Source organism: Pleuronectes platessa, chromosome 12, assembly GCF_947347685.1.
Source record: "Pleuronectes platessa chromosome 12, fPlePla1.1, whole genome shotgun sequence".
Lineage (NCBI taxonomy): Eukaryota > Metazoa > Chordata > Actinopteri > Pleuronectiformes > Pleuronectidae > Pleuronectes > Pleuronectes platessa.
Window position 1 is genome coordinate 21,923,391 of NC_070637.1, and position 72,089 is coordinate 21,995,479.

A 72,089-nucleotide genomic window follows, 5' to 3' on the forward strand; every position below is an offset into this window, starting at 1 on the left:
AACTGCTCACAACATGTTTCTATTTGTGCATGAGAAAAACGTTTTGTCCCTTGTTTTCAGTCATTAGCACCAAAGGTTACACATTTAACCAACGTCTTGTGTCCTGAAGACGAAGCTTCTCCAAACCTTCTTCTCCAAACGCAAACTATTAAAAGACTCAGACATGACTCATAACCTTTTTAAAGGATCAAAACAAACTTTGTTGACTTTAGAGGGTGATTGTGGTTTCTTCTGTTTTTCTTTTGTAGCTTATTTCCAAACAGCTTCTGTGTCAAACTAAACAAGGATTCATTTCTCATCACTGTGAGTATCGGTTGTTTAAACACTCAATGAAATACCACACATTCCAAACTCTCTGCGGTTTCATCGCTTTTTAGGGAGATTCATATTTTCTAGCTGGTTACGCTTAGTTTTGTTCACCAAGCACGACTTTATTTATTTTATTTAACGGGTCGGAACCGAACCAGCAGCTGCTGCAGAGCGATCTCAGTACATGGGGTCCACCCTCAATCAGGACATTAGTTTTTAGTTTTTTCCTTATCGATGAAACGGTTTTTAACTTTCAACCCTCAAGTTCTGAAAATGTAACAAAAACTCACGTTCAAGCTATACTAAGCAAGTTTATATCACTTTACGATGATATAAAACCAACACATCCTCCCATCTGATACTGCAGCCGGGGAATGAGATGCATTTTCCTCCCTGATCTACTGGCAGCCATCCACTTTTAATTGTTTCAGCATTTGAAAAGTTTTCAGATGTTGTAACGACCCGTCATCATTAGTTTTGATCGTAAACTGAATTTAACAAACAGGCTCAGTCCCGAGTGTTGGAGCCAGACCATCTGCATGGAGTCGATGAAAGCAGGATGTTGTCCAAACTCCTCTTCATCGCAGACGTCTCCTCTTCGCAGTGCACTGGTCCCACAGAGGAGCACACACCTAATGACCAGGTGCTCACTGGACACGGCGGGAGCTTCTTCCTGTGACCGTCCAGTCATACAGCTCCTCTCTACTCACATCCGTCTGCTCTGTGACACCAGAGCTCATTCACTGCTCGTCCACCAGCCACATTCAGTTTACATTGGGACGTTACAGTTTATGTACTATAGCTTTTTTCGCTTGTCTTCTTCCCTTAATGAAGGCATTGACAATTGCAAAAGTACCAATTAAAATTTAGCATTAATTTCAGTGAAATAGATAAAACAGGCACTGTCTTGATTAAACTCGGTATTGGAGAGAACCCTTATTAGGCCCAGTCACTGACATCCCCTGAAGCATCAGGTTCAGTGTCCTTCTGTGTGTTTATCTTATTATCTAGTTGATTAATGTGGGTGTGTGTCTGTGTGTGTGTGGTTTCCTGGAAACATGTTCAGTCGACGTGTCTCAACAAACATCCTGGGGAACTACTACAGGAAATTAACCAGTAAACTGAGAATCCGGACCCAAGGGGAACCGGGACGGGCCTTTGGGCGTCTTTAAGATGATCAAAGTCTTGAGGTTTTAATGGTTCTGGAGTCTTCACAGAGTTCTCTCAGACTGCTCCTCTCTCCTGTGCTTGTGTGAGCTGCTTGTGTCCCGGCTGCTCTGATGCCTCAGGGCCGCTGTGTGTTCGGCTGGATGCTGAGGATTGTAAAGAAAAGAAGAGACATTAAGTCTGGAGCCTGTGTTGAACGTGATGGAGCTCATTACAAGATTCTGAAAGTTTTCATTTCTAAACTGAAACTGACTTCAGAAAATACCCTCAGATAACATGTGAGATGCTCCTCAGGGACAAAGATACAAAGAAGATTATAACTTTAAATAATTCTAACGAGCTAGTACTGAATACTCTGAAAACTCATAAAAACTGTGTTATGGTTCGATCTGTACTTTAGTTCCTGTTGATTCCGGGTGTATCTGATAAAATTACAGATTCTGTGGTTTTTCTCTGGAAGGTCTCATCACAAATTACTAAAAAAACAGTCAACGATTTCCTGTCAACTTAAAGTTTAATGATAATATGACAGTTTATTTTTTTAGCTTTGGCAGCATTTATACGTTAGACTTCCTGTCTCCGAGCTTATTAACCACTAACCTTCATATATATATATTCAAAAACATGTGATCTTTACCTAAGTTGTTGCTGAGTTAAACATTAGTTAGTGACATTAAGTGAAAAGGCTCAGGAGTCAGTGGGCGGCTCCAGGGTGGTCGCTCTGTCTCCATGTGATGCTCAACTGCTCCACAGCTGGATTTGCTGTAAGTCGCTCTGGATCAGATTTAAATGCCCAAACATAATGTGACATTGTGTAATGGTGTGGGAGTTGTGTTTGGTCCCAGACAACTCGGAGGCATGTGTTGTGAAACAGTCCGGTGTTTGTGATGTCTCTCTCTCTCTCTCTGTGTTTGTGTTTGTGTGTCTGTTTGTCTTTCGGTCTGTGTGTCTGTCTCTCTGTGTCTCTCTGTCTTTCTCTCTGTTTGTGTGTCTGTCTCTGCCTGTCTGTGTGTCTGTTTCTCTGTGTCTCTGTCTGGGAGCCTGTTTGTCTCTCTGTTTGTCTCTGTGTGTCTGTGTGTCTGTCTCTCGCTCTGTCTCTCTGTTTGTGTGTCTGTCTCTCTGTGTCTCTGTCTGGGTGCCTGTTTGTCTCTCTGTTTGTGTGTCTGTCTCTGTCCGTGTGTCTGTCTCTCTGTGTCTCTGTCTGGGTGCCTGTTTGTCTCTCTGTTTGTGTGTCTGTCACTGTCTCTCTGTCTGTCTGTCTCTCTCTGTGTCTCTCTGTCTGTGTGTCTGTCTCTCTGTCTGTGTGTCTGTCTCTCTGTCTGTCTGTCTCTCTCTCTGTCTCTCTGTTTGTGTGTCTGTCTCTCTCTGTGTCTCTCTGTCTGTGTGTCTGTCTCTCTGTCTGTCTGTCTCTCTCTCTGTCTCTCTGTTTGTGTGTCTGTCTCTGTTTGTGTGTCTGTCTCTCTGTGTCTCTGTCTGTCTGTGTTTATGGATTCTGTGGGAAAATGAGTGCTCTTGTCTCCTGGAAAAAATCCTCCGGTGTTTGTTTCCACAATAACACAAATTAAGTGTGTCGCAGTGCATACGCCCTCCAGCCCTGTGGCTTTTTCTCACATCTGAAGTCTACACACAGACACACTAAGGACTCACGAGCATGTAGTTGTAACTCATATTTAAAAGAACACTTTGAATGACTTTGAGTTCAGAACTAAAGACGACCAGGGAGTCAAACCGTCGACTCCTTCACGGCCCTGTCCTGTCGTCACTGCTCCTCAAACTGAAACGAACAAAAAAACACACAACTGCAGATGATAAAACCTGTTTGTAATCACTTTGTGTCTCTTTGTGGACGTTTTTTCCGTCTCATTTTAAAACCCTTTGATGTGGTTTTGTGTCTCTGCGGCCATTTTGTTCTTATTTTGGTTTCCTGTGGTCATGTGAAGTCTCTTCCGTTGTATTTTGTGTCTTCCTGGTCTCTTTGTAGTAGTATATATATTTGTCGCTTGGCTGATTATTTTGTTTCTGTTGTCGTTCTCTTTGCATTTTTTTTGTGTCTCATATCATTTGTTGGCTCTATGGCCTCCACTCATACGGACAGGACGTGAGGGGGGGAAGATGTGCAGCAAAGGGCCGGGTCGGAATCAAACCGAGGACCACTGTAGGACGGCTTGAACCTTGATCTTTGCAGTTTTGGGTGTTTTCGTTATAATTTTGACCCTTTGTCGCCAATTTGTTTAGTGATTCTTTGTCTCTTTCTTTCTGTTTGTCTTTTTTTTGTGTCTAACCCTAACCCCGTTATTATGAGTCTCTTTTTTGATCTTCGATAATTTTGGGTCTGTTAATTGTTGTTTTTGTGTCTTTCTTGTTATTTTGACTCCTTCTCTTTTTGTCTCTGGGGCTGTTCTGTCACTTTGTCGTCATTTTCTGATATTTAGTTTCTTCATTTCGTCCTAATTTTACATCTTATCGCAGATTTTTGGAGTCTTTGTTTTGCGCCCCCTGGTGGGCCCTGATCATTCGATGACATAAAGGGAAATCGTGAGGGCAAACCTTTTGAAACATCTGTCGTGGGCGGGGGCCCTGGCACGACAGCACATCTGTACTTCCCCCTCCTCTAACGTCCACTTCTCCACACAGGGTCAAACCTACAAGCAGCGGTTGAGTCAGATCACATGTCTCCACACAATTTGTGCTTGGTGAGAAAATTATGTAAATCTTCACAGGATATTTCCTCAAGTAGCATTTAATCAAATTCCAAACCAGGGTTCATATCAGTTCATGACTCATCAAACACACAGTATCCATCACACTGAGACATGAGCTGTAACTGAGGGACGCCGGGGACGTCCTCGCATGCAGAGCGCGGAGAGAGACACTAGTTACCCTCTATAAAAAGACTGTGGCTTCTTTTGAGCAAGGCATCGAGAGCTGAACGAAACCAGCTGCAGGGAAGTGAACCCTGCTTCTGCTGCAACTTCTGCTTTTACTTCCCCATGTGTGCATTGTGAAAACGCTCTGAACGTCCCTCAGTCTTTATCTATGAGTTTTAACACATCTGCAGAATCTCCTCTATTAACAATTAACAACGGCACGAGAGGAAGAGGGAAGACAGAAATCCTCTTTATCAAGATGATCATGCTCCTTTCATTTGAATAGTTTTTCATATTATGGTATGAATGTTTTTTTTTTATATACTTTAAACAAATGTATATCTTCTGTATTCATTTGTTGAGGAGGATGAATAAACTGTGAGAGTCAGGATGAGTAAATGAAACCGTGAGAGAAGAGGCCTCTGTTATCCTCTGAACACACACACCCACAATGACATTTTAAAAACTACACTGAAAATAAGTTCAGGGCTTTATTGTGTTGTATTTTACATTTTTATTGTTGTGTGTGGTTTAAGATCTTGCGATATCCATCAATTATCTATGTACTGTCCATTAAGGTCATGGGGGGCCTTCAGCATATTGCATTTCTCTATTACCAAGGCACGGAACTAAAGGCTCATGTGAAGGGGTTTATTTCCCAAAGGGACTTTTCAAACTCAAGGTTCTTTCTCAGACTTTACAAACAACCATCTCCAGTCTCACCCACCAGCACTTTCCAGTCTCCACTTAACCCTAAACTGCAGTTGGACTCTGGAAGGAAAGTACCTGGAGACCCAGGGGGGGGGGCAACTCCGTACAGAAAGACCCTGGCATGTTCAAACCCAGGTTATTCGTTTTTTTTTCCCACTGGTGTGAGTCTCAGTTGGAAAGAAAATGACCAACCCGGTGAAAGCAGAAGGTCTGTAGGTGGGTGAAGTTCTTCTTTGGAAATATTAACCTTTAAAAACTGTTTTCCAGACACTTTTTGTACATTTGTTATTTCCACTTAGTTCCCATTGCTTCAGCGTGTGAGTGTGTTTCACTCCACAGGCTGCCCACACACAGTGAACCTACCCACTGAGACCCATTGTTCCTAAAGGTCAGTGACAGGTGTGTGTACCTTCAGCCTTTGTGAGTGCACTTTACAATATGTCCCTGTGTGTGTGCGTGAGAGAGAGATCTAGTTCTACAGTGATGACAGACAGTAGTCCATTCATGGTGCAGCACAGAGGGAAGGGCTGGTGGGTGTGACCGAAATCTACGAAAAATGTATCAGGGTGCGAGTCTCGCAGCCTCCTCACTATGAATGGAGGAGCAGCAGAGGAGAGCCCGCCCGGTGCAGGAGTGAAGAAAGTTCAGAGAGGGGCAGAGGAGGAGCGCACATGGCTCCCAGTGCGTCGGGATGGCTTTTATTACGCACGGCGGCGACACGTTTGAAAGTGAAAGAGAGAGCGAGGGAGAGAGAGATAGAGAGAGAGCTGTCAGGTGAACAATCCGTGCACATGCGCGTCTCAGCCAACTTTACTGAGTTTTGAAAAAAGAAAAGTGAAAGACAGGACGTGTTGAGCGCCAGTGACGATGAGGGGGTAAGTCTTCTTCTTCTCTCACCACTTTAAACACTTGGTGCCACATTCTGGAACCAGGGTTGTAACTTTGATTAACAAAAGAAAAAATAACACTGAATACATTTTAAAACTTTTTTTTGGACCGAGTAGAAAATGTTGAATACTTAAAAAAGTTCAAATAAAGTTTGGAGACGTGTAGGGGCCGCGCACAGGCTCGTGCGTAATGGGCGGTTTGCGCAGAGAGAGACGGAAGTGAGCGGTGTCAGTCAGAGATAGTAGCGCGACCTTCCTCTTCCTTGTGTATCTTTTAAAATGAAAAATGAATGACTCGACCAGAGACAGTTTTATCTGTGACACGATGGCTCAGCTGTCCACCTCCTGCTGTGCGCTCTCAGCCACGCGCGCACCACAGAGGAGCATGCACCCGCACCCACATCATCATCATCATAATCATCATCTGCAGAAAACATTCCTGTGGATCATCTTTCTCTGTCTCTGAAGTATGTGTTAGTGGGCGTCACCTCCTGGATGGAAAAAGCCTCTGAGAAGAATGTGGTGGGCGTCACGTGAATACCTGAAGTTTAGAGCAGGTTCCAGAGTTAGGACAGAAAACACACGAGGACAAACCAGACACATGGAGCTGAGGGTTGAGTTTGAGTCACACCAGGCTAAAGTTAGATGTTGTGATGTTAAGTAGAGGTTCTGGTGCTTTTGGTTGCATCACACTATCTTCCTCCGCTCCTGAGTTGCAGATGTTTTTAATTTTCCATATTTCGGTTCATTGTAGACATTTGGAAAAAGGATGGTTTCAGCCGAATATATAGAAAAGAGTCGTTAGGTTCTTCTTTCTAGGTTTTCTCTCTGTCTTCATCTGCTCTCATTGATAAGCTGATGTTTTTTTTTAGCTTATTCACTGATGAGAACCTGGAGGTTTGACCTTGAGTTATTTTTCTCTGTTGTCAAACTGGTTTTTAATGCCCTCCAGGGTTGTTTGTGTTCACTCTTGTTTGTACATGATTGTTTTCTCTTGACATAGTTGATCCGTTGGCCACGGGTACACCTCCGTTGCGACAGGAGAAAGTAGAAACAACACAACTTTGTGCAGACTTTTCAATTGTCTAAAAAATGTCTTCTCCAATGGAGAACCTAAAGGTTTAACACCCCACCTCCCCCCCACCCTTCCACTGTGCCCTGAAGGTAACGTGAAATAGTGGAGAGCTTTTTCTAGAGCCACTGTTTGGGTTGTCCAGTCTGAGCTACAGCTGAAAAATGGCTGTGCAATATGGCAGAAACTAGAGGACCCCCCCCCCCCCCCCTTCTGAGGTAACAAAAACACAAAGAGGCTCGTTCCAGGTGAATATGCACAAATTAAAACATTATTATGAATATTATATTACAATTCTGCCCATAAATAAAATCCTAACTGCTACACACTTGACCTCTAAGGAGTTAAATAAATACTCAGCGTGTGAGTGTGTGTCTGTGAGTGTGTGTGTGTGTGTTTAAATGTTTCAGAATGAGTGACTTGGGGTTTCCCTGTCCCTGTTTTCTCCATTCATGTGGCTGGAGCCTGAAAGGCAGAGAGCTGTCGACCCGAATAAGTGCAGAAACTTGAGTGATTGTGTGTGAGGGAGGAAAAGAGAACGAGTGTGGGTGTATGCTTGTGTGTGGGAGAGAGAGAGAGAGAGAGAGAGAGAGAGAGAGAGAGAGAGAGAGAGAGAGAGAGAGAGAGAGAGAGAGAGAGAGAGAGAGAGAGAGAGAGAGAGAGAGAGAGAGAGAGAGAGAGAGAGAGAGAGAGAGAGAGAGAGAGAGAGAGAGAGAGAGATACATTTGGAGGGAGTGAGTTTGCATGTTGTATTTTTACAACCTTTATTTTCAAAGAGGCTTCTTCTTTGAGCTCATGTATTTTTTGCCGTTTGTTTGTGTGTGTGTGTGTGTGTGTGTGTGTGTGTGTGTGTGTGTGTGTGTGTGTGTGTGTGTGTGTGTGCATGTGTGTGTGTGCATGTGTCGTTTCCTCATTCTGCTTCCTGGTGACCTCAGCTGCAGCTTCCTCTCGTCACTTTTATCACGTTGCATCGCAGCGTACGTGTGATGCTTATCAGAAGGAAAAGGAGCTGATCTGAACTGATCTCACGTTCTGTGTGGAGCAGGAACCAGATGAGAGATTACGTGTGAAGTACAGTTTCAGAGACCTGCCCCTCCGACGCACAACCGTCAAGCTCCACTGAATTTCTCACACTCATAGAAATCCGCTCTTTAAATGTGCCTGAATGTTGAAAGATATCAAAAAATGACCCCATTTCACGATGTTAAAGAATGTTTAAAAAAATGCAACGTTAAAAAAAATGGTGGATCATAATCTGTAATCCATTGAGTAACATTTGCGTAATCTCGCCCACAAATAAACCAACAAGCAAAGGGACGTGTGCAAGAGCAGCATCGTTGGTGGAGGTGATGAAACCATCAATGTTTGTGGTTAAACAATTTGAGGTGCAGAGTTTGTTAATGTAGATCAGCCCCATTTAAAACCTAACCCTAACCCTAACCCTTTTCTACATTTTATAAATTGAAATAAAACTTGGACTCATATCTGTGGCTCTGTCTGCTCTATAGAACCAGAAGCCCGGCAGGAATTAATTTACCACTTAGTAATTGTAGTTTCCATGGTATCTTTGTGATATTTAGCTGTGTAGGTTGTGTGTTGTGAGTTGTGTGTTGTGAGTTGTGTGTTGTGTGTTGTGAGTTGTGTGTTGTGTGTTGTGAGTTGTGTGTTGTGTCGGTGCGCAGGGTGATGCAGCAGGAACCAGGCTGATAATAGGCTGCTTTGTTTTCTGTGCTCAGGCAAATTAGAGGACAACCAACACGAGAGCGGTGTTGCCATGGAGAGGCTGCAGAGAAAGTCAAATGTGTGAAGTTCATTTAAAGTTCAACTTCATCGACTGCACACAAACTTCGAGACGCGGGCTAGTGTCCGATTCCGAGTAGAGAACAATTAGACTTCATACAAACTCATGTTGCATATTCCTTTGCTCTCGTGGTCACTGCGTTCCGAGGGGATTCAACCTGAGACACTCAGACGAGGTCAGATAGAGTGTTTTCAAACCAGGAAGAGGAAACTCACTGGACACACTGTCTCTGCTGAACCCTCTGTCTCAGAGACAAGCTGTTAGAGGACCTCACACAGAGCTTAACAAGCATGAGGAGCTCTGAAGACTCTGCATCTGATTTGCTTGTGCCTTTAAATTGAATGAGCTGATGATGAAATGTTGAATATCATCCCGACAGGAGGGGAAAAGGGTTAAAACTCTTAGAGACACAACAGTTGTGTTCCCATAGACTGTAAATAAAGATGGACGACATGTCTCCTCTTCTTTAAACTACCAGAAAGAGATTTGCCATCTTGTGCATTTGTGTGTCTTCACAGTAGTGACCGACAGATTGAGCAAGATCCCATTCATCCACTCTTTTTCTTTTATAGAGTCATAGAACTAAATTAAAACCTAAGTTACTGGAAACTTTGACACAAGAACATACATCAGTGTGAAACAAACTACATAGAACTGCCTTTGAGACAATACTACTAGTGTGCTTTTTATTTGAGTACAGCTTTTTCTAAACGGTCTGCAGAGTGACGCTACACAACTTTGCGTTCATCCCGCCTGGTTTAACTACGGTGACTTTTTATTCTATTTGGTCACATGCACCTGAACTTTGGAACAAATCCTCTTCTAAGAATTCGCTCTGTTTCTTGTCATAATCGCCGCAATCAGAGTTCACTCACACCCTAACCCACAAATGTTTTTTTTTTTTAGTGTGCAGCTTGTATTGGGTGACCACACTGGTTTACAGTTGACGCTACTGGTTTTTCAGTAAGACCCTGCCTCAGGGTGTAGATGGGTGGCTGGGGAGGATGTGCATAGATGCCACCAAGGGGTTAACTGTCTCTCACACTCTGCAGGTTATTGGTAACGTAACGGCTGCCGCTCGTGCACCGTACAAGACTCCTGTGCAGTTTTTAGTCAGAGCAACTGGTTTCCAGTAAAGCTCTGAACCCAGTGGCTTCACAGCAGAGGAAGTGGTGATGGTGGAGTCTGAAACTCTGTTCAGAAAAAAAAGGTTGCCATGCGTTCATATGCTAAGATGCTTATCTTTGCATGCAAACAAATGTTGTTAAAACTAACGCGCCTTTACATATCTGCTTTTCATTTAGACGAGCTCGCGCTACAGCAGCTTCCTGTGATCGCACAGCGAGAGGACGGAGCCACAGGGCTCTGCACTGAACACCACCAATACACACGCTTTTATGAATCTTGTGGTTTTGCACCACTTGATTGATTTATTATCAAAAGCAGAAGTGAAATACTGTATTATGAGTGTTGATATACTGTTATATTAGTCACAGAGGTGAGCAATGAAGTGATCTGAGTTTCTGACCGTTATCATTCACGTGTTAGGTTTGAATTTAAAAGTAGGAAATAAAATCCTTATACTCACCCGACTCTAATTCTATACATGGTTTGGTTCTGTGCAATATTTAGAGCTCAACATGTGACTGTGGATGTGGGGCCACAGGCACCACCATGTGCTATGTACAGGCTTCTATCGCCACTTAGTGGACAGGCACATACATGACAACCAGAAATGGTCATTAGGACTTAGTTCCAGGATCTAAATCGAGAGAATCTGCTTAATCTTAGTCTCATGTGAAAGTAAAATAATTGATATAATTATTATATAAAAAATTAAAGAGAACAATCAAAATATTCATCAATGAAGAAAACGTTAGCATCGTACATTCTGCTCCTCATGTATCCACAAACAGAACCGTTCTGCCTCCACCTGCTGTTCCACGTTGAAAGCTGCAGAACCTTTTATTGTTTTTTATAGTTCTCCATCTCTAATCTATCTCTTAATTTATTTTAACATACAATCTGTTGTTTGTTAAATTTCCCTTGTCTCATTGATTTTACCTGCAGAAGGTAATTTACAGTTTCTATATATATATATATATATATATATATATATATATATATATACTAGCACATGTGTATTGTACGTGACTGAATATATTTACTTATACAGCAGATGTGAAGATGTGAGTGTGTATAAGAAACTGCATCTTATATTTATACACAAAAGAAGATTCCACCATTTAGCTGAACGGGATCTATTGGTAGGAATTGATTATAAAATAATCATAGTGATGTTTTCATCAGTGTGTTTCAATTAAATTGTACAAATGGTTGTTTTCTTTACCATAGAATGGACACCTTTATATTTAAATACTTTATATTAACATCAGGAAGCAGGTCCTCCTTATGGAGGGTGAGTTGAGGGGTATTCAGCTGCAATATGCAGCCTCACCACTAGATGTCACTACATTCTACACACTGAACCTTTAAGTATCCATCGCAGACCCTGGAGCCTGCGGTGTGTGGTCGGGCTGTTGCCATGAGAGGGCAGCGTCTTCCTCGTCATCAGAATAACAGCTCGTTGTGTCTGAACCCTCCTGGTCCACCAGCTTCTGTGGATCCCTCCAACCTCTGTCATTTCCACAGTGAGGAAAATACCACATCTGAAACCCCGCCCCCCTGGGGAATGTGAGGTATTGATTGGTTGATTGGGGGAGTCAGCTGGAGGAATTGATTGACATACTTACAGGCAACAATGGAGGAGAACAGTGAGAAGCAGCCGGGGTTTGGTTCACACAGCGGATCAGCACAGTGAAGACAGCTGTGGCAGTGCATTAGGATAATTGTGTGTCTGTGTGTGTGTGTGTCTGTACCCTCATAGTGAATATTGATTGAGCTGCTGTTAAAGTTTCCCAGTGTTTCCAGTGGAGAAGCTAACCGTCCTTAAACCTTCAGCTTCTTATTATCTTGACTTCAACAAGTCACGATATTACTTGTCTTGAATATAGTTTAGATCTATGCAGAGAATAACTCTTCTATTTATAACTATAATGTAACCACATTACTTCCTGTTCGTATCAGTTAATGTCCAATAACAGACGTTCTCAAACTATCAAAAAGACTTTTCATCTTATAATTAAATACATTTGCTCATGAACAATCATTTGAGATACTTTTCTATCCTGCTAATAATTGTTTGTGGGAAGTAACTGTAACTTAAATGTACTTTACTAGAGTATTTCCATTTTTTGATACTTAATACTTCAACTAAACACAATTTCAGAGGGAAATATTGTATTTCACTGTTTACTCCACTGCTACTTACGTTGTAGATGTACATTTAACTTTTATGTCAATCAAGGAGGACCTGCTTTCATCTCCATTAGTGAATAGATTACCACAGAGCTTGGTGGAAGGATGTGGGTCAGGAAACAACACATTATATTTTAGTGTGGATCTGGATCAGGGGGCAGATCCAGAAATGTTATTCTCACGTCCAAACACAGATAAGTGTAATGTGAAAACTCTAAAACACCAAACACAGGAAACGCAAATCTACAAAGTGGATCAGCGGTCACTGGCAACACAAACAAGTTACACCCTCACACATGACAAGTCTCAACAAAAACTCCTCATTGCCTCAAGCATATTTAACAAGTGGTGTTTATTATCCTCGGTCCGAGCCTGTAAAATGATTCCCCGTCTCACCCCTCTCGTCTCTCATCTCTCATCTCTCCCCCATCTTCCCCCCTAAAAACGTTGTTTCCTCCTCCTCCTCCTCCTCCTCCTCCTCCTCCTCCTCCTCCTCCTCCTCCAGTCTGGGAGCGTCCAGCCTCAGTCTGGGTCGTGACTCAGAGGCAGCTGAGGATCTGAGTCACCTCCTCGTGAGTCTAAACACCATTAGTTTCCAGGGGGTGGACTGAGACCCCATTGTGTTTCTGATTATCCTGTGCCTGTGTGGGAGCGTCTGCACCAGGAGTCTGTGCTTTTTGGGGGGGTTTTGTGTGTTGTGCCAGGGTTGTGTGTGTGGTCCGGTGGGAGAGTGTGTGAGACAGAGATGAGAGGTAATGTGGTAGAGGTAGTGAGACCACCGGGCTCGATGCCTCAGGTTGGATGGTTTTGTCTCCGCTGAGGGTCCAGCAGTGACTCAGTCTAATAAACTAATCTGACGACACACTCATAGAAATCAGTCCCCTAAACACGTCTGACACTTTCCATCAAGATCCCTGAATTATTCCCAGAGAAACCAACTAAATATTTCAAAAAGCCCAAATCTCACAATGTCAAAGGAAGTGTAAAACCTCCTGGATCTGCCCCTTTGATCTGGTTCCAACAAAATGTGGAGATGTGTCGTCCATCTTTATTCACAGTCTTCAATCAGTACGCGGTCCCCGGCTCATATGAAACCTAGAGCAGCTGCTGACTCCATGTTTATTGTCGGCTCAGCGTGAAAGTCAAAAAGTTAACGAGGTATCAAAGTCATAAAAATGGACCGAGCTGCCGCCTCCGGGGCAGATACAGTTCTTCAGACGACTGGAGAACTGTGTTTGCTGCCATGTGTTGTGATAATGTGACACAAAATCAATCCAGCCACAGTAACACAGGCAGACGACCGGCTCCCTGCAGCCAGACGACCAACCAGCCATGAATAATCACCTGGTATGAGAAGGAATTATATAGCATTTAAAGAAGGAAAACTCTAGTCCGTGCTTTGGAAGACTCAGTGTTTCTGTGGAGAGATCAGCTCTGTTCTTTTTAGATCCTCATGAGACATTTAAATCTGTTTTATATCAGTGTTTAAAAAGGAACATTATTTATTGGCAGGGCTGAAGTTTGTTGTGTCCTTTAGTTTAAGTAGTTAAGTAGGCAAAATTAGATATGAAGTTTCTCAGTTTCTTCTCTTTTCTGTGACGCCACCGATTCAGCAACACACGACTTTACTCTTCAAACTTCTTCTCAAAGATCCATTTATGAATTTCATCCTCAACTTTAACACATTCGAGACGTTTTCAGTCGTGAGCTCCTGAAAGTGCCCGGACTCTTCACAGTTCATGTGTACTGTACTCGAAGCAGCTGGGGGGGGGGGGGGGTGGATTGTTCGGGTCAGACGTGTTCACATCTGGAAAAGGGCGGTGGGACGGCGCCTGGGTGGAGGAGACGGGACGTGCACAAAGAACTGAGGCTCCCCCCCCCCCCCTGCGGTCTCACGTCCATCTCTTCCGATCGGAGCCGATTAAAACTTCTTTCTGCTGCCGAGTCATTTGATTTTATTTCCACTGCAGATAAAAGCCATATGCGAGTGGGTGTTAATGGATGTTTCTGACCAGTGGAAAAAGGGGCGTACAGAAAACTTGAAAGGTCAAATACATGTAGAACATCTTTTTCGACATGTTTTACCAGCACTTAGTGGTATTAAGTTGTCTATAGGCTCTGAGTCCATAGCAACGACTGTGAGTGGGTTGAAGGTTTAATTTCCACACACACACACACACACACACACACACACACACACACACACACACACACTAAAGATAGACGACTGTTTGATTCATTCTGATATCGCCTGCAGTGCTTCTCCTTGACTCATCCGTAAACTCAATCTCCCACAATCCTCCCACAGTGAGAGCTCTCTATGTGTGTTTGTGTGTGTGTGTGTGTGTGTGTGTGTGTGTGTGTGTGTGTGTGTGATTGACAGCTTGTACCGGTAAAGGGTGGGTGGGCACCATCCAAATATGGTAACTCACACTCAAGATGACTCTGGACAAAATGCCAAACTCTAAAATGGCAGCTCACCAACCGACGGGTGATGTCACGGTGGGTTTCCACTCTGACTTGGAATCAGCCTCTAATGAGTCTCCTCCGCTCTGAAGGCAAATGAACGTTTGTTGTAAATGAACATAAGAGGAAGAAATCTAATTTAAAACAGTTTATTCAAATTAAATATTTTATTATCTGCAGGTCAGCAGTAACAGTCATATCCTGTTCATTAGTAATAATGCAGAACAACGGTAAAATCTGGTGTGTGTGTGTGTGTCTAAGTGTGTGTGTGTGTGTGGGAACTGGAGGGGAGGATGTGTGTATTTATGAAGTCAGCTCCCAGTTCCCATGACTTCCTCCGGATAGATCTGCACAGAGCACCAGTTAATTCCCATCAAACTAATAATCAGACGCCGTAAGAATTGTTCACAAATCGATGGACTGGCCCAGTGAGGGAGGCTCCCATAGCTCCATCTTTCCAGTGGTGTCCAGTTCGAGTGTGGAGCGGAGGAATCTGTGTCACGTCCCCTTCATGCACAGAAGTTTAGTTACCGGGCCCCCGGGAATTCTGGGAAAAGGGAAACGCTGTTTATTTCTGAATGTTTTGTCGTTTTCTCATGACAAAAGCTGTAAGGTCAGATCATGGGTCCGCTTCTCAGGCTCTCATGTTGCGCACACACACACACACACACACACACACACACACATACACACTCACAGAGAAACACACACACACACACAGAGGAAGTGGTGGTAACCAATGACTCAGCCAAGCTCGTGCTTTTCATTTTCTCTCTCTCTGCTCTCTCCTCCCTCTGTCATCTGCTTTTCTTTCTACATTCTATTCATTCCTCTCTCCTATTCTGGCTCTTTATTTTCTGTCCCTTCATTCTCTCTTTCTCCTTTCCCCCTCTTCTTTTCCTTCTTTCCTCCGCTCCTGACCTTCGGAGGTATCTGTGTGTGTGTGTGTGTGTGTGTGTGTTATCTGAGTATGACTCTCAGAAATGTGTGTGGGAAGATAAGCTGGTCTCCTTCAAGGTGATTAAAACATTCCCTCTCTCCTCTTTTCTCTCTTTGTCTTTCATAGTTTTCAGAGGAGACCTTCTGATGAAGAGGAGGATGAGGACTGACAAACAGACTGGTGAGTGAAACAAGCTGTTTTAACCTCTGGTTGGTTTTTATCAAGCTGATAAATTAACGCAGCTCTATGGGGAAACTATCTTCTCTCAGATTTTGATGTTCGGGCTGGTCGAGGATTGTTGCGTTGTTTTGTCAGATGAGCATTTGTGCTTTAAAATGCTTGGTAACACAAACTGGAGGGATCAGGGGCTGAAAAGCAGAAAGGATTCAAGAACTAGATGGAAATGATCAAGTTTGTTGTGTGATGAGTTAAATCTTTTTATTATTACATCGAAACGTTGAACTCTCTCTCTTGAATAAGAAGCAGAACACGCAGAACACAGCTTTGCCTTCTGCAGCCGTGAGTTAAAAATAGAAGATGTTGCTCACGTTGCGGTGAACGCTCCATAATTGGCTCTCGGCGAAATTCTCCAAACGCAGCCGTGTGCTAACGTGACGCAGCGACCGCGCCTCCCAGGGGCTGAAGTGGAAGTGGAGACCTTTCAGCTTCAGAGGGAACCAGGTGATTGAAGATCTGTGGGGAGTTTGTAAGTGATGTTTAGAAGGAGTCTCACACATATTCTATCAGATCTGAGAGCAGCTTGTTGTATCAGAATGTGACCGAGACAAGCACAGAGGTTGTGAGTGGGATGACTGATGCAGAGCTTTCATGCTGTCGTGTGGTTCTTTTTTAAATGTCGTCTCAGAGATGCAAGACATATTTTGGTAAATCATCGCTTGGAACATGAGGTAATTTGTTACAGTGCAGAGGCTTCAACACATGAAACAAACGTATTTCAACTCCACATTCTGTTTCTTCTTGTATCTCTAGATCTATTGCGTCTCGCTCAACTCATAACGTCTGTATCGGCTCATCTCGAACTCCAGGGCACGGACACATACGCAAATGTGAAGTGAATATCGTGGGTCAGAGTTCACCGAGTTGGGCCTCGCCGCAGGAAGCCACTGTTTTATTTGGCTCCTCGCTGGCAAAAAATTTGAAATGAACGGGATATACTTGTGTATGTGTGGCCCTCTAGTCAGTTGTTGGTTGTGCAAGAGCTGAAAACACTTGATTGTGTATCTGAAACATAGAGCAGCAATTAAAGATGGACGACGAGTCCACTCTCCATAGATGAAGTGGAAATATCCCGGATACAAACGCTGCCATCTTGTGCCTTTGGAGCCCGAGTCTGAGCGGTAGCTATCGATGGGACGGCGCCTGTGGACGCTAGGTCCCATCGATACACACGCTCGACCAATCAGGAGCCAGTCTCAGCGGCCAATCGTGACGTTTCACCGCGTTTTTCGTAGCATCGAATAACGAATTGAAACCAAACACCTGAGCAAACATCAGTGTGATGACAAAACTAACTAAGATTACAAAAACCAACACAACTTCATTTATTATGTAGACACATTCTCTGGGAAAAGAAACCTGCTAATAAATGCGTCATGCACAGATCGTACAGTTTGAATGACGGCTCCATTCGACTCAGTGTTTCTAACGTATGGGGGGGTGGGGTGGGGGGGCGGTGGTGCTTCTCTACCTGGCAACAGATAGCTGAGTCATCTCAGCCCCAGCCCTCCCACGCCTACCCACGCTGCACTGCTCTCTCTCTCTCGGTGGTGGAGGTGCACGGCTCCGGACCTGAAACCAAAACTATCTGCATCACTTCATCCAGGCCCACGCATGACAAAAACACACATTTACCGTAAACAGGGGGGGGGGGGGCGGCATGACGCTGGCATAGGTATGTGTGTGTGTGTAAGTACTGCTCTGAATCAAGCAGGTTTTGGTTTGTCTGTATCTGAAACCATGACGTTTTTTATTTTAACTCCTTGTTGTAGAAATTCTCGAGTCGGTCACATGTCGTTCGTCACACAACTTGGTTTTAGATCACACAACGGCCTTGGGGACATTACACAAGAATCTCATTTGAGCTCATATCAGGGTTGTTAAATTAAACATTAAAGACTCACATGAATATTTCACTGCAGTGTGTGTTTAGTGAATGTGTGTGTGTGTGTGTGTATGTGTGTGTGTGTGTGTCCCTAAATGACACCAACACTTTGAGTCATGTGTCAGGATCGAGATCAATACACGTCAAAGCTGAATATCCTGTTAAGGTGGAAACCGTAGTAGGTCACTAGTTACCGTGTGTGTGTGTGTGTGTGTGTGTGTGTGTGTGTGTGTGTGTGTGTGTCATCTTGAATTACGCTCTGATACAGTAAATGAGTCGGCCACAAACACCTCTCTGCTCATTACTCAGATGTTTTAAGAAAAGTCACGAATGACAGAGGCGTTTTCAGAAGCTCATATTCCTCCGGTAGAGTCGGTTGCTCGGTCGCCTTTGATGGTGGAACCTTCTCTAACTGACACTTTGAACTTAGAGTCTTAGAACTTGTTCGGTTCTATTCTCCTTCTTCTTCCTCTTCTGACCACGTGACGTCCAACGACCACCTTTTCCTGCTTCTGGTGATTAGTTTCTGAATCAAATCTCGAGGGGGCTGTCGACCTCTAGTGGTGCTGAGCGGCATTGATCCCGTTCACAGTGATTCACGGTGTTTGTGTTACTGTTTTAAAGTTGTGACACGCTGAAAACACCAGTTGTGTCATGTTTTCATTCAATCCCTTGGAGCTCGTTCGTCTCCACACATCAGAGCAAATGCAAAGATCTATAACTTTAAAATGTTTATTATAATCTGCAGATTAATCAGCAAAAGAAGATTCAGATTAATTACATGTTATAAACAGTATTAGTTGTATTGGAACTAAAACACAAGGTACATAAACGTCATAATGAGAAATTTAAAAACGTGTTGTTACTCTTATGGACAATGATACACGTTTTATTCTGCTCAACACTGCTGACACAATTTGCAAAGTTACAAAATAGAGACTTTAGTGTGTGAGGAAGATCCCATGACTGTTGTGTATTCACGTCACTTAACATTAACCTTGCAGCAGTTTATTAAATTAGGAGATGAACCCTCTGTGGTGTCATTCAGGGTTTCTTCTTTAAACTTAACATTAGTGTGATCTCTTGTATATTTGATGTTTTACAGCCGACTACAACTACAGGAGACATTTCCTGCCTCAGTATTAAACTTCAGGACGAGTCCAGGTCTCCTCCCCTGTGTTTTAAAGACACCTGATCCATTTTCTAATGACCTCCCAAAGTCTCCAGCTTCCTCTCAAGCTCTGTGATGTTGTGAAACTCAGCTGATCACACCATGTGTTCGGAAGTGGAGCGTAGACATAAAGAAATTTAATAGGTTTTAGCACGACTTTGTATCTGTGGAGTTTTTTTCACTAATCCATGAAACAAGGAACAGGATTAAAATTTAAAGAGAAGTAAAACGCACCAAAACTCAATAGTGCTCAGAGTGAATAACATATTTTTTCACCATAAGGTTTGTTTACATGTTGCTGGTTAATTTAATATTCGGTTCAATCAACTGACTCGTGATCGTGAACTTTATTATCATATCAGATGTTTGAGTTCTTGTTGTGGAAACTCGTCCCTTCCTCCCTCTGCCTAAGGTCAGTGTTGTGTTGCTGGGTGTTCACCTGCTTCTCAGGTGTGTGTCTTTCTGTGCTTGTGTGCGTGTAGGTGTTTGGTGTGTGTGTGCGTGTGTGTGTGTATGTGTGTGTGTCAAAGCAGTGTTAAATTCATCTTGTCATGTGTGGAGTGTTTACCTGGGCGGATGGGAGCAGCTCTCTTTGTTCACAAACTGAAACCAGGCCACAGAGTCATGATGACACCGTGTTTGTGTGAGTGTGTGTGTAAGTGTGACGTGTGTGTGTGTGTGTGTGTGTTTTTGATATAGTTCTCCACTAGAGGGCGACTCCAGCCCACAGGAAGCAGCCTGGGCCTCCCTCAGTGTTTTTCCTTTGTTAAAATCTCTAATGTCTCTGCATCGAAGATACTTTGACTTTTCATACGTTTCTTTTCTTCCTAAACGTTATTTTCTGTAATAATTCGATATAAAATTATCAGAATTAAGAACCAGTCTGTGTTTTACTGTTTGACATCACGAGCTCCAGCTCCGGGTTAGTGGAGGTTTATTATCTCCGCAGTTTTGCGCAGCGGCCGTCGGACAAAAGAAAACTCACTTCTCATCCGAATAACCATCAAAAAATAACACGAATATGACTTTAAAATGACATAATGCTGATGTGGTACATGTCAAATTCATTTTTCTGTTTTTATAATAGATCTAATCTGTGATTAATAACTGAATTGTTAGGCTGAGTTCTTCCTGACTCTCAATAATAATCTTCTTTTCTTTTTCTTTTCTCTATTATAAAAAATAAGTCATTCGTATTTACATTATTTGCTTTTTTTTAAACAATGAGGTTTTGTTTTGAAATCTGTTCCTGTGCAGAAAACACGCGTCGTTTTATCACTTTGTTCTTTTTATTTTATAACAGGTCAAATGGGATTTTTACCGAAACGAAAAAAAAAATCTTTCCACATGAGCTTATTAAAAAATATAATATCTTCGTCCATAACTAAATAAATCAAATCAAATGTTGATTCACATTGACTAACATGTGTTCAGAAAAAAGTGCGTCATTAATTGAATCTGTATTTCGCAGCGAGTCAGAATGAAACATAAACTCAAACTTTGCTGTTCATCTTTTTAAAAAAGTAAAAAAAGTCGATGCAAGTTTCTACTTCGAAAGATTTTATAAAAATACAGCAGAACATTTCCTCATATCTTCATGCAGAATATAAAGTTGATCGTTTTAAAACTTCTGCAGCTCCAGGAAACGACAGTAAACTAAAGTTATTATTATATTGTTGTTCAGTGGTGATTTAGTGACTATAATGATCTCGAGATGTTTCTCTTTATGAAGTTTTCCACTTGAATTACATCTGATCACATTATCACATTTATAAAAAATAAACACCAAACGCGGCTACAGCTAAAAATAAATAATCTGACTCATGGTTTTTTAACCTTTTTGTCAATTTCAAGTTTCTTGAGTTTCACTCCTTCGATGGTTATAGTTTGAAACTTATTTTTTGCGTCATTAATCTATTTATTAAGGTTTTTATTATGGCGCTGTTTCTTTACAATTTAAATAATGTTTTTTCCCGACTGCTCATTGACCTCGGTGGAACTTTATTTTAATCGCAGACTGTTCAAAACAAACGGCAACGACCTGTCGATGCTTCTGTTTACGATCAAAACTGAAATAAAGATACTACAGATATTAAAAACGGTTAATTTCCCACCAAACTGTGATTACGAGACATGATGACCTTTTGTGGTACGATGTGAGCAGATTAAATATCAGATCATCAAAATGTCAAAGCTCGACAAAACAGAGAGATGAAAACAGAGTGATCACTTGCAATCACAAACACACACAGACACACATACACCTACACACATACACCACGATATATGGAAAAATGAAACTTGTTATATTTAGGATCTCTGTTCTCTAAATATAAAATCATACTGTCACTTTTTAAATGACTAAATCATGAAATCTGTGGTTGAAAATAAGTGTATTATAATATTTAAATTCATGACCCTTCATTATCAACAATTTATTTATATTTTTAAGGACATTACACTGACACATTGATCCTTTTGTTTTTTTAAGTCAAACTTTATTAATTTAACACCTTTCTTGTAAATGAATATGATATAAATGTTTACGTTTGAATTGAAAGACTCAAGAGAGAAGAGGGTCAGACTGAAGCCTGTTATTCAATATATGAGTCATATCTGCCGACAGTGATATGGATCAAAAATATCTCTAAAACCCACAAAACATGTAAACGAGCTCCAACATCAAATTGACTGTTTGAATTAAGATTTCCTTTGAACTTTGAATTTGTAAAGTTTCACCTCTTTGTTCTGCTGTGAGTGTGTTTGTGTGTTTCTGAGTCACCTGCGGTCGTGTCGTCTCTCTCACTCTAACTCAGCACAACGTGGATATTGGACAAACTGAAGGTTGAATTGTCACGTTCGGTGTTTCACGCGGGAGCTGGACTTGTGTTTCCCTCCGTGGATACAACACCAGGCTCAGCAAACTGCTGCTTTCACTGCGAAAAACAGACAACACACAAGTGTGAGGTGGACAAATAAAGCAGAACTACGACAACTACAAAAACACAACAGACTGAAAATGGTGTGTTATTGTGTTATTGAGTGAAATCTTCGTCTTTTAATTTCACTCTTAAGTTTCTGCAAGAGAACAAAAACAGATCAAAACTTTAAAGTCTACTTGATTTAAACATATCAAACTTTCTATTCAGGGAAACTGATGATCAGAAATATGTTTATATACCTAATTAAAAAATTGACTGTGTATTTTTATTTTTTCACAACTGGGGATAAAATAGATTAGAGAAGTAGCGTTAGATAAATTTCTATGCATCTGAGTCATGTTTCTCTACAGGGACACAATTTAAAACGATTCTTCAAAAATCAAACGTATCTTTGCACTTTGCTGCTGTTGACGCAGCAACTGACACAAGAATCACAGACAAAATCCTGTTGTTTTCCACCATTGCACAATTCACAGGTGAGCCCGGGCAGCAGCTAAATGCCTTCAGCCCATATCGACCAGATTACAGATGCATGTTACACAACTTGTTCAAAAGTACAGAACTTAATCTCAGGTATAATCCCAGTGTCACCAGCAAAAAACTACTGTGCATTAACCTGGACTATACTGGAAATATTGACCTTTTGTGTATTTTCATTGTTTGAATACAAGCATCCAACAGTCATTCAGATATTTCCCCAGAAGAAAAATGCACGAGGCATTTTCTGGGGAAAAACAAAGAGTTAGATCATTTTAATGAGTTTGGGCCAAAACAGTAGAGGAGTGTTTTTTGGCACTGAAACGAATGTATGTGTGTGTGTGTATGTGTGTGTGTGTGTGTGTGTGTTTGTGTGTGTGTGTGTGAGAGAGAGAAAAGTGGATGTTTGATGCGTTGGCGAGCAGCGGGTTATGTAAGGCCTCCATGTGAGATGATGTTGAATAAATAACTTTAACATTACAAACACACCTGAGGGTGTCCCATGGGGAAGAGAAGAGAGAGAGAGAGAGAGGAGGAGAGAGAGAGAGAGAGAGGGAGGACGGGAAAGGAGAGAGAGGAGAGAGAGGAGAGAGAGGAGAGAGAGCGTTGTGTAACCATCATATTTAAGCTCTGTCCCACTGGTTGTTATAATGGAAATGCAGAGCGTGATATCTGCACATGAACGGATATTCAAACAAAATTAATAATTCAAGTCAATAGATTTACAGTTCATATCACAGTGAAGCTTCAAGAGGAAACCAGGCGAAGCTCCCTCCGTGAAACACATGAGAGATTCTTAACAGTAAAGTCGCCCTGGCACACCCCCACACACACACACACAGACACACACAGACACACACAGACACACACATCCACCCACCAACACACAAACACACCAAACGTACAATGTGTCACTGGTGTTTTTCCATATCTGGCGAACTGGGATGTTGACAGACGGTGTAAACCTGCTCTGTGTGTATTTGTGGTGTGTGTGTGTGTGTGTGTGTGTGTGTGTGTGTGTGTGTGTGTGTGTGTGTGTGGTGTGTTTGTGTGTGTGTGTGTGTGTGTGTGTTTAACCTGTTGTGCTGTGATTTCGGTCTTTAATATCCAGTGTTTTGAAATCTGAAGCGTTTTTTTGAAGCACATTTCAAAGAAGTTAGTAAAATGTGAAATGTATCTGAGGTATTAGTATGAATCTGACTCAGTGGAAGTATTGATGCTGGTGATATTGGTATTTCTGCTTCTGCAGCTGCACGACCACAGCTATTACTAATAACCATCACTGAAACCGATGCTTCTGTACGTCTGGTAATAATATAACTGCTACTACTTGTTATCAATACATTTCTATTACTACGTTTACAACTACTACTACAAATACTACTACTGCTACAGCTACCATTGTTATGGAAGCTACTATAATTACTATAAACATTACCATAAGAAGTACAGTGTCAGCAGCTACTTATAAAACTACTGATTATTATTTATTATTAAACATGACAGGAGACACACGGAGACCTTGTGTTTGGTTCTCTTATATTTATTCACGACACATGAAGACTTGGTTTTCATCAGTGATTATTCATTAATAATTAATCACTTAGTGCAGAAGAAACAATTCCCAAGAGCAGAGGAGAAATCTGAGCTCAGGGTGGAACCTCCTGCACATGCAAAGAACTCCCGGCTGTTTTCCTTCAGCGGAGAGACACTGATGCATATCTTTGCATCCGTGAACAGTGCAGGAGCAGCGGAGTGATTTTCTGCCAGTCAGTGTAGTAACCGCCTCGCTGCAGCTCCTCAGCAGCTCCTGATGTCCCACGTGTTGCTAGCGTGGCCTTTAGAGCCCACGAGCGCGACCTTTGAACGTTGACATCAAGAGAGAGTCTCATTTGAATCCTGCACACAGCTGTAAACATCAGCCTGTGACTGTGCACGGGGCTGAAAACATGCAGAGTGTGTATGCAGGTCGATCTCTGTGCTCTGTTCACTCGGTTGTGTGCGGAGGACACCCTGACACAATTGTGTTGATGTATTTTAGTGGAAAGTGGATAATCTGCATGTTTTTAAAGTGTATTTAAGAGTCTTTATCTTTATTGGCTAGTAAACCTGCAGTTAGCTGCTCCTGTGCTGTTTGCTAGTGGGTTAGCTTGTGAGCTACTTTTACAAGTTTTCATTAAACTAGTCACAATCACCAGTAAATACATCAAATAAATCACATCTGTTCAGTTCTGTTTGTCAGTTGAGATCCAAAGACTGATGTGTTGTTATTTCTATTAAGTTTTCTGAAATTGGTGTAAAATGTCAAAAAAATTACATCTTTTGTTTCGGTTTTTTATTTTAAGACTGGATCTCCTTTTAAAATCCAGCTTTATAGAATCATTTTTTTATGACCACATGCCGAAGTTGGTGGAATTCTTCTACGATACAAGTTGGAAGAATAATATAAACATAGACCGTGGAGATACATGAGTAAACCTGGACTCACATACAGAAACATATTAGTTCAGTTATTTAAACACCAAATAAACCAGTGAATCCTGCTTTAAAAATATCATTCATATTCTTCTGTGATGGAAACATTTTGTGATAATTAATTCGCTCCACAATAATCTGTTCATAAGTGTCGTCGTCAGGTGATGAGGAACCAGCGCCCGCTGCTTCATCACTGAGGAGAGAGAGACAGATGATTCCAGTGATGAGACTTAAAGTGTGTGGGCTTTGTTTGGTACCACAGATGGCACACAAACACCCACACACACACAGACACACACACGTTAAATGTCAGCCACACTCTTGTCTCCTGTCGAACACGCCTCCCTGAATAGTAAAGATTCACCTAAAAGCCACAAAACCTCTTCTCGGTTCAGCTTTTCAGAAAGTTGACGAGATAAAAAAGAATCTGAGTAAATATGTTTTGGTTTTGAGGTGTTTTCAGATTCCTGGAACACGCTCAGTACCTGGCCGCTCGTCACCTGTTTGTTTATGAAACACTTGTGATGGATTCCCCCCCCCCCCCCTCCCTGTCACATGTCACATGTCACCCGTGTCGTGTGAGGGAACAATCGGCTCGGTCGAGGTGGAGAGGTCATGTGTTCGAGCGCAGGTTTTACGAGCTCACAGCTTCTTATCTGATCGGACGCCGCGTCACTAAAGCAGAACTCTGACTTTTCATCCTGAACTGGACTTTCACATCATTTTCTGTCATGTTCACCGATTCTGAGGAAGAGAAGATTAGAAGAGTTAAATTAAAACAGAGATCACTCATTTATCAGAAGTCACAATCCGGGTTAAAGTTATTTTTGCTGTAAACTACTTTGCTCTGAATCTCTATGACAAAACCATAATTACTAGATTTAGAATCTATGATAATATCTCTGTAAGAAATGTGTTTTTAAGCTGCAGTGGAGGTGGAGTTGGTCTGTGTGTGGGTTTGATGCTGTGTATATTAATATGAGAGGTGATGCATGCAGCCTGCACAAACTGTACAAACTCTAATGCTCACTTCTTCTTATTGTTATAATATAATTTCAGTACGACAATATTAACACGTTAAATGACAGATTATTCATTCATCTTTGAGCTGTAGATAGTGTTTCATATCTTATTGATTAAAAACATTAATACATTAATACACTATATGATGATATTTTTCATTTTGCTCTATTTATGCTTTAGGTGGTGTTTATAGTTCCACAGGATGCAGAGATACTTTACCTTGAAAGTTTCTGATCAATATAAACCTAAATTGTCTCATGAGCTCTATTGTTGTCCATTGTTCCAGCTCGTTGTCTCTTTGTGGACAAACTGTACTTCTACCTTCGGTGGCACGAGGTCCCCAGTGTCTCTTCCTCTGCTGCCTCACTTCTCCATGTGAGAGCCGACAAAGACGTGAACGGACTTTCTCTAGTTCTCTTTGTGTGAAACCTTGGATTTTTGATGATGTCACTTATATAAATATAAATACATAAATCAGTTTTTCAGTTGTGGCTGCTGGGTAACATAAAGTTTTGAAGAACCACGTTTTTTCTGTGACTATTTCCTCCTTGTTTCATTGTCTGACAACAGAAACAGAAACGATTGAGAAACTACGGTGGCCCTGAAGCTCAGAGCGGAACAACCTCGTCAATTTGGCAACACACACAACACGACCAGATACACAAACACGCTAAATAGACACATGAGTTGTCAGATTGATGTTTTCTTAATGTGCTTGTGTTCAACTCTCCACTTCACACACTGCTCTGCTGGGAACTCGGCTGTGTTCAAACTGCTGTGCAGAGAGAAGCAGATAAACTCGATGCAAATAATCCTCAGTGACGTTCGGTGTTTTGCTGCGTTGCCACACAACGTGTCCTGAGTTCTGTCCCACATGTCGTCCTGAGTTCTGTCCCACACGTCGTCCTGAGTTCTGTCCCACGTGTCGTCCTGAGTTCTGTCCCACATGTCGTCCTGAGTTCTGTCCCACATGTCGTCCTGAGTTCTGTCCCACATGTCTTCCTGAGTTCTGTCCCACACGTCGTCCTGAGTTCTGTCCCACGTGTCGTCCTGAGTTCTGTCCCACGTGTCGTCCTGAGTTCTGTCCCACGTGTCGTCCTGAGTTCTGTCCCACGTGTCGTCCTGAGTTCTGTCCCACATGTCGTCCTGAGTTCTGTCCCACATGTCGTCCCGAGTTCTGTCCCACATGTCGTCCTGAGTTCTGTCCCACATGTCTTCCTGAGTTCTGTCCCACACGTCGTCCTGAGTTCTGTCCCACATGTCTTCCTGCCGTCCACTTGGGTCTCGACCCGCTCTCTTTCAACGCAGCGTCTCCAGCTGCTGTTTGTCCTCAGGGACTCTGAGGACCAGGCAGACGGCAGCGTGAGACACAACTGGTCCATTCGCTGCGGCAGAGCAAATAACATGAGGCTTAATTCAGTCGGAGCTGCCATCTTGATTTATCTCTGCGTTCACTTTGAATTGCCGAGGCCGCTGCCAGCTGGCTGGAGGAGGACCGACCCGAGCGCTGACTAACATCGGCAGCTTGAGGAGGGTTTATTTCGGTTCCACTTTAGTACCATATTTCTTTTTAACCATCTTTGATTTATTAAAGACAGGCTGTGAGAGGGCAGACTGGATAATTGGTCTTTTGTGGATGATGCAGGACTAAACCACAAAGCCACCACTGTTCTCCTGTTTACATTTCAAATGAGGGCTGGGTGGAGAAGAGTCTGTGGCCTTTGAGAAAAAAAGAATTACTCAGAGTTTAGTCAGAGCTGCTTTGGGGTCAAGCATCAGATCGTTATAGAAGTCAACATGTTTCTAAATCTACTTTAAATCTACAGATTCTGACCTTTTATGGACAAGAGGTTGAGCTGTAACAGTGAATTGGTCTCGAAGCTTCAGTGTCAGATCTCACAGGGACAGTGAGTGAAAGGTTTTTATTAAGAAATGTCTGAGCACAGATTAACAGTCACTGAGGCTTTGTTATCTTTTCAAACCGGGAAGCTTCATGCATGGAAAAGGCTTGAGGCCGGTCGGGGCACCGGGTCACCATCATGTCTGTTTGTCAGGAAGTGAGTCTGTCACAGTGCAGGGCCGACAGTTAGAGTGCCCATTTTGAAAAGTCACGCAACTACAAATCACAAAACGGCAAACAAATAAATATGACGACAAATGAAACTACAAGACGACATTTTACAAAGCACAAGAACAAATCACAAAACATCCAAAACTCATTGTGTTTTCTTGATTTTTTCATAGTGTATCCTCATTTGTTGTTGTGTGTTATTTTTTGGCGTTGTGTTTTCTGCCACCCTGGTTAGGACAATGACACAAAGCCACATAACGTGACAACTGAGACACTGATAACAGATAAATGACATCCTCATCACATGGAAAAACACAAAGTACTTCTTTTAAAGTAACACAAAAAGGTTGTGTAGTTTCCCTAAGTTCGGTCATTTGTCATCACCTTGTTTGTTTTGCACAACACTGCACTAGTTATACGACTAAAGCCCCCCCCCCCCCCCCCCCCCCCCCCCCATGACGAGCTGTAACAGACCTGAATCCCCTTGTTGTCATTACACACTGTATATGCTACACACATACAGTACATCACTACACTCGTGTGTATAGAACACAGTTTTAGCTCCTGATGTTGTTTCCCTCTACTTTGCCTGAATCGATGTTTTCTGACAATTACACTGTTCGGTTTCTGATGCACAGCAAACTTTTAGATTTCAGAGTCCATCTGTAGTTGTGTTCTCTCACTGTATGTTGTGTAGTTGTGTAGCTGTGAAGCGTTATCCGACACTGTTGACACGTCTTTCACCGCGGCAGCGTCAGGACACAGGGCGACGGTCAACAGCTGAGAGGCTCTTTGACTCTGGGGGGGGGGGGGGGGGGGGTGGGGGGGGGTTAATGCGGAGCTCTTCTCTGAAACGCACATATTCATCCGTTTGTTGTCAGGTTTTTGTGTTTGTTCTCAGTTACATTGTGGTTCACCACTGTAGGAAAGTACAGTAAATTGAAATGTTTGGGCTGCCGAGTGAGAACTGAGCCGCGCCTCTTACCTCATGAGCCCTGTGATATGAGAACCACAGGAAAGTCATCAGTGCGTCTGCATGATGAGTGGGTCTTATTCACAAACTGTGTGAAAACAGCAGATCACATGAATTATCCAACAATTCAAACAAGAGAGAAACGTACCAGCACCTGAGAGAAGCTCTCAATTTTTAGCTTTCAAAAGTAAATTCAAATGTTTCCTCAGAAATAAGATAAAACATCTTCAGCCCATCATCAGGGTCAATTTGTCAGTAATCACATCTTTAAAATTAGATTTTCTTTATTGCGAGTGAAATAAAATCATCCAGCGTCAAATGTAAATTAACTTCAAACTGTATTTTTGTCTTGCGTTGTTTTACTAGCTCTTATCTTCTTGCAGAAATGGAAGATAACTTGTTGAATATGTTTTTTTCAAACGTAGATATTGACAGAAATTACAGGGGTTTTTTTTACACCCATGTGTGTGTCGCGTGTGAATATATGTGAGTGTGTGTTTGTGTTTGTGCGTCTGTGTCCTCTCCCACTTGTGGTTGTCTTGTCCCAGGCCGTGGGAGGTTTGCAGTCTTTCACATAAGGACGGCACGTTGTCTGAACGACACCGACACACACACACACACACGCACACACACACACACATACACAAACACACACACTTTTTGCGATGTACAAACTGATAAACAGACACACACACGCGATTGGGAGAAGAAAAAAAAGGTGCTAACTTTTAAAGGACATGTTTTTACTTCACCTCCTTCTTGACCAGAAAAAAACAAACAATACTTTAAGAGCGTTTGTGAATTTAACTAAAATATTTTAAATCTGCAGTCGACAGGTTTATTTTTGTTGCTCTTATTCTTGTTGATAACTTTTCCAGTGTTTGTTTGTTGGTGGTAAACTGGTAACGACTGGGAACGCGAGGCCGAGCCGAGTGAATACCAGCAGGTGATATCGAGGCTGGTCGAGTCCTCTCCACTAATCCGTCACATGATAGAACGGCTCGTAACCTCAGGCCTCACTGTGTCTAGATCCTTCCCCACTTTGCATATAGGAAGAGAGTGGGAGGTGTGGGAGTTTGATTCTGAACGCCTCAGTGCGCTCATAAGAACCAGTGCTTTGGTCGTGTTTCCTTTTTAATACCTTTTAATAAAAATAATATGATTGAGTTCTGGATTGTTTCTTTTAGACTCTGAGCTGTCAAACTATGAAACTGGGTGAGAAAGTGTTGAATAGTTTATAGATGTGGAGTCCGATCTGAATGGAAATCTGTCTGAATGAGACGGGGGGGGGGGGGGGGGGGGGGTGTATGTTGTTGTTGTTGTTGATGGATCTGGGTTCAAAGCTACATTGACTGGAGAACTACACAATCAACCAAATGAACGCACACACTGATCAGTGCATCGTTCAGCGGATGGACAGACACAGAAAAGATATTCATAAGTAAAAATGACAGATTTTCAGAGGCACTGCGCCGATGAACAGATGAATATTTATTTTTGTCGTTTATATTCAAGCTGCACCAACTCTCACACACTCAGTGATATGGACTCATCCAGCCTCGTGCCATCGGCCATTAGACTGCAACTGAAAACTAGATCTCAGGGAAGAAGTTCTGCACATTTTGCACAACTTTGATCCCTGTATATTGCACAGTTTTGAAAGCCTTGAAAGTGTGTATATATACCATTGACTTTACTTCTATGTATATATTCATATTGTTATTCATATCTTTATATATTCCCTGCTACTTTCTCCTGCTGCTTTGTCATCTGTGAAGTTTCTCTATGGAGGATAAATAAAGGTAAATCTTAATGGTGGTAACTTCCATGAGCCATATCTCTCTCTATTAGTCACAATGAACTCAGTCTAAACCACTTGATTAGATAATTAACACCACATGATCCAGATCTCACTGAGTGGTAATTATTGTTGGATCATTTGAAAAAATTATGCCACATGTTTGCATAAGTCTTAAATTATAACAAGCAGCAATATGGTGCATAATGGAGTGGTTGTTATCTTGAGTTCAGTTAGTGTGTGTGTCTGTGTTTGTGTGTCTTTGTGTGAGTGTGTCTGTGTGTGTGTGTGTGTTTGTGTTTCTGTGTGTGAGTGTGTCTGTGTGTGTGTGTGTGTTTGTGTGTGAGTGTGAGGCCTCGTTGAAACCGCTCGTCTCACTTCAACACTTTCAACAGAGGGTGGTGTCGTTTTCACATCTCACTTCAAAATGGAGTCGGCTGCTTTTAGGCCACAGCTCTCCTACGGACTCTCGTTCTTCGTCTGCAGCCTCCCTCACTCCTCCGCTCGGTCGGGGCTGTAATCTGCAACACGCACCACAGTTCAACCAACACGTCTCTCCCTCTTTCTTCTCTCTCTCTCTTATCTTTTTCTCTCTATTCTCTATTCTCTATTCTCTTGTTTCTGCTTCAAAACATTTCAAGTCACAAGAGAATACTTACATGACCTATACATAAAAATCCTCCTTTTTGGAATAGATTTACCCTTTGAATAAATCAATAACTCTATTCTTTTATATTTTATTTTCTGCTTCTCTTATTTTGTTTGCATGTTTTACTACTTTTTAAATGTCAGTGGCAGAAATAATAGAGGCAGGCGAATTTGAGCTCTGAATCTAAAATCCAAACAAAAACAGTTTTGAAGTTGGTTTAACTTATTTAAAAAGCAGAAGTTATTGAGATTACAATTGCTCTTATTTGTGGAGGTTCTTAATTCAACCTCCCTTCTGTGTTCTCTCCTGTTTCTCTTCTGTTTTCTCCCCTTCTTCAACATCAAACTTTCAGCGGCAGTAGAAAGAGGAAAAAGCAGATTTCAGCTCTCCTGCCCACGGCTCTCTCTTCCTCTCAGCTTCCTTTTCACTCTTTGAAACGCTCACTGATCGCATCAAAGCCTCCACGGCTCCTCTGCTGCTCTCTGACTAATTTTGATAGTAGAAAGATGTCGAGTAAAACGTCAGATCTGTCCCCACTTTAGTTCTGAGGTGTTGAGCCGTGCTGGGCTGTGTCATGATTTTTCAGGAGGGACTCGAGACAGTGGGGGGGGGACGGCCTCCAGGGACGGCTGTGTGCGTCCCACAGACTCGAACCCGGTCTCTGTCGTGTGGGGAAAAATTGTCCATCTGGTTTCCAACTTTACTTTGTGTTTGCTGGTTTTGTTGCGAGCTAGAAAATTGTTGTCGGAGGCTGCTGATGTGTCACAGGCCCCTGAATGTTCCTCAGGGTGTGTGTGTATGTGTGTGGTTGTGTGTGTGTGTGTGTGTGTGTGTGTGACAAAGAAAGTCCATGAGTCGATGTCGGCCGTGGAGAGAATGAGTTTGTGTGTGTTTTTTAATAAATAAAAGGAGCAGTAATAGTGAAACTGCCTCAGAGTGAGAATGACTTTGATCGACGATCCTTTAAAGGTGACTCGTGGGCGGACTGGAGCTAAACGGTTATTTTCTTTTTATGCCACGATCTAAATATCTGAAAGTGTGATGCTGCCCTGAAACACTCTTCTTATCTTTATGAACATTTATGGGCAAAATTTAATTCCATTTAGATTCAAAGGGATTTATTTCCTGATGAGTTAAAAATAATTTATCTAAACATAAAAAGAAAACCCCCTTCTATAATATGAGAAATGCCTAATTTTTTTACATTTAATCTACAAATTAATTCCTCATATTGAGACAGAAACAAAAAATCTAACATGAGATGTTTTGTTTCCATTTCTAACTTTAACACACACGAGTTCATCCGGGACATTGAAACTCACAACCTGAGGCCGTGTGTCGTGTTATTCGGTGTCAGGCTTGTTTTCTTCTTATAAATAAATCCATAAGTCAAAGTGAAACCATGATGCTTTGGAGTGATAATATTACCAGAGCATCGGGGGAAATTTGCCTTGTTGAAGTGTTCGGTTCTCTGACAACCCACTCAGTTTCGGCTGGAAAAAAATCTTTTAACCTTTTCTGCAAATGCATGTTAAAAAAAAAAAACAAGAGCAAAAAGAGAGTGAAATGAGGTTAACGTGATATCGTCAGGCTGCGAATATCCTGCTGTTTAATACTAAGAGTAGTAATTCAGTCGTGTATTTAAACCCTCACTTTGACTCATCTCTTTCTGATTTACACCTTTTAACTCGAGCCTTTTCGTGACTTTTTAGAATTTGTTCCGTCTCACATCTCGCTCGTCTCCTTCGATCTCGACTCGGCTTGTGAGTCGAGCAGTTTCTAAATGAGTCGCTGGATATTTCACAGCAGCTTCTCGGAGCTCGACGCAGTTCTTTATCTTTACAGACTGAGATTAATACCGACTCTTACTTTGATTCCTCGTAGTAGATGTTTTGTTGAGGAGAAGTTTCTGATTATTGAATTGACTGCGGTGCTATTAACTGTATTTGCTTCGGCTTATGACCTTAATGCAGTTTGATATTTTAATCAAGTTCAATATCGAGTTTAATAACTATTTAGACCTCTTTTTATTTTGTCTTGATTTTATTACAACAGTTTTTTTTTTAATTACAGTCCAGTAAATTGGTTAAATGATTCCTTCAGTATTTAATTTGAAGTTTAGGGAAATTAATTACAGGCTAACTTACAAGAGCTAATATAGTTTTATAGATTTTGAACTTTAAACCTGACTTGTCCTCACCATATTTCTGATAACTCTCCTTTGGGACTAGAGTGAAAATGTTTGCAGATGTTAGTTTAAGATATTAAATGTCAGTGTGTGTGTGTGTGTGTGTGTGTGTGTGTGTGTGTGTGTGTTTGGTCTCTCTGATCTAGAACGAGACAATAAGTAAATAAAAACATGTTGATGGTTTCAGTCAGGCAGTGTGGAGTCCGTGTGGGTGGCATCACTTTGACTAATCACTAACTGGTTCCGTGTGTAAGAGTGTGTGTGTATTTATACGGCTATACTTGTATCTGTTGGGCTGTGAATGAGCAGTATGTACTACATGTAAATATGTGTGTGTCAGTGTGTGTGTTCTAAATATTATATATATTTGTGTGCATGGGTGGACATTATGACTGCATGTGTGATTAGTGTGTTTGTGGTTTGTTTCTGGTTGCTTTAGGGGCTTTAAGAATTTAACTGTGTGTGTGTGTGTGTGTGTGTGTGTGTGTGAGAGAGAGAGCATTTCAGCTCAGTTCTCATTATGTGTCCGTGAGTCTTTTTGCACATCATGTGTCTTTGTAAACAATGTGTGTGTTAACAGTGGGAGGGCATGTAAGTATATGTAATAGATGTTAATGTTGTTTTTGCTTGTACTAATACCAACACACCAAGCTTGTGTATATGTGTGTGTGTGTGTGTGTGTGTGTGCATGTTTTGTTGTGGTATTATTGATATGAATGTTGTTATCATGCACAGGAACATAGACCTAGATGTGTTATATGTCTGCTTCTGCATTGACCCACATAAAACTGTTATTACATGTTCTTTAGCATGTTCCCCCGTGTTTTTGTTGATTTAAGGACAGTCTAAATTAACCGTAGGTGTGAGTGATGTTTGTGTCTCTATTTTAAAGGGATGTTTGTTTATATATAACTTATTTTACACCCACATCAGACACAGATTCATTAATCCAGGACGTGCACGGCCCCTGCGTGTTGGGTCCTTGTCGGTCACGTGTCTTTCACAGTCACTGGATCTCATCCTCCAGTCGTTTTTTTAAGAGAATCCTTGTAAAACTCAGGTGTCCTCAGGCTTTCTCTGCCGTGTCCCAGTGTGTCCCATTGTGTCCCAGTGTGTCCTTGTGTGTGAAGCTGGGTCACCTGCACTGCATGTCCTGAACCCTGTGTGTGTGTGTGTGTGTTTATTTGAGCGCTCGTGTGGTGAGAGCTTGTTCCCTCTTCTCGCTGCTCATCGTCTGTCCCCGGTGACATTTACACATTCAAATCAGAGATTGTTTATCGTTTGTTTGAAGCACATGACAAGATTTCAGGCTTCTTTTTTTTTTTTTTTTTTTCAAGATAACCACCGAGGTGACTGCAGCACGTAGAGACGCTGTTTCAGTCACCGTCAGCCTCACCCAGTACAGGCTCTGTGGGCGTCTCCTCTCCCAGTTTCAGGAACCTAGAGGGTCAAGCCGGCTGTGTTTTAGCTCCACCACCACGTTGCTGATCTTTTGCTCATATTAGGTTCGGTAAAGAAATAAAAGTTTTTTTAATTAAGAGGGGGGAAATCGAAGTAGCTAAATGAACCTTTTTGTTATTTTGAACTCATGCTGCAGTGGAGCCTGTAGAATCCAAAACCAGGAGGAAGTAACGTTAAATCTTAAATAGACTTTTAGGTCAAATTAGGATGTTATTATTTAGCCTTTTATTTATTTTATTTCCTGCACTGTACACCTTACACTTCTTTAAATTACTTTTTTAGAAACGTAAAGCTTGAACAATCACTTTTACTGACTCCTACAGAAGCCACCACATGTTTTCATTGAACCTGAACGGGGGGGAACAAAGCAAACACAAAGTAGTTTTATTTTTTCTTGTATATGCAAGTCAAAATAAAGGTAGAAGGGGAGGTGGAAGAAAAATCCTGGATCTATCTTGATTTATCTCTGAAAATAGTAGAGACTGAAAGATATTGAATCCTCACTGGTCGTTGTTGCAGGTTCTATAAATCTGTTTCTGTACAGTAATTGAACAAAATACATATTTTTATTCCCAAAGTCCAGATTTCATGTTTTCATAGATATTACAATTCTACATATGCCTGTTTTTTTTCATAGAGACAACATCTTCTCACGGATCCGCTCTAAGAGTTAAGTTTCAAGAGAAGCGGTTTCAGTAGCTTTTGTGTGATCTTTTTCTAAACAGAGACAAACACACAACGATGACAACCTGACATGAAAGAAAGATCAGAACTGCTCCGTCATCACTGAGCTCTGTGAAGGCTTTGTTATCTCATATCTTCACTTTCACACATGCTCATAATGTTGGTTCACATCAGGGATGTTTTTTAGGAGTTTCAAGTGAAAACTGTTTATTTATTTTTACCTGGTTTTTACATGAGGTTTCTGTGATCGGATCCCAAGAGGACGGCTCTAAGTTCAGGTGTGAACGCACTCAGATCGGAAATAGATCCAATCCCACGTGTGTGAATGTGAATGCATCACGGGACACATGTGAATACATCCTACTCAGCTGCCGTCCTCTGACCTGCTGCAGTTTCACCATGAACTGAACTTACTCTCTGAGCCCACACGCTGATTTGTTTGTGGCCCATTTATCGATAAAAACATAATTTGGTCTTAACTAACACAGATGACACACGTGTTGCATGTAGAGCAGGGAAGTGGGATCCGATCACATGAGGTCACGGGGGACATGTTCCCTCTGATGCCGAGGTGTGAAGGTGTTGATGCATCAAACGCTCTCTGATGTCCACCACGCTGCTCCGGCCATTTTCACTTTATCTGGACTCATTTATGGAGTTATGTAAAGTCAGTATTTAAAAGTCAGTTTTACCTGAGCCTTTAATTTCAGCCTTTTGAAATTGAAATTCACATGATACATGATTTTCACACACAACAACACATCGTGTTATCGTGTTTTTCTCATCTTCATTTCAGCTCCTGTTTTCGATATTATTGTCCCATGACAGAATAAGAGCATCTCAGTCGGGGGGGGAGGTCTGGTTACTTGTCAGGTATTCATGTGACTGAAGTGATATTAATTACAGCAGCGTGTTGTTCTGCTTGTCACAGGTTTCACGTGTGCGGGTGGTTTGTTTCAGTCTCGGCTGCGGGAGCGTGGTATCAGATTTATTTTTAATGGGTGTAAGAAAACATGTTAAAGCCTGTTGGGTACAAATGTGCACGTGCATACAAATCTTTTAAATAGCCTTTATTTGTGTTGTTGTAGTCATCACATTTTAAAACCAGGTGACAAAACCCATCAGAGTAACACAAACATTTCTCATCATTGACCTTATAAAAGTGTATCTGACCGAATACAGTGTATTCATGGTATTTCATTGTCAGGCTCTTCAGAACAAATTAACAGTTTTAGCAGAAGATGGCAATTTATCATCTGTCACTTTTATTTTATACATCTTTATACATTTTATAAAACCTTTGAAAGTGTGAATGTTGATCTAAGTAAAGATTCTATAACTTCTCTGTGACGACCATAATCTGGATGATGATTAAATTTGATATTTTCTAAGTCTGATTTTGTCCCTTGATTCGGTTTATTTTTCACTTTTTCTTCTTTTAACCCATCATAAAAATCATATTATAAACTTTTCAGATGATACTTACCCTTTACTTTATTATTCTAAATATAATAAATACCAAGAACATGGACAGGACTTTTCAATAAGTAGGACTCATGAATTTACTTGGCTCAGTTTTGTTGTGGATTAAATTTAAAAACTATTTAAATGTGTCATATAGCAGCTGTGTTGTCTTATAATATATTTAAACATCTCTGGAGAGTCAAAGTCCAGATGAACAGTAACAGCCGAAATTTTTTTTAATAGAATTTTACATTTGAAAATGATTTATTGTGTAAAGACTTGTATCAACATATTCATTGTCCCTCGGAACAATGCGGAGGCTGCGTGTGTTTGAAATGTAAATTGTAGAGCGACGACAGAGGAGCCTCCGACGACAGAGCTTCACCTTAACGACCTGTTTCATCTAATGAGCACCTACAGCGCTCTACAGGTGTGGGTTGACACAAGACCGACATCAGGAAAATACTTTCATATATGTTTTGTTGTTCAATTTGAAGAACTTTATATTTACTCTTTGACCCCATTTCATTTCCTCAGCTCAGTTCTGTTTCTGTGACGGTGCGTTTGCTGCTGTCGGCCGTGAACCTGCCTCTCAGCCTCGGTTACATGTGCACGTTCCACTGAGAATGGAGAAGGTGTTGGATCGTCCCTGTTTCCCCGCTGCCTCAGCACCTCACTGATATTACCTCACTTCCTTTTTCTGAAGCCGCGTTGTTTACAAGCCAACTGGGCTATTTTTACTGGAGCCCCTCGAAAAGGAGGTTTTCTTCTCTGGAGCGACGACTCAGACTCACAGGATGAAGTGTGTGGGAGTGCCACTGATGCTCTGTTAGTTTAACTTACACATATTTGCTCATCACTCCCATCATATCTTTGTAATCAACCCTGGGGGGGGGGGACTAAGCCCTGCTGCTTCCTATCGTCTACATCCTCCAAACTTTCCTGTGTCTTTCGCAACATGTTAAAAAACAGGAGTAACAGGATGTTCTGATCATTTTCCACTTGTACTCCCCTGCATCGTTCAGAACCTCTCTCTCTCTCTCTCTCTCTCTCTCTCTCTCTCTCTCTCTCTCTCTCTCTGTGTTTACCCAGGGGGGTGGCTGTAAAAAGTTGTGTCACTTAAGAGTCTCAAGGCTCAAGTGACATCTTTTTTATTACAGTTTCTCTCATAGATCTCTAGATTAAAAAAAGAATCGTATCTCAGCCACAGAGGTTGTGTTTTCACCCCCGGTCCATTTTGTGTGTTTGTTTATCAAAAAGATGACACAAAGACAACTGAACAAATTTACACAAAACTTTGTCGGAAGGGATGTCGTATGTGTCAGGGAAGAACCAAGGTTAAAATCCTGTTGCAATTGAAAGAGAAGAGACAAAGCCTGATTAACAGTTGATCACCCCTGCTAGATCCTCTTTTCACCTTGTGTCTAATGCACACACACACACACACACACACACACACACACACACACATATGTACAGACTCCAGGTTTAGTCAAAACGCCGCCCACACAAAGGCCGCTTTGCATCTGTCTGCTGTGTGGGACGGTTTTTCAGACATTGTCTCATGTGTCAAACAAATTCTCACACACACACACCGGTGAACTGTGACATAGAGAGATCATGAGACACAAAACAAAACATGTAGAAAGATCAGAGGGTTCATTTAGTTTGACTTGTGTGAGGTTGGGTTTGATCCCAGAGAATAATCCAGTCCTGTGAGTCACCTCGTTTAACCTTAAAGTTCTACCATCCAGATTTAATCCAGATTTATTTCTGTGCATTCTGAAGGATTTTTCTATTTGCTAAATTTTCTGAAATTGAAATTACATCCCACATATTGCAATTACTATAAATTGTGTGCCTCTATATTAGAGATTTGGCTTGTACGCTTGATTTAAATATGAAAGGAGGTGTAGTCATCCGGCGTCTTTCAGTCGTAACCACATGTGAGATGATCGACTTACGACACAGGGGCTTCGGCAGAGAAAGAAAATTTCTCTGGAATTGTTATTTCGGTTTTTCTGTTCGAAAATCTCGGTGTTTCAGCACGGAAACGGATATTTCTCAACAGAGTGTTCTTCCGACCGCCGCACAGGCCTTTGCACCATTCATACCGAGAGTCAGAGTGTGATACAACCGTGTGATTTCATAACACGCATCAGAAAAAGGCTCATCAAAATATCAGAGGGAAATTAGGCAAGAATTTGAACCTGATTGTTTTTCTCAGAAGCTGCAGATCTCCTCACTGCACAGGGTCGAGTCCACATCCTCATTTTAAAGGTTGCAATTCAAATCATGTAGTAACTCTAAGACAAGAAGAACACAGAGGTACATCAAACATTACAATAACAAGTGAGTGAATGTAAGTGTTTAGTATCACGTGCAAACTTATACATGGATCTATGAATTAGGTACAAAAACACTTCTGTACACGGACTTTGTGTGTTGACGCTTCAGTTTGTGTTGACTTCATGAATCAGAGCAGTGGTGCTTTTAAAGTGAAATCCTCTAATCATCAAACTGACTTACACCCATGACACCAAAGCTATTTTTAGACGTGCACGGAACTCTGCACATTTTCCAGAGGGGCTGAATGTGAGAATGCAAACGTCTGAGTCAGATACTCAATCCTATGTGACAGCACAATGAGAAAACGTCCAGAGAAAATACAAATATGTCAGGATGATTAATTAGGAGACGTACACCTAGAAGAAGAAGACGACAACTTGACAGAGACAATGAGATACCTTTGACTTTTCTGTGTAACAAAGCACTTGTCTCTGTTATGGGACTAATGCAGGATTATCTGATTCTATCTTGGATCTGGGAGCTTTTGGGGATAAGAGCCGGCTCCGGTGTCAATGTGCTGTAAACAAAACGACTGCACCTTTCTGCAGCTAAATGTCAAGTCCTGTCTCCTGCTGCTCCACCCTGACGCTTATTATAATAATAATAAGAAGAATAAAGTCCGGAGACAGTTTTCTGGAGTTCCTGAAAACAGCACAGATAAATACAGGGAAGGATATTCAAATAATCCTTAAGATAGAAAAACTATAAGCACTGAGAGTCCCGACTTCACAAATTCAATTTCTAGCCTTTTTTGGGGAATTATCCTTTGCCTTTATTTTCTATTGTTGTTATTTGTCATGAGGACAAAGATTAAGACTTGTGTTTCTTTCTTCTGCAGGTCTGACGAGCAGGTTTCCAACACGTCGAGGGGAAAACCACCGAGAACATCTGGTAGGTGTTTGCACATTGTTAACTACTGGACGCCTCTGGTTTATGTTTATCTCACATAATCCCAGACCTCTCCAGGGTGGTCCCTCAGGCGAGATAATGAGAGACAATGAGAGATGGATTTACAGGTGGATATTTGGAATGAAAGCTTTTTAAACACTGCAAACCTAGGAAGCCGCTGAGCTATTTGCCTTTTTTATTCTCTGTATATTTTCAGCTCTAAATCTGATTTCCCCGTAATTCCACTAATGTCGTTTCTCCAACAGCAGCTTGATGAAGTTGTCTTTCTCTGGTTTTGTCTGTTTTATATTTTTTAAATATGGAACCTCAGGGTAAATAATTCACCTGCCCTGTCAAGGTCTTAAATCTATAAAAAACATTTGTGTGAAATCTGCCTTGACACCAGTTAGTGTCTAATAAATATAATGTAGTGATAATTGCTCCCTCGGTGTCAGTGTCCATCTCCATTGCAGTAATATTTAATCTTAAAGAGAGGATCTACAAAAATCTTAGGTACCTGTGGTCAGGATGCAAAAAAAACAAATAATAATAATTACATTAATCAGATGTTTAGACTTTTTGACCATTACATTCATTACACATGCTACATGTAGCACGCTAGCACCTGAGAGCTGTTTCAAGATGCAGGAGAAGATGTTTTCCAACACAGCAAAATACGAATAAACAGTAAATAATAAACAAAAAATTGCAGACTACAAGCTTCTCCCTGACAACAAATCCGTCACATCCTCCTCTCTCTTGAGTTTTAGTTTCTGTCTCACGTGTTGGTCGACTGACTGAGTTGGGCCGCAGCAGATCAATCAGCTAAAGTGCAACTCGTCCATTCATCGTTCAGAGATCGATTCTGACGGCGTCTCGGCCTCGTGAGGAAACAGAGCGTGGAAGCAGCTGAGGAAGACTTTAGAGACATTCACATGACGCAGCTCTGCACTCACATGTGACATCTGGACGCCATGTTTGTAGTTTGACAGGAAGTTAGATAGATAGATATACTTTATTCATCCCCGAAGGGAAATTAATTCGTCATAGCAGCTGGTACATTTGAATACAATAAAAAACAATAGAATAAAATAAAATAAAAATATTGAGGTAGAAAGAATAAAAACAGAAACACAAGATAAATAGGTAGATAAGGTGCAGTGGCAAGATGATGGTAATAGTACTGATGATATGATGGTAATGTTATTGTTAGACAGTATTTAAAAATAGTACAGTATATATAGTATATAAATATAACATAATATATATTTATATATGATAGTAATTATACCAATATAATAGCAGTATATAGTAATAATAATAATGGCAGCAACAGTATATATAATAATAGTAAATATAATAATAAGAATAATAACATGTACACATGTATAAATATGTGTATATAGACTTATATATACAAATAATATACAAACAGTATGATATAATATGATATGATATATAGTAGAGGTATAAATATAAGTATTTGACTATACAATAGATAATATAATATACTATGAGTGTGAGAATATGTAGACAGAGTGTGCAAAAGACAATATTATTGTATAAAATGATATATAATATCAATATGGTTTATATTAACACATATCACATATGATGTGAAGTAAGTGTTCCAGTATATGGAGCGGAGTGTTGTACAAGTTCACACCTTCATCAGGATTATTTAAGTGTAGGAAATGGTTTGATAACTGGGGATCATGTTGTGCTTGGAACAAAGGCAGTGGACAGAGTTTACAGGAGAGATCAGTCAGTTCTGTTATTTTAATGACACATGTAATCGACAGACCTTCTTCCGCGTTGTGCACGAGTCCGTGTGAATCTGCACGTTCACTGACTGGAAGCTGAACGTCTGAATGTGCAACGCGGCCGCTTCACGTCATGTTCCTTCAGTTCTGCAGCCGGAGACTCGAGCCAAGTAGAACCCACGTAAACAAAACATCCCAAGAACAAAAGCAGCAGATGTTCCTTTTCCCTTCAGAAAGACCTGGAGCAGAAGAAGCTTTATTCCTGGACTTGTTTTGAAAACTGTGTGTGTGGGACCACATCCAATTTGTGGTAAATGTCTCACCTCCCACTCGTTCTGGTCTCAGGCGTCTTATCTCCACATCCATCCAGTCAGCAGCGCAGCTCCTAGTTCCTGTGAAGTGAAAACGATTAATCATTCACTCCGACTCCGGAGGGATTCGTGTTTTTTTTCCACTCTAGCTGCAGTCATTTCGAGGGGAGGTAAAAGTAGACGTCACTAAAAAAACTCAAATCCTGTTAATGATGTTAAACCTTTTACATTTTTGTTTTTAAGCGAAACAACAAAAAACTCAGAAAAGAGTATGACAATGTTAGAATTATTAAAATAGCTAAAAATATACGAGTCGTGATGAAATGAAACAAACGACACAGACGTTGTTCATGAGCAGTTTATAGCTTAGCTTTGTTTATTATCTTTATTGTTGTACAATTAATAAATAATAAAGCAATGTCCTATTTAGCAGATATTGATTAGAAGAAACAAGCAACAGTAGTGTATTGGTTTTGTCATCACTGTTGTTATATCATGTGTCGTGTCATCAGCACATTAATAATATTCACGTTGGTTTAATAAAGTTATTTTGATTGACGTCGGCATATTTAAAGAAATAAAAGATAAGCATTCGCTCCAGTTTATTAGGTACACCTAACAGTGCACTTTAATACGTTAAGTTTATATTGCTCATGGTTTTAACCCTTATTCAACCATATGGTTATTTTAGACTTTGTTGTGTTGTGCTGCGTCTGAGGTGCTTCTCATATTCAAACGACATCATTCAATATGATCACAGTCTACAAAAAAGAACATTACAACATTTTTAAAGACAGGATTTTCTGCAGCAGTTAAGTGGATCTGCCTAATTCAGTTTATTGGCGACCAACGTCCAGGTACATTTCCTCCGCTGTGCCTAACACATCGACAGAGGAGTTTATAAACCGCAGCTCAGATGAATCATGTATTGATAGGGAGCAGAATGATGAATCCACTGCATACGTCCCTCACCTTGACCCCCGACCTGCAGCCGATTCATACAGCTGCTGTTTGACTTCCTGAGAGCTGCTGATGCAGGTTTTCACTTCATCAGAGGAGACGACAAACAGAGCGTCGGCTCATCCGTCAAATCTCCTCTCAGCCGTAATGAACCGAGCGGAGACACTCTGCTGATCTTTGACCCCGGGGACATTTGTATTCACACCTACGGACTGAAAGTAATGAGAGTGGAGAGCGTTGGGTGTTTCAGCTGCTCTCTCCACAAACTGGTGTCTCCAGAGGCTGAGGGAAGTTCTCTGTGAGCTTCACACCTCGTCGATAACCTGTCGTTTCAGTGAATATAGAGCTGCACAGTTAATACTGATCCTCATCTTAAACTGATCCGTCATGTTGCTCTGATGGAATCATAATAAATAAAACACTGTCTTATCCAGTAGGATTTCAAGAGAAACGATGTGGTGATAATAGTGAAATATAATTACAAGTAATGAAAAGCATATCATCTCTAATCCATCTTTCAGAAATTAGATTTTATTAGTCTGCACTCATTGTTTAGATTTGAACGTTGATTCACTTTCACTGAAAACATCCGTTTGACCTACTTAAAAAACGACATCATTAAATAACACAAGAAAGAGTTTTAAGTTAAACTTAACAAGTTAAATCAACAAATACTAACTTGAGTTTGATTTGTGTTATCAATTTAAGTATTTTTTAAATGGTAATTTTCCGTCACAATTAATTCTTAAACTGTAAAAGAGTGCTCTGAGGTCATAGTGCATAAATGGAAATAAACAAGTGTTTCATTATTATTTTTAAACCTCTGCATGAAGGCAGGTGTAGTGAGAGAGGAGGACAAGTTTCTGTTAAACATCTAAACATAATCAGTTAGAAGCTTTTTTAAAACATCCTGTCACTGTTTCCAATAAATCTCTCCCCCCCCCCCCCCCCACACGGAGGTTAAACTGGCCACAGCCCTAAATGCAGATCCACTTAATCAGGCAGGAAGACGGATCATCTATCAGACCGGTTCCAGTTGTTCATCATCGTCATGCGAGAGGAAAAACATCTCTGCAGTGAAGTGACGTCCATTTAATCCCTTTATTGTCTCGAGTCACAGTGACGCAGTTGTTTACTCCTGGACGAGCGTAGACCTGAGATTTCAGAATTGATCTCACATCCTTAAAAAATGTGACTTCGTCCAAACCACATTGTTGTTGACAGAAATATATCTAACACTTGACCTGGAATAGAAAGAACTTTCCAAAAAGCCAAAGAGTGGAAATGAAAACGTGTTTTTCACGTCGACGTCTCAAGAGTCGGGAGCAAATCGCTGCTTCGCTTAAAAAGGGCAAAGGACTAATTCATCTGCTCGGCTCTCGACAGAAAGATTAAACGTGCTGGAGACTCAGAGTGTCTCGCCTGTGGTGGGTGTAATGGTGTGAGGAGGGAGGGAGAGAGAGAGAGAGGGAGAGAGGGAGAGAGGGAGAGAGGGAGAGAGAGAGTGGGAGAGAGAGAGAGAGGGAGAGGGAGAGGGGGGGGGGAAAGAGGGGGGAGAGAGGGGGGGATTATAAATGGAAGATTGTAATTTATCTTTTCTACACTTCTGACAAGGTCTTTAATCACAGTGTCCGACGATGGTACTTTAACTTGGCTGAAGACGTTCATCCTCTGGAGGAAGGCCTGTCGATTAGTAGATAGGTGTGTGTGCCTGTGTGTGTGTGTGTGTGTGTGTGTGTGTGTGTGTGTGTGTGTGTTTACATAAGATAGCGCTACCCAAGGAGTTTGTGTTTTCATCAGCGTTTGTTTCTAGATTACTCAAACACAACTCATCTGGAGTCGTTTGGAAGGATCAGGTGCAGGATATCTGCTCTACACTGAGTCACAGTCTAGTTTCATTTGCATCCACAGGATAAATGTGTGTGTAGAAATATAATCTAGACTCTATGAAGAAATCTGGGGTATTGAGAAATAACGGTTTTTAATAGTGAGTAATCGACAAGAAATACTCGAGATGGAAATTCTGTCTGAGCATTTAAGTGTTGTTTCCTCCTTTCTTTATCTTTTGAGAAATGAGAACACACTCACACATTTGACTTAAGGGAGTATTCATAAATAAACAATAAACACCACAATGAATACGAGCAGATTCCTGTAAAATAGGGAACTTGCCGTTTTTTCCAGAGATTCATCTGTTAAAAACCTCAACCATAAACGCCTGCCAACATCTTTCATCTCTCCGGGTGATGCAGAAAGCTCGAGGGAAGAGGTCCTGTTGTCTGTTGTTGAGCCAAAACTGAAATGGACTTTTCTTTCCAGTAAAGCTTTATAGTAAAAAAAACAAAACAGCGCTTTGATCTGTTTAGACCGGACAGACGTGTGGTCAAATCAAAGTGACCCTAATTATTAGGACCTTCATTAAAACTGACCTCTGAGAGTTGGATTGCAGATATATTCCTAACAGTGAGGGGAACTGGCACTTTAAGATGTTTTGTTATGGTATATCATATTCTGGAATATTATTACTGGACAATCTGAGGAACCGTGATGACTTATTTTATTGAAATCGTGTTTCCTTCTCTGCAGATAAAATTTTATTTAAGAGCAATTAGAGCTGCAAAATTTGTGCTGCACTGTTTTCTGTTCCAGACTCTTTAAGTCACTCATTCTACTATAACGGGTTCCTGTGATACCTGAGCACCACTTAATGCAACGTGCACCTCCTGTTCTCATCGCTTATTAACTTATGTTCCTCGTGCGTTTTTCTTTCTTCTCTTCCCACATCCTAACAATGTTTCTTCTCTCGCTGTGTTCCAGATGACGTGCTGCTGGGGCGGTTTGGAGGAAATGACATCATGAGATGGGTTGGCTGGTGGACGCAGACCACAGCCGGCGGCAGAGGAGCTGCTGGGGTTGTGAGGCGAGGTTTGCAGCTGCTGGCCAAAAAAAACACACACTAATGTGCTGTGGATTTTGTGAAGAATATGTTGAAATGTTGAAGGGAAGAACCCATTCATGAGGTCTGAGGGGGCCGTGAGGAGGGATTGTGTTGTTGCTCTGCACCAGGCGACAATTAAACACCTGCAGGATTTTCGGAGTGCTCCACGCCCAGTGAGGTACATCCTGAATGCTGGTGACCACAGGAAGTAACACACAAGTCAAAGATAATGTAGAGTCTGAAGCCGAGTGGGATTAACATTATTTATTTATCATAAAACCAGTTGCTGTGAGGCTTTATCTTCAAATGTTGAATCATTAAGAGACTTAGAGTGAAAGAGGAACCAAGGGTAATGGATTTTACATGTAAATTAAGTGTAATATGTTTGTTTTTTTATGTATACGTAGTGAATTAAATATTTTTTTATTGTCATGTAACTCGTGTTCCTGGACACTTTATAAATAAATCAGGCTTGAAGCTGATTTTTTGCTAAAAAAATATACAAGGTGTTTGGAATTAGAACAGTTTGTTAAACAAAGAATTTAATCAGAAGAACAAACATTAAACCAACAGACACTGAAGTGTGAGTCGCTCATCACAGGGAAGCAAGCGGATCTGGAAAGTTCTGATTGTAAAACACTGTGTTCATGCTGATGATCCATTGTTCTGTCAAGTTGATAACAGTCGCACAATTTGTGCAGATTTTTTTCCCCAAACAATGGAAAAGACAGATTTATTCACACGTCCATTAAACATGTGTGTGTGTGTGTGTGTGTGTGTGTGTGTGTGTGTGTGTGTGTGTGTGTGTGTGTGTGTGTGTGTGTGTGTGTGTGTAGTAGCTAATGCATCTTCCCTTTATTTTAATAATGCATTTAATAAATTAACTAACAATTCAGTATATTCAGTGCATAGAAACCAGGTCATTGTGTACAGTCGGTGCATCAATGTAATTTAAGGATGTGATTCATGTTATTTACATTTTCTCAGTTAATCAACTATTAAAGGGCAAAATGTTAAGTTTCACAAACTCCAAGTTAACGTCTTTAGATTCTTGGTTTTGTCCAACACTTAAATCTCAAAACTACTTTTACAGCCAGACTTATATTGACTTTTGCCGGCCGATGCCAATAATGATTTTAGAGAGTTTAAAATGTCCAGTACCGATTTTAGGGCTAATATGTATACATATAAAACATTAAATGTTGAATTTAAATTTACAGATTAATCATAAACTTATTTATAAATCAAAAACCACAAATAGAACCAAATATATAGAACTTGAAAATAGAAATTAAATATTTTACAAATTTTACTCAATGCTTATTCTGTAAAATAAACTTTTTCATACCTGTGCATACCGTTATTTTTTTATACATATATATACAGTATATAAATATATATTATATTTTCTGTCTCAAGTGGATTAAGTGTGTGGGACTGATTGAAAGAAGAAAACAGAAAAACATTAAACTTTAATCATCTCCATTAAGCTTGTTCTCAAATATTAAAGTTGATTTTCACAATAGGATCCCTCAGACAGAAAGGCTCATACAATACTATTAAAGAGTACAAAATAGAAATAACTTCATTGATTATATTTGAACAGCTTCATAGCTTCATAGTTTCATAACCTGTGTTTTTTCCTGCTGGGGAACGCTCAGGGTTTGAATCACTCACAGGTCTGTTTACAGGTTTCATAACCCTCAGGCTGTTGTCACACAGTCAAACAATATTGTCTCATTTCAAAATGTGGTCACCAGTGTAAACAGGCTTCATTCCTGAACAACTTACTTTTCCCGAACACATTTTCCCCTCGAGAGATTTTCCTGTTAGTCCCCAGATGAACTGAGTTATGTTCATTCACAAAAAAAGACACAAACAAATGTTTTAACTCTGAGGGAAACTAAAATAAATTAAACTGTATACTGCTTTTAACCGAGAGAAAGAACTGACCTGTGATGACACATGTTAGGATGAGCTGATCCGTCTGAGACACACATACACACACACACACACACACACACACACACGTACACACACTATTCTCTGACTTAATCTGCATTAATGTGAACGTGGCCTGAGACTGACTGTAAATAAAGATGGACGACATGGCGTCTCCCCTGAAGTGAAGCCAAAGTGTCTTGATCCCTGCTGGCTGGCTGCTGAATAGGTCATGAGTCTCACCTCCTCCATGTTAGCAGATGGGACACGGTCAAACGTTAAGTACATTTTTCTCAAAGATTGTTTCTCATCACATTTTAATTTGTTATTTGACGCTATAAACGAGGGTGAAACATCTTGATTGACAGCTGAGACTGACTCCTAATTGGTCGGGCATGTGTATCGGCTGGATCTTGCTACTTCAGCGTCATTCCCTCGATCGCTGCTACACAGACTCATTTCTGGATAGTGGGAGGAGCTGGAGACGTGTCGGCCATCTTTATTTACAGTCTTTGTGAGAGACATGTAACTTAGGGGAACTGATAATTACTGTGCAGGTGTTCAAGCGCCCCCTGTAGGAAAGAATAAGTTTGCACAAAACCCCAAGAATTATTTAGTTTGAGACCTTTTATTTAAAAACTTTTGCGTGTTTCTCCTTAAATCCATTTTTATGATCATAGCAACTTGTCAAAAGCCTGAAGGAAGCGCGTGTGTGTGTGTTTGTGTGTGTGTGTGTGTGTCTGTGCTTGAAAGAGAGCGTGTGAAATAGGAAGATGGGGGCAAAACCTTGAACAGGAAAGAGTGTGTGTGAGAGAGGACAGAGGGAAAGAGATATTTAAAACTTCTACATTTTAAATTCTGGGTTTGTTTAGTAAAGTTTAGCAGAAGTGAATCCTGCCTGTGAGAAATTACACTCCACCAATAAAACGTCACACACTGAGGAAGTTGTCTGTTGTTTTTGTGTTTGAAGGAGCACGATGAAGCTACATTTGGTTTAACTTCTCTCATGAGACTCAAATGTTTAATATTAATCAAGAGAAAATACATGGAGATGTAGGAAGCATCTGCAACCTGCTTCTTACTGGTTTTAACCCACGACATCACATCCCCATGATCCCAGCTTCTCTCCACCGTCTCTTTTAGAACTCTCACCTGAATCCTGATGATAATGTGTTGCTGTTGTGAACACGTCTGAGCAGAGAACCTCCCGCTGCGGGATCATCTATCTTGTTTTCGATCTCAAACCACTTTGAATAATTTCCAACATTTTAAATGTTCCAAATTTAAATAACACAACACGTGCGCCGGTGAGATATTTTAAGATATGACATTTGTCTGAGAATTTCTCTACATTGTTAAAGACAAGACGTTTCAGTTGTTTTTCCTCTGGAGTTCAGGTGCAGCACAGGTAGATCCCCCCAGGTGAGGCTACTGTAACACAACACAACAGCAGCAGTGAGTCAGCAGAGTGTTGTCGCTGCACACGTCAGACGATAAAGAGGCCGTAAACCGATATTAATCAAGATGTGCTTCACTTGTACTCTGGCACCTGCACGTCTGTGAGTGTGACAGGTCACCTGGGATTTACCTCTGGTGTCCCGGGTGCAGTGTTGTTGTTTCACAAAATGTTCAGTTAAACATTTACCTCTGTAATGATGTCACATTTTAGAATTACTCGACTTCTGTTTGATTGAATCCTGCCAGACACAAGGACTGTTTTAATGCAGATCTCAGCCATTTAGTGCTTAAACAGAGAGTTTGCTTTTTTTGTATTCTTTAGGATTTGATCAGTTTGTGTTTATGCATCACTAGACGATACAAACTCAGTGATACCAGTGTACGTGTGTGTGTGTGTCTATGTGTCACAATCATTTCAGTGCCTCAGGCCTTTAAGCAGCACTGACTGAGAATACGCCCTGACATGTCTAAAAGCAATCGCTTGCCACACACTCTCACAAGTACACACACACAGACACACTTAAAGCTGCAGGGCTGAGATACACTAACATACACACATAGACACACTTAAATCTGCAGGTCTGCGATACACTGACATACACACATAGACACACTTAAATCTGCAGGGCTGAGATACACACATACACACACACACACAGACACACTTAAAACTGCAGGGCTGAGATACACTAACATACACACATAGACACACTTAAATCTGCAGGTCTGCGATACACTGACATACACACATAGACACACTTAAATCTGCAGGGCTGAGATACACACATACACACACACACATAGACACACTTAAATCTGCAGGGCTGAGATACACACATACACAAATACACACATACACACACACACACACACACACACACATACACACTTAAATCTGCAGGGCTGAGATACACACATACACAAATACACACATACACACACACACACACATACCCACACACACAATGTGACGCTCAAGCTTCCATAAAACACACTCGCAGTCATGCACTGTGGTTAAAGCCAGCTGTGCCTGCTGGTTTACAGCCCAGACAAGATACCAGGGACTGTACTGGTAAAATTAACAACTAGCACTGGGCTCAACAACAGCGACTGTGACGAGGAGGAATTCTGTGAAATCTCACGTGTGAGCTGCTCCCTGCACAGATAAGCCCGACAGGTCACTTCACCCTGATGCTGGGCAAAGGTTCATCTACTGTTCCAAAGCTTTGCAAATTACACTCCAATCTTTTTATGGTTCAACTGCAAACTGTTTATTTTGTTACTCTTGTCTTTGTGTTTATCGAGACACGCTGGTCAGCTCCTGTTGTTTAAAATGTGCTTCATAAATAAACGTGACTTAATGACACATGCTCTCGCTCATTTGCGTTTGTGGAACTACTTTCTCACGTGTTGCTGTTGTGTAATTTGTCAATATTTTGAAATCCCCTCATGTTCATCATATTTGATTTGGCGGCAGACGCCTGGGGAACTGTCTGCACATTGCTGCCACGCTAGATACCACAGAGGGACATCTTGCATCTGTGCCTTTGATTGGTTCATTTCAGTATTTCTACCAGTGTAGTTTTGTGTATTTAAAACATACTACTGAGAAATCAACTGATCCAGGTTCCTGTCAAGGATCTGTACAAGCATCTAATCTGTAACGTCTTGCAACACCAGCCTGGGAGTCTGGGGATTTTCCATAAGTATTCCTGGGGAAAACAGGGGTGTGTCGTCTTTAACTCTGTAACTCTGTGACAAAAGGTTCTTTTCCCTCCTGCTCGTCATTATTTACGACTCACAACGCTAATAAGTGAAATTAGCAACTCTTCAGGAGCTCTTTGCCAAAGAACACAAATATTCCCAGAGGCAGTGAGGTGCAGTTTGATCCGTGGCGAGTCTGATGAGGCAGGAGCACTTGCACCAAACCTGTCCATTGAATTAGTTTGTTCTACATTTGATTCTGAGATGCTAAATTCAAACAATTTTTACAGGAAAAAGAGAAACCGCAGATGAATGTGGACTTGGTTTGCTGAGGAACAGCTGGAGGTATTCATCCTCCAGCTGACGCACTTTAAAACCATCTGCACAGGAAGAGGGTGCAACGAGATGACGCACTTAACTTGTGTCAGTCAAAAGTTCAAACGGTTGTAAAACCTGATGGAAAGGCTGAGATTCATGTTTTGATTTCTATATTAAGAATAATAACTTTATTTGTCAAGCACTTTTCAACACGAGTAACAAAGTGCTTCACAACAATAAGTCGTAAACCCTGCCTCCTCCATGTTTACAGACATGGACCAAACACTAAAGTTAAAGTACAAATACAATTTCTCAAAGATGGTTTCTGTCATTTCGGGTCTGATGTTTGTACAAGTCTTCATGTTTCTGGTTTCAATTAGTCATTTGATGCCATATATGGTGTGACAGGGCATGATTGACAGCCGAGACTGGCTGGCGATTGGTCAGGCAGGTGTATCAGTGGGACTTCGACAGCACGACTCTACTCTCCACTGCGCAGACTCCAAGATGGCGGTACCTGTTCCCAGGAGGCTTCTATTTTGTACAGTGGAGGGAAGTGGAGAAGCGTCGTCCATCTTTATGACCACGTTTATCTAATGTTTGTCTCTTAACTGGATGTTAAAGTTATATGCTTTATATATATATGTACAATAGGATTTACCACACTTTGCTCTTTGCTCTTATCAGTACAGCTGTTCCACCTTAAACAAGCGTAATAATGTTTTAACAATATCTTGAGATATATATATTTTTTTACATTTCTAGAAAAGCCCTTAGTCAGCTTATACCTGGTAAACTACCCAATCACCATATCTGAAGACTTTCCCTCTTGAGGTCATGTGTTACACAAAGAGGAAGAAATAGAAAATAGTCCGAGTGCACTTAGTGAACCACTGACACCGCACATGGCCTCTTTGCATTTAAAGAAAAAAACAATGTCACAACCACATGTTACTGTTTCACAAGCTAGTTTTATATATTTTCCTATATTGTTCCTCTACCTGGGAAAATAAGAGAACAGATTATTGATGTTTTAAGATAATATACTATTCATAATAACATTTAGTTGTCATGTCGAGTTACATGTTGAAATGAAGAACCGTGTAGTAAAAAAAAAAAACATTTGTTTAACCAATTCAGTGCCGAGTGAGTCGACTCGTGCACTGACACGTGCACACACAGAGACGCATCATACACATTGGGCTATTTTTTGGAAGTAGCTGAATAGTTAACATTTACATCAGTTGCGTGGGGCATGACGTGCAGCGACAGCGATGTTAAATGTCACGTCTATTTTTAGTTGCAGAGTGTTGTCGACCAATTTCGACATTAAATGATGCCCCGAGAAGGTTAAAATCAAAAATTGGCTGTAGCAAATTGGCATTTAAGAATGTGAAACCAAAGAATGGAACATGTGCAGCATAACATGAATAAAATATAATAGTATTCACCTTCAAGACGACAGATTTAGTCATTTGTGACTAGTGTTCATCTTGTTGTTGAGCACTTTGTAACAATGGTAAGGAAATTCAATGCAAATAAAGGTCATCATTTAATTGTGAAATTTAAATTGTGTTCTCATTTGACCTGTTTTAGCCTCTAAAAACCCACTTGTTAAATAAAAACAACACAAGTGGAAACATTAAAAAAAACAATAACCTGTGTCGCAAAAAGATTGGAACCTGCTGCGTGAGAACAAGTCTTGTGCAACTCATGTCAAGCCACATGTGAAGGGTTAAGAGTAAGCTTAGGTTAAAAAGGAGAAGCTTGTTGCTGTGGAGAGGAGACACACAAACACACACACTCACACAGACACACAAACACAAACACACACACTCAGTGGTGAGGTTTCTGTTAGGAGGGAGCGCACTGTCTTTCTTGTTTAGACAGACCATAGGGACAATAGGTGGACATGTTGAAATCTGAAACTGCACAGTCACACTCGAGCTGACGTTGTCGTGCATGGTATCATCGGGAAGTGCTGGGATGTGTTGTTGTTGTTTGGGCTTTTATTTGTGACGTCAAAGACAATTATTACAAATAAAAACCTTAAAGACTACCTGATGTCAAATTTAACCCCCTGTCAGATATACGCACACATGTCAAACCTTCTCCTCCTGCTCTCTTCCAATCAGCACGTGGTGAGGAAGTGAATACAACTTCCTGTGCTTCCTGTGACGAGGAAACTCTCAGCATGGTGTTCAACTTCCGTGAACTTTGACCCACGATACTCGTTTTGCATCCACGAATGTGTATAAGAGGATTATGTAAAAAACTGAATGTCCATTAAATGTGTGTTCATTCAAAAGTACCTGCAGTCCTGTTTTCTTACTTTTTTTAGATTTTAAATATCCAAATAAATAAATGAGCACAACACGTGATTTTATAAATGAGGCACGCTCAGAAAGAGCTTTGCATTTGTGTTGTCGTGCTCTTATCATTCAGGATTTAACAGTTTGGGATTCTATCTACCGGTGTCAAGCCTGGTCTTGAACAGCTCATATATGCACATGTGAACCGTCTGGCTCCCCTGATGAGACACAAGGGCAGACAGCCACAGAGCAGTGTTATTATATACCTGTACAAAAAAAGCTCAGCCAATCACGTAATAGGACAGTGACAAGCACAACCAATCAGCTGCCATGACCTACGGGCAAAAGGGTTTTTCTGCACAGACGTGTTCACACCAGCAACAAATCCTTGGCGTGATTCAGACGAGAGGTGGAGCAGCCGGCTGCAGACGACAGAGGCAGGAAGTGACGTCTAAACTCCGCTGCAGAGATCATGTGACTTTATTTAAAACACAGACATCTGTCATCAAACTCTCTGAACTCATGTGTCGGTATCCTCTACCTCTTCCTCATTCACTGGAAGACTTTTGTTTGTCATGTTTTGTAATTTTCATTTTTGTGTCTGTCATGTGTCAGAAGTGTCACACACACACAGACACACACACACACACACACACACACACACACACACACACACTTCTGTCTCTGTCTGAAAGCAGACATAGTGTTAAAAGAGGAGTCAGTGGGGTTAGTAGAAGCAGGAAGCTGATTGGTGGGAAGAGTTCTGAGTCATCAAGCAACAGCTCCTCATTGGTTGGAACAGCAGCCAATAGCAAGTGGGCCATATGGAACCAGTTTTGTAGCTATTATAATGGCATAACAAAGAAATTGGTCATATTAAGCTCAGAACCATAATCTGTCAAGGTACACGTAAAGCATTCAAAACTCTATTCACACAACATCTTATCGAAACTGCAGGTTTATGTGGATTTAAACTGGTGTTGAGGATCAAACTATCTTTAAAACAAGACTTCAAATTGTGCATTAAATCAGAGCAATAGCCCGATTGCCTGGCTAACGTATAAGGATAAGGAATAAAAGAACTAACATTACCGCAAGATGTGGAATTAAAGCAATACGGAAATAACGTCAACAGAATAAATCATATCGAATCCGGATGACGACAATTATTCTAGGGTCATGCTCGGGACACACAATATGGTTAGTTTTCATGCTAACCATATCTGAGTCTTCAGCTGCCGCATTAACGTGATTTTCAAAAATGTGTCAACACCTCTCATGAAATACTAAGTTGATATTTTTTCAATCTGGGCAAAAACAATAGTAAAAAGGTATGAAACTTAAATGGCAGCAATACAATGTTAATAGAGGGAGTGAGAAGGAAACAATATTAGGTCAATTAAGTGTATTGATCATTCAAATGTTGTTAAGTTTCATAAGTTGTGAGTTTCAGGTCGAGAGTGAAAGTTAAAAAGGATGGTTTGTGTTTCCACTTCATCTTAATACATTAGAAATAAAGAATAAGTCAAACTTCAGAAAGTGAACTTCATCCACAAAACCTCTAGTTGAGTGAAATAATCAAAACAAACTTTTAAAGTATCAATAAGTATTAATAAAGTTGTATTAAAGACATTCGTGTTGATCAAGGGGGGTTTGCAGACAAGTTGGGGGAAAAAAACACGCCTCCAGAAAGTGAAACTCAAAAGCAAAGGAAGGGCATATTACACAGTATCACACACACACACAGAGACACACAACACACACACACACACACACACACACACACACACACACACACACACACACACTGTGCATCTGTATGAGCATGAGAGAAATATTCTGGGAAGAGTTGCACAGATGCAGACCGGAGGGAGAGGAAGGCGGATACTCACAGTTGATTGTTGTTGGTTTCGGTCGGGGGCCGTTTATCCTTGTAATTTGAATGAGCTTCAGAAGTAGCTTCACTGTCAGGGACCATAAAACAAGAATCACAAATAAATAACATATCATAAAATACACTGTAGGCCACGAAATCCCCTCCATATAAAACGTTTATTTACTTGTTATTGCTTTTTCGATCAGTTATAAATCAGTCATAATAACCGTTGGGCCCTCAGATATAAATAAATTCCTGATTTACCAATTTAGGAACCAATAACCCTTCATTAATATCCTATAACTGCAGATTTAGTGATACATTTTCCACCTAGTTTTTGACTTTTAAGTTCTTAATGACCTTTGACGAATCTATAAAGCATCAGTAAATGATTTGTAGACCATTAACAAACCATTAAGAGCAGTAAACCCAGTTAGGTCGATAATTGCTGTACGATTACAAGCAGAGTTTCCAGTTAATAAACTGTTTGCCTCTCTCCCCTCGAGTGTTTCCTCCTTCTGACTCCAAACTGATTCCAGGCTTTAATCAGACTCAGTGGACAAAAGTCGCCCAGTCGACTCCTCTGCTTCACAGAAAGAGTCATCGACCAGCTACAGAAAATGAAACCAAGAAAAATGCCAGCCAGGATGACTCTGTGGAAAAGATTTGGAAGATGCATGTGAGTGTGAGACGTGGGAAAAGCCATTTTGAGCACGCGGCTCATTCATTTAGTCTTAATGGGAATCAGAAGTATCCCAGTCTGGACCAGCACTGGAGGATAGACGTGCTTTCAGGTTCAGGCTTTCTAGATTCAGGACTGATCTGAACTGAAGCGTCACCAACCGGATGTTACATACGTGAGTTTAGAAATGAAACATGGCTTAAATTAGACATTTGTCTCCTGTGCCAGGAGGACAGTAGAGGAGGACAAACGTGTGAAATGTGATACCAGTGTGAAGGTTTATCTTCGGTGCCAAACATGGCCCAGACGATCAAAACCAGCTGATTAGTTTCCTCGCGCACGTTTCTGCAGTTTCCCAATTCTCAGAAATTGTATTGTATTGTATATTACAAAATCAGTCAAGATTTGAAAATCCTCAAGTGCAGCAGGCATTAGCTTCCTCCTACTTTCAAGTGGAGCAGGAAACTATAAGCGTGAAGAAAACAGGAAATACAAAAGTTAACAGAATTCAAATTGGAGTTAACATGAACCAACCGCCTCAAAACAAGAATCCATTTTTTATTTGGAAAAAAAAAATGTGTCTCCTGAAAGTCAGAGGAGGAACCAGCATGAGGTCCGCATGATCCCAGATTAACCTCAGACTCAAACAAAGAACCTCACCGATTGGTCCAAATAGAAATGAAGGCGGGGCTTGGAGTGTGGTGTTATTACCAGTAAGTATGGCCAGATCCCGACGGAAAGTACCTGGAGATTTGAAACGAGTCAGGATGGGGTCAAGTGTGTTCACTGTGTGCGTGTGTGTGTGTGTACTTGTTTTTCTTGCTTCCTCAGGACCTCTTCCAGCTAAAACACTGACCTTGTCAGGACCAGGGGACCTCATGGGGACCAAGTGTGGTTTTAAGGAGTCAGGACGTTACTTCTGAGGACTTAGTTCAGGTTGGGGACAAGATGTGATATGTGTGTGTGGTTTCTTTCCCATTTACAGAAAAATATGCATCAACTTGTTTCAGAAGAGTAATTACCACCAATGATCTGCTGCTGCTGAGGAGCCGGTCACATGACAGACTCTTAACGAATCAGAGAAACACGTATTCAGGCAGAAGAGGAAGTCGAAGAGGTGTAAACAAAGACTGACGCTCGTTGTTGGGCCACGAGTTCATGGATTCAGGAGAATGAAGTAAAAAGAAAAATGAGTTCAAAGTTGAGGACGGAGACACAGACTCATGTCACATGAACACTACAGGGTTTTGCTTTTATTTGACTCAGTGACACATGTTCTAAATGACACAGGAGGAGGTGGTTCACCGGACTGTAAGCAGGTTCTGTGTCCACATCAAAACACAAAACACACACACACACACAAGCAGAAAACACATCTTCTGACTGGTTTTTAATATGTTTTTTGCCTGATGGTGAATTAATGGCGACCCCCTATGGAGAGGCTTGAGCCTTCCTGCAGCGGCCGCAGGTTCGGTTGCAGCCCGGCCCTTTGCTGATCTAGACACTGAACTTACTCAACTACAACAACATGGACTTCCATGATGAATCATGATAAATTCATATCATGATGACGCTCTTCTCCAGGGTTCACCCTGATTCACCCTGATGACTCTTCAGCTGATTAAAACACGTTTTTGAGTTTTCTCTGTAGTAAGAATAAAATATGTGGTTTGATTCTTCAACAGCTGCAGCACAGGAGACGTTACAGTGGCTGAAGATGACAAGTGTTTCCTAATAGACAATGAAAAAACCACAGTTCCCGGGTGTGGTGCGTCTACAGATTTATTTATCAGAAAAGCTTCACTCACATCTACACGGGCTGTAATGTGTTTTCCTTGGTAGAGCAGGTGAGTCATGAACTGAATTCTGATACAGTCACTTACAAACGAGGTCCCCTTGCCTCATGAACACCACTTCCTCTTTTGAACCGTCTTGGTTTCCATTTCTGGGAAATCAAGGTACAGTATCTGAGAGGGCAACTCGCTTTAGACACTTTTCCCGTTTGCTTCTCTTTTGAAAAATCTTATTTGGAAATTCATTTCCAGTCTGTTTGTGTGTAACAATTTTTGCTGACTCATCCAACCAGCTACAGATATGACCCTGTAGTGTAAACCTAAAATACCTTCGACTGCACGAAGAAAATGTTTGTCTTTAATAGTTTGTGTGTCTGAAATAGTTACAAATCACACACTTCAAACCATTTCCTCATCTTACATGAGTGAGTCAGGATCCAATATGCAACCTTAGTATAAACATTATCAACATAAGTTAAGAACAAAGTTTCAAATGATAAATGAAGAGCTTATAGATATTCACTGCAGTTTAAATTCATATTCTTATCTAATGCATAGTTTCAGATTTTACTTTTTCTAAATACTAAAATAAAGTGGACTGGTATTACACATACTTTTAGTGAATTGTACTGAGATCTCCTGGAAATATCCCTGTAATTTAAAGCTTAACAACTGCAGATTTTTATGACATAAGGCAGAAATTAGCAGGAAAATAAAGGCTATATAAAAAACTAAAGTGTTTAACCCCTTTGAAATAATGGATCATATTAACAGTCTCTCGATTGATCAGGGACAAGGGGCAGATGTTGAGTTGAACTTTGTCTGTGCAGAAACCACATTAATTATGTTGATTGTCTGTAACATATGAATCTTTACCACGGTGGGTCTGGGTCACATCTATGACTGAACAACCTTGGATGGTCCAAAGAAACCAGAAGCCTCCTTGATGGCCTCCGGTGTTTAACTGTTGACCCACATATCCACCGATCAACCCTCACTGGACCAAGTGGCTCAATAGGGATCACACGTTTCTGCTTTTTTATCTCAACAGAGAAGAATTCATAAATAAGTCATGGGTCATATCCTCTCTTCGTCTTTTTGGACTGACTCACTGCTGCCGATGAGTGAACCAGCATCAAAACACAAAACACACACACACACACACACAAGCAGAAAACACATCTTCTGACTGGTTTTTAATATGTTTTTTGCCTGACGGTGAATTAATGGCGACCCCCTATGGAGAGGCTTGAGCCTTCCTGCAGCGGCCGCAGGTTCGGTTGCAGCCCGGCCCTTTGCTGATCTAGACACTGAACTTACTCAACTACAACAACATGGACTTCCATGATGATCATGATAAATTTAGATCATGATGACGCTCTTCTCCAGGGTTCACCCTGATTCACCCTGATGACTCTTCAGCTGATTAAAACACGTTTTTGAGTTTTCTCTGTAGTAAGAGTAAAATATGTGGTTTGATTCTTCAACAGCTGCAGCACAGGAGACGTTACAGTGGCTGAAGATGACAAGTGTTTCCTAATAGACAATGAAAAAACCACAGTTCCCGGGTGTGGTGTGTCTACAGATATATTTATCAGAAAAGCTTCACTCACATCTACACGGGCTGTAATGTGTTTTCCTTGGTAGAGCAGGTGAGTCATGAACTGAATTCTGATACAGTCACTTACAAACGAGGTCCCCTTGCCTCATGAACACCACTTCCTCTTCTAAACCGTCTTGGTTTCCATTTCTGGGAAATCAAGGTACAGTATCTGAGAGGGCAACTCGCTTTAGACACTTTTCCCGTTTGCTTCTCTTTTGAAAAATCTTATTTGGAAAAAAATTTCCTGTCTGTTTGTGTGTAACAATGTTTACTGTAGTGTAAACCTAAAATACCTTCGACTGCACGAAGAAAATGTTTGTCTTTAATAGTTTGTGTGTCTGAAATAGTTACAAATCACAAACATCAAACCATTTCCTCATCTTACATGAGTGAGTCAGGATCCAATATGCAACCTTAGTATAAACATTATCAACATAAGTTAAGAACAAAGTTTCAAATGATAAATGAAGAGCTTATAGATATTCACTACAGTTTAAATTCATATAGAAGAAAATTCGTCTTGAAATCAAAAAGTTAAGATCAGATTGATTTAAATAAAATAAAGTTTCTCCAGTATTTAGCACCACACTACATGGTTCTTTCCAGGAAACGTTCAATAACTAACAAACATGTTCACTCAACTAATGCATAGTTTCAGATTTGACTTTTTCTAAATACTAAAATAAAGTGGACTGGTACTACACATACTTTTAGTGAATTGTACTGAGGTCTCCTGGAAATATCCCTGTAATTTAAAGCTTAACAACTGCAGATTTTTATGACATAAGGCAGAAATTAGCAGGAAAATAAAGGCTATATAAAAAACTAAAGTGTTTAACCCCTTTGAAATAATGGATCATATTAACAGTCTCTCGATTGATCAGGGACAAGGGGCAGATGTTGAGTTGAACTTTGTCTGTGCAGAAACCACATTAATTATGTTGATTGTCTGTAACATATGAATCTTTACCACGGTGGGTCTGGGTCACATCTATGACTGAACAACCTTGGATGGTCCAAAGAAACCAGAAGCCTCCTTGATGGCCTCCTGTGTTTAACTGTTGACCCACATATCCACCGATCAACCCTCACTGGACCAAGTGGCTCAATAGGGATCACAAGTTTCTGCTTTTTTATCTCAACAGAGAAGAATTCATAAATAAGTCATGGGTCATATCCTCTCTTCGTCATTTTGGACTGACTGCTGCAGATGAGTGAACCAGCAACGCGTGGGGTTCCATCCGAACGTCCCTGCCTGGTGGATGACCACATCGCTCAAATCCCCCCACACTCTCAGAGCCGGACAATAGAAGCTCTGTCCAACAGCGGAATATCCATCTCCACTAATCGTCACATTTCCTTCTGCAGTTATTTCTCCCTGAGTAGATTCACCGCTCACTTTTAAATTTCCGGACAGCCCAAAATTGCGCAACACAATGCAACTGGAAGGAACACAACGCGATGCAAAAACACAAAAAACGGGACGATCGCAAGACGCAACGCTTCGCAACACAGACCCTCAAAGCACCACTGTGCATCTGAGATAAACAAAAACACTGAATGAAAAGCTTATCATTGATCTTTTAGCGTTTCACTGTATTCAGGTGTGTCTCGCATCTCTCTCCCCCGAGTTCATTGCAAAATAAAAGTGTTTTCTCAGCGTCTCGTTGGCCGAGGTGGTGCAGCAGCTTTGATTCTCCTGTTTTTGAAGATGTGAAAAGCTTTTGATTCTGAAACCTGTGGCAGGGTTTTTGCAACAGCACCTGATTTTTTTGTTTTGTTTGCCTAAGTGGAGTTTAAAAGATCTTTCGGCGGCTTCACAGAGATTAGACGTGGTTGTCTGTGCTCTTGCTTCACGGTCTCACGGTGAGTCAAACAGCGGATGAGATTTCACAGAGGTCGTGCGACGAGCGAATGACAGCAGAAGAGGAAGTGTGGTGAAAGGAGATCTTCACATGTGTTACAGCTCAACCAGAGCGCCACATTCATTTATTTATCATCCAGTGAAGCTGCTCTGACACGGCACTTTCCACGGGCACTTTCCATAACCTGTTCCAAAACGTTTCTATAAACACTGTTCAAATCAAATATCTTGTGGTTAATTAAAGGTCATTTCGTTTTAAAATCTGGTTCAGAAAATCTGGGACATGCACCACAGCAGGATCTGATCTTTGTTTGCTCTCATGAATCACTGGAACACGGCCAAACCAAACAGCTTCTCCACCGGAGAGGTTCGGCTCGGCAGCGGTGGGTTCAGGGCCAAAGCTCTGCATGGTCCTGGAAACATCATGATTTCAATTCCAGCACTTGGCTCAGATTATGGACTAAATTTGTTTATTTAATGTTTGGTGTAAAAATAAATCATTGTAATCTGTTACCAAAGTTGTCATTGCAGCATGGAGGGAAATCTTCAGGATTAAACGACATTTAAATCCTCTAAATCTTTTAAATACATAGTTAAACTGGAGCAGTTTAACTTGGTTCCAGTTAAAATAACATCACTTTTCTGTCCTGTGATCAGAACCGCAGCCAGAACAGATACTGCAGGTCCACCCAGTGCAACTTACATATATGCACAAGTATATCAAATTCAGTTTCTGAAAGTAGCCAAATTTAGAAAACTGTTGAGTTGAAAATGTTGGACTCTGCCCTTAAAGTATTCAACCTGTGTAAGATTAAAATGTGATGTTTCTAGAAACTCACTGACTTCAGGCAACTATAGGCAAAACATGGGCTGCATCCAGTTTCATGTTTGAATAAAGGAAGCTCTTGACTTTCTTGTTTCGATTTGAAAACAGGTTTTTGAAGACAATCTCTTGAAAAGTGTCCAACAAAAGTCATCTACCTTGTCTTTAACCAAACAGGGATAAGATCTTATGTTGTTCTGGTGGAATATCACGAGACACAGTTCTGAATCTCACTGTGAGTCACAGAATGACGTGATTGCTCTATTAAACACCAGCAATTATATGTTGTGTGAGACAAACCTGTCATTAACCCCGAGGGCACGGCAGCAGCAGCAGACCTCTGCCTCAGTGTTCTCTACATGGCTCAAACCTTCAGTTTCACGTCTAATGTCGGGTCAGATTTACAATTACAACTTTAAGCATTAATAGGCTACAGTTGTGTGTTTTGTCAAATGTAAACAGACTTGACTTCCTCCCAAACTGAGTGTGCACACGTTTGCCCTTTTGCCCCGACGGACTCACACGGCTTCTGTCACACTTGTGTGTCGCTTTAACTGAGACCAAAGAAACAGCACAGAATGTGAAGTGAGAAAGGGAATTTTTCTCAATGTTAAAGAAAGTGAAAAATAATTTTACTTTATGCCATCCTTCCAGCAATTTCCGTGGAAATCTGTACCGTTGTTTTTCGTGTAATCTTGCTTCCAAACAAACAAATGGACAGGGGTCACCAATCGTCTGCATATTAACAATTATAACAAGTTAATTAAGACCACAAACAGAAATCACAACTGTTGTCTGTGTACTTTCAGCTTCTCCGCAGCTGAACCCCTGTTTGCACAGACAAACACGACGTCCAGCGATTTGTCACAACAGCAGAAACCGTGTGTCATTGTAATCCTGTTTTTGCAAAGTAAGTTTCCTCCCATGTTCCTCTTTGTAGAAGACACAGGATCCATGTTTTGTCATTTCAGCATCAACACATATCGTCTTTCTTCTGTCATTTAAAAAATACATGGAGGTAGAAAAAGGTTCAGAAACACAACATGAGGCACAATAAGAGCCCACCATGTTCCTGTCAGAACTTTGTGTAAATGTGAAGGTCACAGAAATAAAACAAACATGAAAACCAGCTCATCCTCAGTTTAACATATGTACTTGTTCACTTTTATCCAGTTTTTCTCGAGGGGGTTTCATGGAATTAGAGTTTATACAAGTGTCTCCCTTTAAAACAGCATTAAAACTGTAACCCCCTTGTTTGTGTCTGATATGAAATCCCTGAGGATCTCACTGAGAGTCAGCTGCAGGCTTCAGGCCGGTGTGAAGGCCTCACGCTGCATTTCCTATTAAGAGGAGCAGGGGGTTTGTTGGATGTTGGATGTGTAAACAGGAAGTGAAGTTGAGCATGAGAGCCGCCACAGGAAGTGCCTCAGTCAGACACAATTTATCATTTCCAATAACTCACATCAGCTTGTTGCCTTTTTACAGTAAGTTACAAGTGTTCAGACACAATGCAACAATGACCCTGTGCTTTCTCATTGTTGTTCTGTCAGTGTAAAGTCGGTTTGACACCTTTTCATCCGTTCCTCAATAAACCAACAACAGTTTATAATGACCATTGCAATTATTGTCATGTTTCTGCTTTCTATACTTACTTTGCTGTCTTTAATTTGCTATATAAATAAATCTGACTCGACCTACATATAGATGTGAGTCCAGGTTTAACCTTAGATGTTCTTTTTTTGTAAGTCAGATGAAAATCCAAAAAAAGATTTAACTATTCTTATAACACACACATTCAAAACGAAATTACTTTAGTTTCCAAGTTATCCCAAAATCAAAAACAGCATTTCACACATAGTAAAAACATCCACAGACTATTTGTAAGACACATTTAATGAGTACTAACAAACAGTAAAAACTACAGCTTTGTGGTATCGGAGGGGCCATTTTGGATTTCGAAGTCAGGGAACCGACCTTCCAAGTCGAAATTCTGACTTGAGGGGGCGCTCCAGCTCCAGCTGCATCTTCTGTCTCAGTGGTCGGGTCAAGAAATAAATAAGCATAAGTACTGTATGTGTCAAAGTAATCCTCTGACTTGAGGACCTGGAAATTTAAAGGCTAATTTATGCTTAATGTATTTGTTGATTTGATAGGGTCAGATTAATGAACATTAGTGTAAGACACCAAATGTTGGTGGCAAAGTTTGCAAGAATGTTAATTTACATCTGCTGGTCAGGTAAAAACAAAAAGAAGGTGAGATTACATGCTTTGGTTTTAGTTCCCTACAGGTTAAGTTATGTGTTGCATATTAAAATTGGGGCCTGTTTTGGTTTCCTGGATGTTTTGTATTCGGGTTTTGACTCCGACAGGTTTTGTCTCGTCCTCATTGACTCACGTCTGTGGTGATTCCTCTCACGGTCTCTTGTGCGTATCTGCTTCGTTTGGGCCACTTGAGTTTAACTGCTTGTGTCTTACATTTCACCGCCCTGCTTCACAGCGGTCTGGTTGAGTTGGTCGGGCTCCCTCCGCTGTGGCTCGTTGTGGTTTGTCTCCTCTTCAGCCTGGACTTGTCGAGTTGACTCTGGAGCTTCTGGCTCGATTTGCCTCGGTGAGTCCAGCGCCGAGCGTCGGCTCTGAGCTGCATCTCCTGCTTCAGTGCGGCTGATGTAACACTGAGCCAAAGCGCTGCAACTCCACGGTGCTGCTCATGGAGATGCTTTGATAGAGACGGGCTCACACACTGTACGTGCATGGACACACACACACACACACACGCACAGAGGAAAATCCTCACTGCATGAGAGCTGCGGCCTTTTGAAGAAAAAGAAGAGGAACTGTCTTTTTGCTGCAGCACTAATCAAAGGGACACAGTGTATCATAGGAAGTGCTCGACATTTTAATGAGGGGATGTGAATAATATGTACCAGGGTCACATGATGTAAGCTTCTGTGTAAAGAAATGTGCCACGGATGAAATACTGCAGGAGAAATGCAAATAGGGGGCTGCCCTGCAAACAGCTCACTACAGATTTCTTTTTTTTTTTTACAGCGTGTGTGTGCATGTGTGTGTTGAGGTGGACGATTTACACCGAGGTTCTGTGGACGAGGCCCAAGACAGGGAAATCGCAACTTCCTTAAACATCAAACCCTGCTCTTATTTCTCTCTCCCTCTCTTTTACTATCTTCTGTGACACAATGCCAAATATATAGTATGACTACACACTGTAGCTGTGTTATCTCATATTGTTTCATGTGTGTAGAACTAGAAAGTTAGGTTATATCAGGTTGTGGACTCATACTCATACTGTGCTCATATTGTTGACTTGTCATTAGAGCTATGACTAAAATTTGTCTCGTCTTACCTCAGCTCTCTGTTCAGATTTTTGGGGATTGAATTTGTAAAATCACAGCAGAATGTCAGCAGGGTCCTATACACATGCAGCGAGGAGGTTGTGTGTTCAACACCTCCGTCCATTTATTTATTTGCTGGTTTGTTGGTTTGTTTGTCAGCAGGATTACACAAAAACTACTAGACAGATTCACGTTTTATTTTAATCACTTTTCTTTAACATTCACTTTTTGGGGGGGGGGGGGGGGGGGGGGGGGGTATCTTGATAGAAGGATATTAGACATATTCAGGGGACTGATATTTTTAGGGTGGAATTTCCTGCAGATCAAAATAGAATAGTATAGATTTAAATCTAGTTTCATGGGGGTAGCCTCTTTTTAGGAGCCGTATAATATCAGTAATAGACTTTATCTTTTTACTTAAGCATCGTAATATGTCTTCCAGCTCAGGAGGCTCAAACACACACACACACACACACACACACACACACACACAAAAGACAACAGTTAATACAGGAAAAGAATCGACTGGAGGTCTCTGACCACAGCATCCTGAATATGTTTTCCTCTTGGCCCCTGACAAAGCAAACACAGCCGACGGAGCCCAGAGAGACACACACACACACACACACACACACAGAGAGTCTGAGAGGAAACTACAGTACATGCACACCTGGTTCCTGCTGTGTGTCACTGAGGTGTGTGCTGCAGCCAAACCACTGAAAACCACAAAGTGCGACCATGTTTAAAAGTGCACCGCGAGTAATCACGTCCCATGTTTTACTGTCAGTAGCATTAACATGTGTCTCTTGTACTTAAACAAAGAGTTGTGGTTTTCTTGCCGAACCTCGTTTAATAGTTTTACCTTAATTGGCCCAAAGTGCTGTCATTTCATTAAGTGCACTTTAATTTAGGAACATGAAACGTCGAAGAATAAAACAGAGAAATATCTTTACACAACATTTTGACCCTGTTCCTCTCTAAGACAGGACGTCAGGTTGGGTTGATGAAGACACAGATTTGAAGTTGCCTTGGTGTGGAAGCTGTGGCATCAGAGTAAAACCAGGTCAGTTTAATGAGCTATAACCAAAGGAGCTAATTATCTTGCAAAGTGAGAGTTGGTGGGTGTTTGTGTGGAGGCTCGTTCAGAGAGTCCAGATGATCACCACCACATTGGCACAATTAAGCTTTTATAATCACCAAATAAACATAAATAAAATATTTATGACAAAGTAAGATTTATAATACAAGTTCTCATTAATGTATTTGTCTAAAAACATGAATACTCTTATATTTGTTCCTCTAAATATTTTTCTCCATGAGACATTTATAAAAGATTTTTTTATGTAATCAAATTCAACCTGCTGCAGAAAGTAGAAATAGTCTTTTGTCTTCTCACCTTAAAACCACAAAGGGTTTAAACAGTAACTTCTCTTTCTCTGCAGGTTGGAGGAATCCACCCGGCCGGACTGCTACTGTGACTCATGCACACGTGTGACAGTATGTGTGTGTGTGTGTGTGTATTTGTGTGTCGAGTGTGTGTGTCTGTGTGTGAATGTAGGAGGCCTTTATGCGCATGAACGCTTCATTTTTTTTATGCGTGTGTGTTAATGAGTTGTATGAATGTGTGTGTGTGTGCATGGAAGACATATAATTATCTGAGCTTGTGTTTGTGCCAAGCTGTGGAAGGCACCGTACTTTCCGTGTCCTGCAGATGAGCACACACACACACACTCTCACAATCTCTCACACACACGCACACACACACACAGACCCACACACACCCTCACAATCTCTCACACACACACACAGACACACACACACTCTCACACTCTCTCACACACACGCACACACACACACACACACACCATAAGAGGACAAGGGAAAGAAAATAACAAGCGAGTCAGCTTCAGACAGTTCAGACAAGTATATTTAAAAAAACGTTGTCCTCATTTCACCTTAATTAACTTTAATGCCAACAAAGTACAGTGACCTGAGATGAACTGAAGAGGCTGGTGATGGATCGAGCAGGTTTCACAGAAAAATGTCAAATTAGTTGACACTTTGTAAACATTTATTTCCCTATAACTTGTTTAACAGGAAATTCTCAGAGAGAAAACCGAGGACGTGCAGTTTTATGGCTCAGTGGACGTTTGCTTTGTCCTGTCTTTGTGTAAATAGGCTCAATGCTCTATCACTCTGAGATTTAAAAGGATTAGGACACAACATTAATATTCTTATAACAATATTCACAATATATGAATACTACACTGAAGTAATTATTCCTCCTCGTCAGTGTAAGATTCTCACTATGCTTCTGCTGCAGCTCAGTGTGGAAACACACAGAGGGAGGTCATGAATATTTAATGTTATGCAGAAAATATGCCATTTAAAAGTCAGTTCTCTGGGGTTTTAAGAAGTCCACGACATGTGATGTAGCTGAGAGAGGTCCAACTAAGTAGAGAAAGCTACAATTACATTGGTTTTATTTGAAATATATATGTATTTTATACATTGAATGTGTTTTGTCACAGAAATCTTAATTTGTAAAGATGAAACAGTGAAAATATTGAAGTATTAAGTACAATGCCTCAAAATGTTAATTCACTTGCACAGAACTTGCCTCAGTGACTGAACTAAATAATAAAGCACTCGCGCACACTCATGTACAAAGATGAAAAGGCTTTATTTACAGCAATAACAGCATTTGAAAGAAATTAAAACATAATTACAAATATGTTCAACGTACAATAACAGTACAGAAACCCCAACCCCCAACAAAAAATCCAAAAATTGCTACATTTGTACTGGGTCATTTGGAGTCATCAAGTTTGTTATATCTGTACACACAAGCTCTAGCAGATGCATTTCTGTACAGCACTGCAGAAGCACGACACACCACAGGCCCCGGTTCATACCAGACATCACGGGGGGGCATTCACAAGTGGGTGATCGGATCTCCCTTCCCAGTTCTTAATGCATTGTTGTTTTTAACCGGAAGGAGGAAACAATGCTCCTCCCCGTGCCTGGTCTGTCAGAAAATACACAAAAAGAAAGAAGAAGAAATCTAAACACTACAGAGTGGGTCTGTCCATCCGAGCGAAGCAGGTCAGCCACCATCTTTGACACTTTTATCTCTGTGAGCTTTCTGAAATTTTTAAGACTCTGTGGACAAAACCAGTTCCTGCGAACTTCTGTTTACGTGAAACACGTGAATAAAACAGGCCGTCCTTCAAAGTAGCCCCCGAGTGAAAGACATTAAATACAAAAGCTCCCTCTCCTCGGAAGGATTCCCCTGTTCCACTGATCCTACACAGCTCACAACAAACAGGAATCCACAGCACGACTCGCCAAAGCGGCTCCAGCAGTAAAAGCTGTGACTGTTTCTGTCCCGTAACGAATACTAAAGTCAGACGGTGAATCAGCACATCAGCAGGTTTCCATATCAGTTTCAGAAGACGGCAATTCATCTTTCGGTTTCCTCCCTGCCATGCTCTCCTCTCGCTCTCCTCTTGCTCTCCTCTCGCTGTAATACAGTACTTCAAAAAATGAGGTCTTAGGTTTCACATGGCACAATATCACGAACATGCAGCAGTCAGCGCTCTCAGCGTCACAGCCACAGGAAGAGAAAGATTAAGGACACAAGAAGTTCAGTTTAAGTTTAACACTTTTAACAGTCTAACTTTTTGTCGGTACCTCGACGTTTGTTGGCAACCAATAGAACTGGCTCTACTCGCAATGGCAGCCTCTATGAATGGGAAGTATATTGACTATAAATAAAGGCTACTCCTGAAACCAGTTGACGGCCATGGGCAGATTATGAGATGAAAGGTTCAAGGACACAGATATGATCAAATACGCCACCGCTCCATATTAACAGGATCAAGACACAAAGAGCCGCTGTTCATGGTCATTTCTCATCTCTTTGTGTTTCTTCTTTGTGTTTTCTACTTGTCATCTTCCTCGGTTTGAATCCCTTTGTGGACGTTTAGCGTCTCTTTGTGTATTTTAGAGGGCATTTGTGATCGTATGATGTCATATGATATTTGTTATTGCCAATCAGATTCCTATACTTTGGCGCTACAGTCAGTTGGGGCACTTGAACGTCTAATCCATCGTTTAAGAATGGTAACGTTGTGATTTCTGTCCTCAACACTATTTTTCTAGGAGCAGTAACATCAGAGGTGGATCACTGTGGGAAGGATTTCTGGATTTTTCTTTGATACGTCATGCACGCAGCTGGACAGAGAACCTGATGCATTCCAGGAAGTTTCAAAAAGAAGCTTCGAAGCTGAGCAGCTGATTTAACCATTAAAACGTGTGACTGCAGATCTCAGGTGATGTGTAATGAGAGTTTAAAGAACGTTGAAAGTCAGATCAGACTTAATCTGTTATGAAGTGGTGTTGACAGAACTGTGCAAACATCCAAGATGACTCATGGACTTTGGTTATTGAATGTTTTACAACAAACGGCTGCTGCTGCTCTGATTTGCTGCCGGTCTGGAGGACCTCACATTAATTCAACACACGTATCATGTGTGTAAAGTGTAAACCAACCCTTTCATTTGAATCGGATTAAGTCCGAGTGAGGAGTAAAGCTTTTAAATGCATTAAGTGGGATTCCTGAAAATCTCCTTATTCAGATCTCGGTCAAATTGCCTTAAAGGACGTTTCAGTGACAGTGATGGTTGATCTCACCAAACATAAAACAAATTGCATTTCCATTTTTATTCCAGTCAAACTGCGGCTGATGTGATTTTGTGATTAACTGATACAGATCAAAACAACAGATTATTTCACTGGTACCATCAACAACAGCCCAAAAAAAAAAAAAAAAACGGTAGTTTTATATAAATCTCTTTGGTCACTTTCATCACTGGACATTTAAGGCAAAACAGAGCAGTACCGCTGGGAATCATGGGGGGGGCAGTGTAGCCAATACTTCATGCAAGAGGATCCCGTGAGTGCGAAATTTCGAGATTGACAGAACTTTACAAGTTGGTAAGAAACCAAATTTGTCACGTGACCATCGACAAATTTGTTGTTGTCAGGAACGCTCCACTTTGCAGTGCCCCCTAGTGGCCATAAACATGTGGACAGTGACGGTTACATCGTGGTTACATGGTTGGAAAGTGTAGTATCTCTTAACGTACGTGAACGCAGCAGAAATGAGTCTTTAAAATATTTTTGTTCTCGAGGACAGAGGAGATCACATTAAAGATTAACACTTTATCTCAAGTGTTTGATTTTACGAGTCGGCTTCCTCACTTACGTGAAAGAGACAAAACATACGACACAGGTACGATCTCTTGATTACATAAGGTGCTTAGGTCAAATTTCTCTTGCATAAGTCTTGTTCAGGGCAATGACACATTTTAAACGGCATTTCATATTTTGGATTTATGCATTTAAGGGTTTTCAGACTTTCACAAGCTGTTTATTGAATCAGCTGTAACTCCTTATACCCATTTTAGTAATCAGAGGCCAAGACCTTATTAATAAAATCTCCATGACTGATAACATTTCTATATACAAAGAAAAGAAAAAGTATTATCAGTGTTTGTTGTTACTGTTAGATAACCAGTCAGTAACTAAACCCTCTCTGACTCTGTTATCCAGTGTTTGGTTTCTGTCCAGAAGTCTCTCTTGTGAGTGTTTAATGACCTGGCAGGCGTGAGGAGACTTGGCCAGCGTCTGACTCACTGTGCTAATAAACGGATAACATGACCTTGTCAACAAACCAGTACACGCCTGCTACACTCAGTGGAGCCACTAATGACAAATCCAGAGGCTGAGACTGGGAACGGGAACAGGACTGGTCACTTATTGTGGAAGATGTTAAAACGATGTCAAATGAAGGTTTGTAAACGCAGAGGGGCGGGATGTGAGTAAACGTGACCTCGAGTCATGACACAATTAAACGCTTTACGAGGATTTAAACGGTTTAAAATAACATCACTGTATTAATGAGTGAAGAAATATTTTCTTGCTTTGGATTATCAAGGTGCCAAATCTTTGTTTTGGCGCCAAACACAACCAGAGCAAAGAAAGTGAAGCCTCCAAATGTTTGTTTGGGACTTTGTACAAATCAACACACACATTGTATCTGGTGATGAAAGTGGT

The 72,089-nt window shown here is 41.0% G+C and overlaps 1 protein-coding gene and 1 long non-coding RNA gene across 4 annotated transcripts in view; one reads left to right on the forward strand and one right to left on the reverse strand.

Annotated features, from left to right (window-relative positions):
* The first annotated feature begins 5,627 nt into the window (after positions 1-5,627).
* Positions 5,628-49,126, forward strand: LOC128453892 (uncharacterized). Of its 2 annotated transcripts, XR_008341559.1 has the most exons (5): positions 5,628-5,929; positions 15,665-15,718; positions 40,224-40,276; positions 46,125-47,043; positions 47,082-49,126. It is a non-coding gene; the product is annotated as an uncharacterized LOC128453892 (long non-coding RNA). The 2 variants fall into 2 exon arrangements; XR_008341558.1 differs by having other exon boundaries at positions 5,630-5,929; positions 46,125-49,126.
* Positions 49,127-68,633: 19,507 nt separating this feature from the next.
* bcl2l11 (BCL2 like 11) overlaps positions 68,634-72,089 on the reverse strand; it is a 23,090-nt gene continuing 19,634 nt past the window's right edge. For both annotated transcript variants that reach the window (XR_008341468.1, XM_053435718.1), the window contains one exon: positions 68,634-72,089. This exon is cut by the window's right edge. The gene's annotated coding sequence lies outside the window, so the exon portion shown is untranslated.